General features: G+C 45.6%; 3 protein-coding genes and 1 long non-coding RNA gene across 7 annotated transcripts; 2 read left to right on the top strand and 2 right to left on the bottom strand.

Moving 5' to 3' along the window:
• Positions 1-7134: 7134 nt before the first annotated feature.
• Positions 7135-24800, bottom strand: LOC102957055 (V-set and transmembrane domain-containing protein 1). 2 transcript variants are annotated; one of them, XM_015539808.2, is made up of 9 exons: positions 24598-24800; positions 19806-19841; positions 19395-19679; positions 16173-16211; positions 10294-10386; positions 10134-10161; positions 9924-9961; positions 9784-9821; positions 7135-7417 (listed from the first exon to the last, which is right to left on the bottom strand). In XM_015539808.2, the coding sequence occupies exons 1-9, from the start codon at positions 24629-24631 to the stop codon at positions 7385-7387; spliced, it is 624 nt and encodes a 207-aa protein (XP_015395294.1). In that variant the 5' UTR covers positions 24632-24800; the 3' UTR covers positions 7135-7384. The 2 variants fall into 2 exon arrangements, with proteins under 2 accessions (XP_015395294.1, XP_042825265.1); XM_042969331.1 differs by lacking the exon at positions 19806-19841.
• A 6384-nt stretch (positions 24801-31184) lies between these two features.
• LOC122234109 (T-cell-interacting, activating receptor on myeloid cells protein 1-like) lies at positions 31185-35907 on the top strand. The gene is made up of 5 exons (XM_042969265.1): positions 31185-31231; positions 32711-32746; positions 32878-33168; positions 33416-33712; positions 35204-35907. The coding sequence occupies exons 1-5, from the start codon at positions 31198-31200 to the stop codon at positions 35344-35346; spliced, it is 801 nt and encodes a 266-aa protein (XP_042825199.1). The 5' UTR covers positions 31185-31197; the 3' UTR covers positions 35347-35907.
• Positions 35908-37255: 1348 nt separating this feature from the next.
• Positions 37256-67913, top strand: LOC122234027. Its single transcript, XR_006211715.1, has 3 exons — positions 37256-37315; positions 51328-51388; positions 67062-67913. It is a non-coding gene; the product is annotated as an uncharacterized LOC122234027 (long non-coding RNA).
• On the bottom strand, positions 60269-68776 carry LOC102948844 (T-cell-interacting, activating receptor on myeloid cells protein 1-like). 3 transcript variants are annotated; one of them, XM_042968276.1, is made up of 6 exons: positions 68682-68776; positions 63408-63443; positions 62986-63276; positions 62434-62730; positions 60694-60871; positions 60269-60356 (listed from the first exon to the last, which is right to left on the bottom strand). In XM_042968276.1, the coding sequence occupies exons 1-5, from the start codon at positions 68713-68715 to the stop codon at positions 60729-60731; spliced, it is 801 nt and encodes a 266-aa protein (XP_042824210.1). In that variant the 5' UTR covers positions 68716-68776; the 3' UTR covers positions 60269-60356; positions 60694-60728. The 3 variants fall into 3 exon arrangements, with proteins under 3 accessions (XP_042824210.1, XP_042824212.1, XP_042824211.1); XM_042968277.1 differs by having other exon boundaries at positions 60286-60356; positions 60725-60871; XM_042968278.1 differs by lacking the exon at positions 63408-63443 and having other exon boundaries at positions 68682-68767.
• Positions 68777-69970: the final 1194 nt, after the last annotated feature.

The raw sequence follows: 69970 nt of genomic DNA, 5'->3' as shown, positions 1-69970 counted from the left end.
GAGAGAGAGAGAATCTCAAGCAAGCTCTGCACTGTCAGCACAGAGCCAGACACAGGGCTCAAACGCACAAACCATGAGGTCAAGACCTGAGTTGAAACCAAGAGTTGGACGCTTAACTGACTGAGCCACTCAGGCACTATGAAGACACAATTTGAAGGAAAAAAACGGGTCTTTCAATAATAAAGGGCACTAGGGCAATTGGTTTTGCAAGTGGAAAAAATTAGATCCCCACCTCATGCCTCAGACAAAAATTAGTATCAGATGTATGAAATATAAAAAAGAAAATTGAAAACATTGTTTAATGTTTATTTATTTCTCTGTGTATGTGTGTGTGTGTGAGAGAGAGAGAGCATGAGCAGGGGAGGGGCAGAGAGAGAGAGGGAGACGAAGAATCCCAAGCAGCTCCAAGCAGCCCCAATGTGGGGCTCGATCTCACAAACCGTGAGATCGTGACCCGAGCTGATGTCAAGAGTCAGACACTTAACTGACTGAGCCACCCGGGAGCCCAAAAATTGAAAATGTTTTAAATTTAGAACATATAGAAGAGTATATTTGTCATGTAAAGCTAGTCAGGACACCGAGAAGTCTCTCAACATATAGATGAAAAGATGAGTTACTTTGAGTAGCTAACATTTAAAAGATACAAAAGGAATGAAAATATGTCACAGACTTCAGGAGATGTTTGCAGCACACGGCTTACAAAGGAAAGGTGCGCCTGCTGTATAAAAATCAGAAACAGGGGCGCCTGGGTAGCTCAGCCGGTTAAGCATCCGACTTCGGCTCAGGTCATGATCTCAGAGTTGGTGGGTTCAAGCCCCGGATTGGGCTGTGTGCTGACAGCTCAGAGCCTGGAGCCTGCTTTGGATTCTATGTCTCTTTCTCTCTCTGCCCCTCCTCCACTCATGCTCTGTCTCTCTCTCTCTCTCTCTCTCTTAAAAATAAATAAACATTAAAAAAATTATAAAAATCAGAAAGGAAAAGACCGACAGCTCAGCAGAAATATGAACAATGGATAGAAACCATCAATTTACAGAAAAGAAACCCCAAATGGTCAGGAAAGTTCAAATTAAAACAACAATGAGATACCTTTATATAGGAGGCTTAAATTGGGTTATGAGTTCATCTATTTTAATCAGCAAAAAAATTATCAAGTTTAATATATTTCTGAAGTGGCAAGAACATGGGGGAATTGGGAACTTATACATCCCTGGTGAAAGTATAAATAGGGAAAAGTACCTTAGTTTTTTTCAGTTTGCCTCTCCTCGTGGGATTAAAGGTGTGCACATCAGAAAAGACAGATTTTACTTCTAAATGTATGCCATGGAAAGATCACATTTGTGAACAAGAGGGTAGGTACAAGGATGTCTTTTGCAGGATTTTTCTGATAGCACAGCTCTAAAAACAACCCAAACATCTAGCAGTCAAGGAAAGAACAAAGAGAAATCATGGTTTGTGCAATTTAATCAAGTTCTTTTCAAAATTTGTTTTATTGAAATCTAATTCACACATCAAAAAAAATCTATGCTTCTTTTTTTTTTTTTTAAGACGTTTAAGTAATCTCTACACCCAGTGTGGGGCTTGAACTTACAACCCCGAAATCAAGAGTTGCACGCTCCACTGACTGAACCAGCCAGGTGCCCCATAATCTGTTTCTAAAGTGTATAATTCAGTGGGTTTTTAAAAATATATTCACAAGGTTGTGCAACCATCACCAGTTTCTAATTCCACAATATTTCCATCACCCCCATAAAGGAACCCCATGCCTATTCTCTTTTCCTTCAGCCCCTTGGCATGCATGAATCTGCTCTCTGTGTCTAAGGGTTTGCCTAGTTTGGCTATTTAATATAAATGGAATCCTATAGTATGCAGGTTTTTGTGACCAACTTATTTTACTGGGCATAATGTTTTTTTTTAAATTGTTTTAATGTTTATCTATCTATCTATTTATTTTTTTTCAATACATGAAGTTTATTGTCAAATTGGTTTCCATACAACACCCAGTGCTCATCCCAAAAGGTGCCCTCCTCAACACCCACCCCCCACCCTACCCTCCCTCCCACCCCCATCAACCCTCAGTTTCTTCTCAGTTTTTAAGAGTCTCTTATGCTTTGGCTCTCTCCCACTCTAACCTTTTTTTTTTTTTTCCTTCCCCTCCCCCATGGGTTTCTGTTAAGTTTCTCAGGATCCACATAAGAGTGAAACCATATGGTATCTGTCTTTCTCTGTATGGCTTATTTCACTTAGCATCACACTCTCCAGTTCCATCCACGTTGCTACAAAGGGCCATATTTCGTTCTTTCTCATTGCCCTGTAGTACTCCATTGTGCATATAAACCACAATTTCTTTATCCATTCATCAGTTGATGGACATTTAGGCTCTTTCCATAATTTGGCTATTGTTGAGAGTGCTGCTATAAACATTGGGGTACAAGTGCCCCTATGCATCAGTACTCCTGTATCCCTTGGGTAAATTCCTAGCAGTGTTACTGCTGGGTCATAGGGTAGATCTATTTTTAGTTTTTTGAGGAACCTCCACACTGTTTTCCAGAGCAGCTGCACCAATTTGCATTCCCACCAACAGTGCAAGAGGGTTCCCGTTTCTCCACATCCTCTCCAGCATCTATAGTCTCCTGATTTGTTCATTTTGGCCACTCTGACTGGCATGAGGTGATATCTGAGTGTGTTTTTGATTTGTAGTTCCCTGATAAGGAGCAACGTTGAGCATCTTTTCATGTGCCTGTTGGCCATCCGGATGTCTTCTTTAGAGAAGTGTCTATTCATGTTTTCTGCCCATTTCTTCACTGGGTTATTTGTTTTTCGGGTGTGGAGTTTGATGAGCTCTTTATAGATTTTGGATACTAGCCCTTTGTCCAATATATCATTTGCAAATATCTTTTCCCATTCCGTTGGTTGCCTTTTAGTTTTGTTGGTTGTTTCCTTTGCTGTGCAGAAGCTTTTTATCTTCATAAGGTCCCAGTAATTCACTTTTGCTTTTAATTCCCTTGCCTTTGGGGATGTGTCGAGTAAGAGATTGCTACGGCTGAGGTCAGAGAGGTCTTTTCCTGCTTTCTCCTCTAAGGTTTTGATGGTTTCCTGTCTCACATTCAGGTCTTTTATCCATTTTGAGTTTATTTTTGTGAATGGTGTGAGAGAGTGGTCTAGTTTCAACCTTCTGCATGTTGCTGTCCAGTTCTCCCAGCACCATTTGTTAAAGAGACTGCCTTTTTTCCATTGGATGTTCTTTCCTGCTTTGTCAAAGATGAGTTCGCCATACGTTTGTGGGTCTAGTTCTGGGGTTTCTATTCTATTCCATTGGTCTATGTGTCTGTTTTTGTGCCAATACCATGCTGTCTTGATGATGACAGCTTTGTAGTAGAGGCTAAAGTCTGGGATTGTGATGCCTTCTGCTTTGGTCTTCTTCAAAATTACTTTGGCTATTCGGGGCCTTTTGTGGTTCCATATGAATTTTAGGATTGCTTGTTCTAGTTTCAAGAAGAATGCTGGTGCAATTTTGATTGGGATTGCATTGAATGTGTAGATAGCTTTGGGTAGTATTGACATTTTGACAATATTTATTCTTCCAATCCATGAGCAGGGAATGTCTTTCCATTTCTTTATAGCTTCTTCAATTACCTTCATAAGCTTTCTATAGTTTTCAGCATACAGATCTTGTACATCTTTGGTTAGATTTATTCCTAGGTATTTTATGCTTCTTGGTGCAATTGTGAATGGGATCAGTTTATTTGTCTTTCTGTTGCTTCATTGTTAGTGTATAAGAATGCAACTGATTTCTGTACATTGATTTTGTATCCTGCAACTTTGCTGAATTCATGTATCAGTTCTAGCAGACTTTTGGTGGAGTCTATCGGATTTTCCATGTATAACATCATGTCATCTGCAAAAAGTAAAAGCTTAACTTCATCTTTGCCAATTTTGATGCCTTTGATTTCCTTTTGTTGTCTGATTGCTGATGCTAGAACTTCCAACCCTATGTTAAACAACAGCAGTGAGAGTGGACATCCCTGTTGTGTTCCTGATCTCAGGGGGAAAGCTCTCAGTTTCTCCCCATTGGGGATGATGTTAGCTGTGGGCTTTTCATAAATGGCTTTTATGATCTTTAAGTATGATCCTTCTATCCCGACTTTCTCGAGGGTTTTTATTAAGAAAGGGTGCTGAATTTTGTCAAATGCCTTTTCTATATCGATTGACAGGATCATATTGTTCTTATCTTTTCTTTTATTAATGTGATGTATCACATTGATTGATTTGCGAATGTTGAACCAGCCCTGCATCCCAGGAATGAATCCCACTTGATCGTGGTGAATAATTCTTTTTATATGCTGTTGAATTCGATTTGCTAGTATCTTATTGAGAATTTTTACATCCATATTCATCAGGGATATTGGCCTGTAGTTCTCTTTTTTTACTGGGTCTCTATCTGGTTTAGGAATCAAAGAAATACTGGCTTCATAGAATGAGTCCGGAAGTTTTCCTTCCCTTTCTATTTTTTGGAATAGCTTGAGAAGGATAGGTATTATCTCTGCTTTAAACGGCTGGTAGAACTCCCCTGGGAAGCCATTTGGTCCTGGACTCTTCTTTGTTGGGAGATTTTTGATGACTGATTCAATTTCTTTGCTGGTTATGGGTCTGTTCAAGCTTTCAATTTCTTCCTGTTTGAGTTTGGAAGTGTGTGGGTGTTTAGGAATTTGTCCATTTCTTCCAGGTTGTCCAGTTTGTTGGCATATAATTTTTCATAGTATTCCCTGATAATTGCTTGTATCTCTGAGGGATTGGTTGTAATAATTCCATTTTCATTCATTATTTTATAATGTTTATTTATTTTTGAGAGAGACAGAGACAAAATGCAAGTGGGTTAGGGACAGAGAGAGAGGGAGACACAGAATCCGAAGCAGGCTCCAGGCTCCAAGCTGTCAGCACAGAGCCCGATGCGGGGCTTGAACTCATGAGCTGTGAGCTCATGACCTGAGCTGAAGTCGGACACTTGAGCCACCCAGGCGCCCCTCTAAGCACAACGTTTTTAAGGTTCATTCGTGTAGTGGCATGTTATTCTTTTTTGTGGCTGAACAATATTCCCTGGTATGGTTAATAGCTAAATTCTATGCAGTGGATATTGAGCCAGACCCACAAAATTCCCCCGGGGCGATTTCCAAAAGCATAATATTGAGGACAATTAAGTCACAGAATTATAATATACAACATGATTCTGTATATTTGTATATATACTAATAACACAGAGAATCTTGCCCTATATTGAATATTAGTAGATGTCTGTGTAGTGAAAGTGAAAAAATGCATAAGAATAACATACAGCAGGGGCATCTGGGTGGCTCAGTCGGTCAAGCGTCTGACTTCAGCTCAGGTCATGATCTCATGGTTCGTGGGTTCAAGCCCCGCATCAGGCTCTGTGCTGACAGCTCGGAGCCTGGAGCCTGCTTCCAATTCTGTGTCTCCCTCTTTGCCCCTCCCCCACTAATGCTCTGTCTCTCTGTGTCCCTCAAAAAAGGAATAAAGGTTAAAAAAAGATTTTTTAATTAAAAAAAATAATAACAGGGGCGCCTGGGTGGCTCAGTCGGTTAAGCGTCCGACTTCGGCTCAGGTCATGATCTCGCGGTCCGTGAGTTCGAGCCCCGCGTCGGGCTCTGTGCTGACCGCTCAGAGCCTGGAGCCTGTTTCAGATTCTGTGTCTCCCTCTCTCTCTGACCCTCCCCCGTTCATGCTCTGTCTCTCTCTGTCTCAAAAATAAATAAACGTTAAAGAAAAAAAATTAAAAAATAATAATAATAACATATAGCAGCTTGGATAATGTTCACCTCTGGGGAGAGAGGAAGGACAAGAGAGTGGATGTGGTAGTGGTGAAACACAGCAAAATGTTAATGTCTAGAAAGTAAGGTCAGTGTACCTGTTTCCATTTATACTATTGGGTGTTTTCCATTATGGTTGAATCACTTCATAATTAAAAACCTAACCTAGAAAGAGAAGAGTTACCCTGTATATGCTTGTGAGCTAAGAATATTTACATGTGCATCCTGAATGCCTATACTTTGGTTCATTCACATATTAAACAGTGACTTCCAAACCTGATTGGCTGACATAACTTTGGAATCAGAGCTCGTGTATTTGTGTTGATACGTAACTGGCCATTCGGTGTCATTGTCACACAAAAGAGCCCACCCTCAGAAAAATCCTTACAAAGACACAATACGTAAATTAATGAAGTTATGGGTGCCCAATGACAACACCAACATATACTTGGCAAGTCTAGCTTCGTCGTATCCTTCGATTCCAAAGAAATAATGTAGATAGAAACACGATGGCACTGAGAAAACTCTCCCATTCGCATCAGAAAGGAAACTGGTCTTAACTTTAAGACTGGATGGCTCTGCCCAGTACGGCTTGGAAGGATCATGAACCAAATACGTTTAGTGACTTACCCTGGTGCATGCGACTTAGGGTTGTGTTTGATAGATCGCAGTTGGGTGTCTATATTTGTGGCTTGTATCTTGTGCTCCTTTTCAAAATCCCTTGGTCTATGGGATGCCTCACCCCACAGCAATCAATGGAGTTTTCTGGGGGAACAGTTTTCTATGCCTCACCCCACAGCAATCAATGGAGTTTTCTGGGGGAACAGTTTTCTATGCCTCACCCCACAGCAATCAATGGAGTTTTCTGGGGGAACAGTTTTCTATGCCTCACCCCACAGCAATCAATGGAGTTTCCTGGGGGAACAGTTTTCTATGCCTCACCCCACAGCAATCAATGGAGTTTTCTGGGGGAACAGTTTTCTATGCCTCACCCCACAGCAATCAATGGAGTTTTCTGGGGGAACAGTTTTCTATGCCTCACCCCACAGCAATCAATGGAGTTTTCTGGGGGAACAGTTTTCTATGCCTCACCCCACAGCAATCAATGGAGTTTTCTGGGGGAACAGTTTTCTATGTATGGGGTGCCATCTAGAATTCCCTAAGTGGGTATCCTGGTACTACCAGCCCATACACATGGTATGTGTTCTTAGCCTATGTTTTAAGCCAAACTGTACTAAAGTCACACTCCAAATTTTGGGGAAATCCAGCCAGTAATTCTTTTTTTTTTTTTTTAATTTTTTTTAACTTTTTTTTTTAATTTATTTTTGAGACCAGTAATTGTTGAGAGGTGTGGAAGCAAAAAAGCAGAAACTTCATTTTATTACTATGGATTGTGAGCCAAGGACACACAGTGACCTGGTTTCCATGTGTTCAGTCACCTCCACCATCTAAAATCAAGTTCTCCTCCTTCCAGGGATCCTACAGCACTGTACGTTCACAGGATCCTGGGGGCTCCTTGGCGGGGGACAGAAGCTGCCGCAGGTGGTACCTTGGGGTTTCGATCAGCATAGCTCACTCCCTGGGGGTCTTTCAGCCTTTGGGGAAGAGAGATGGGCATTTAGAGCTTAGCTGTCTCATATGGTACCTACAAGCCACGTATGGCTATTTACATTTAAGTGAATTAAAGTTAAATCGAACTCAAAACTCAGGTCCTCAGTCACACCAGATGCATCTCAAATGTGCACAAGCCACATGCAGCCAGTGGCTGTTGTATGAGCACAGCTTTGGGACACTTCCATCATGGCGGGAAGTCCTACTGGACAGAGCCATTCTAGGAATGGCCATGTTTCACGGACGGTGAGGGTTTTGACTCTGGTTTTAATGAAACGATGCTAATGAGTGTAAGTGGGACTAATAACAGTCATTGCAAATGCATGGTTTTGAGAATAAGAACTATCCTTCAAGAATTCCTACTGGTTATGTAATATTACACTGTTTTTAAAGCAGTGTTATTGGGGCGCCTGGGTGGCTCAGTCGGTGAAGCGTCCGACTTCGGCTCAGGTCATGATCTCACGGTCCGTGGGTTCGAGCCCCGCATCGGGCTCTGTGCTGACAGCTCAGAGCCTGGAGCCTGTTTCAGATTCTGTGTCTCCCTCTCTCTGTGACCCTCCCCCGTTCATGCTCTGTCTCTCTCTGTCTCAAAAATAAATAAATGTTAAAAAAATTAAAAAAACAGTGTTATTAAGATATAATTTATGTACCATGTGTGAAATTTGATGACATTTAGTGAATCGGTAGAATGATGTGGCTGGCCATCGCCACAGTAAGTTTTAGAACATTCGTCACCCAAAAAAGTTCCCTCGTGCCTATGTGCAGTTACACCTGCTCTCCCCACCCCAGCCATAGGCCACCACTAATGTGCTTTTTCTGGAGATTTTACACAATGGAACACCACCATGGACAGTCTTCTGTATCTGGCTTTTTTTCACTTAGCAAAATGGTTTTTGCAATACATCCTTGTACCAAAGGTACCTATCACTACTTTCTTCCTTTTTTTATTGCTGAATAGAATTTCACTGTATGGAGGTAGCACATCGTAGTATTATATTATTTTCATATTATGATCAACAATTTGCTAATCAATGTCACTAATCCAACGCTTAAAATAGGCCAGATTTGTTCATTGAGGCTTTATTTGCGAATCTGTGAACTATGTTTTTCCATACCTTAAAAAATTATATGCATATCTAAGTGAATGCCATGTGCATAAATACTTTTTAAACACAGCATTGAACCATTTGTACTTTTTGCTAATGCCTCTTTTTACTTGCTTTGACATAAAGAATAAACCAATGGACCTCTGTGTCCTATGGAAAAAATGTATAAACGTTATCTGTTATTGCTCTTAGAGGTAATGCTAATTAAAAAAAATTTTTTTTAATGTTTATTCATTTCTGACAGAGACAGGACGTGAGTGGGGGAGGGGCAGAGAGAGAGGGAGACACAGAATCCGAAGCTGGCTCCAGACTCCGAGCTGTCAGCACAGAGCCCGATGCGGGGCTTGAACTCACAGACCACGAGATCATGACCTGAGCTGAAGTCAGACACTTAACGAACTGAGCCACCCAGGCGCCCCAAGGTAATGCTAATTAATGTTGAATCACAAGTAAACAGTATTTTAAATAGAAAAAAATAATGTACATTGGTTAACATTTGTTAATTGATGCTTTTATGCCATCTGATGTTTAAAATTTGCTGGAAACTCCAGCAAACCCTTTATGATTAGCACATCAGTGGATTCACACAGGCCTTCTCATGGGGGATTTTGATTCCCACTCGATATGGGAGGCAATGAAGGGTCCAGATCACAGGGGTTTCATGCTTTGTCTCAGACCATATTGGTAATAAATAGTAGCCATGGGCAATTGGAGTCTTGCTACTCCGGAACAAAAAGCCCATGTATCTTTGTTGATTGAGATATAACTGACATATAACATTGTATAGGTTTTACCACTATGGTGGTAATCATGTTGCAATATATAAATGTACCAAGTGTTTATTTGATACATTTATATATTGCAACACGATTACCACCATAGTGCTAGCTAACACATGAATCCCGTCACATAATTATCATGTCTTTTCCAAGCAGTGAGAACAATTAAGATGTAATCTCTTAGCAACTCTGAAGTTCGAATACATCGTTAGGGACCATGATCACAATGCTGTGCATTTCATCTCCAGAACTTACTTATCTACCAACTTTCTCACCTCCTGGTAACCACCATTCTGCCCTCAGTTTATATGAGTTTGGCCGAAGCATATGTTTTTAAACACAATGTTCATTGGCCTCCAGTCAATTGTGTGAGCTGGGGGCAGTCATATAACCAGAGTGTGGGTTAAACCAGCGGGTGAACAGGGTCGGCCTATGGAGATAAGTGAACTTGTGGGGAGAACTCACCGAGACAGATGTCCTTTCCAGGTCAGATGAATCTGCATCTGTGAGAGAAAGGGGGAAAAAAATCAGTTCTCAGATTGCAGGAGTCAGACTTACCCTTCCCATCCCACCATGCCCATGTGGTTTCTTCCCTTATCACTCACCCATAGCCTCCTGCTGGGGAAGTTTGGAATGGCTGGTTCTGAGAGACAGAAACACGTTAAAGTGTGGGATATGAAGACTGGGGGAGAGGATAGGGTTTTGGAGAGAAGAAGAGAGTCACAGCACGGGTTGGACGGGAGTGGGAATCACAGACATGCGAAGAGGGTCTGTGAAAGGTGGGAGGGGGCACGAGATACGTCGAGTTTATCTACCTCTTGGTGGATTCTTCATGTGACAAATCTACAAAAAAAACACAATAATAATAATAATAATAATAATAATAATAATACAGGGAGGAATTTATCTAATGAGAAAATCCTTCACTTCACTCCCCTTCCCCAGTGTTTTAAATCGGTGCATCCCTGAACTCACCATGCTGGGTGCATCTGTTGATGAGGAAGACGGAGAGGAAGAGGAGAAAAATGGAGAGACAGCTGCACGTGGCAGCAATGGTGGATCTGGTGGCTGGTTGGGAGAGGAGCAGGTCAGACCATCAGTTTGGCTGCCCAGACACCCCGATCTGCATGTGGCAGGACAGTTGTCAGCAGCCAGACAATCGGGCTTCTAAAGCCTTCAGCTGCTGCTTCCGAGCTGGAACTTCCCATGTCTTAGGGGAGTGAATCTGACTTTCCCTTTCCCCATTCATTTTTTTTTTTTTAACGTTTATTTATTTTTGAGACAGAGAGAGAGACAGAGCATGAACGGGGGAGGGGCAGAGAGAGAGAGGGAGACACAGAATCTGAAACAGGCTCCAGGCTCCGAGCTGTCAGCACAGAGCCCGATGCGGGGCTCGAACTCACAGACCGTGAGATCGTGACCTGAGCTGAAGTCGGACGCTTAACCGACTGAGCCACCCAGGCGCCCCTCCCTTTCCCCATTCAAAGCGAGGATGGGAATAGTAGCTACTGACTGCACTGCATGGTGGGGGGCTGGGGGGTAACCAGGTGGGCACTCCCAGAGAGGGCCTCGCCCAAGGGAAATTCCCAATCAGTGTGTCAGCCATATCAATAATAATGAAGATTTATGGGGCACCCGGGTGGCTCAATTGGTTGAGCATCCGACTTCGGCGCAGGTCATGATCTCATAGTTCGTGGGTTCAAGGCTCTGTGCTGACAGCTCAGAGCCTGGAGCCTGCTTCCGATTCTGTGTCTCCCCCTCTCTCTGCCCCTCCTCTGCTCATGCTCTGTCTCTTTCTGTCTCTCAAAAATAAATACATGTTGGGGCGCCTGGGTGGCTCAGTCGGTTAAGTGTCCGACTTCGGCTCAGGTCATGATCTCGCGGTCCGTGAGAGCCCCGCGTCGGGCTCTGTGCTGATGGCTCAAAGCCTGGAGCCTGTTTCAGATTCTGTGTCTCCCTCTCTCTGACCCTCCCCCATTCATGCTCTGTCTCTCTCTGTCTCAAAAATAAATAAACGTTAAAAAAAAAAGTAAAAAAAAAAATACATGTTTAAAAAAAATTTTTAAAAAAAGTCACACAGCCGGGATGGGCTTCAAGTCCTGGGATGTCTAACCCTTCAGGCCAGGCGGCCCCAGGTCCGGGCAGCTCTGTGCTGGCCACTGGGTGTGGAAACCCCAGAGAAGTGAGCTCACAGTCTGGGCAGATACGTGTTTCCCCACATAACGGCGATGCTGGCAGAGGCAAGTCCCATCAGACATGAATGGAAGTCCCAACTCTCTCCCAGTTCAAGGGTTGTTTAAATGTTATACACCCCTGGGATATTATTCAGAAAATCCGACCATCTGCTACAAAGCCTATGAAACCTGGAGGGCATTATGCTAAGTGACATGAACTAAAGGCAAACACTACATGATTGGATTCCACTTACACTTGGAATCTAAAAAATTAAAAAAAAAATTTTTTTTTTTAAATTGAACTCATAGAAGCAGAGGGTAGATGGTTGCCAGGGTAAGTGAGGAGAAGCTTCCAGTTAAAAGATGAATAAGGGTTCCTGGGTGGCTCAGTCGGTTAAGCATCTGACTTCAGCTTAGGTCATGAGTTCGAGCCCCGCGTCGGGCTCTCTGCTGACAGCTCAGAGCCTGGAACCCGCTTCGGATTCTGTGTCTCCCTCTCTCTCTGCCCCTCCCCCGCTCATGCTCTGTCTCTCTCTCTCTCTCTTTCTCAAAAATGAATAAACTTAAAAAAAAACTTAAAAAAAAAAAGGAGTAAGAGTATAACAAGTTTTGAGAGAAATCCAGAGGTGATCCAGGATGTGTACAGTGATTATTCAAGTTCATAAAATACATTACTTTCCTTGGTATTCACTTTTTGGGGCAACGGGAACGCCAATCAGGAGAAATATGTTCATGCAAATTCGTACCTGTTTAAATCTAATATCTAACATATATGTGTTTTAAGTCAAAATGGCACATAATAAGCAATTTTATTGCCAATCACATGAAGTTTTCCCTTTACGTGAGATCTTGAATTTACAATGAACATTTCCTGGCTGCTAGGAACATTATTTTTGAATTATCTAGATATGTCTTATTTCTAAACAGAACCACACCAGTTAGTGAGTATTTTCACAGGAGGGTTCTCTTGCTGACTGAGGCTTACTAGAATCATCTTTCGTGTGGAATTTTTCTTCCAAAATGCCTCCTATACAGAAGACCATAAGAACTGAATTTTTTTGTTTGATAGTACTTTTTTTCAGTCTTTTAAATTTGGAAAGAATGTGAACACATCGACTCTGTTTGCATTCAAAAGAAGCGAATAAAAATTACTTATAAAAGACAACATGGGGGGCGCCTGGGTGGCTCAGTCGGTTAAGTGTCTGACTTCAGCTCAGGTCACGATCTCGCAGTCCGCGAGTTCGAGCCCCGCGTCGGGCTCTGGGCTGATGGCTCAGAGCCTGGAGCCTGCTTCCGATTCTGTGTCTCCCTCTCTCTCTGCCCCTCCCCCGTTCATGCTCTGTCTCTCTCTGTCTCAAAAATAAATAAACGTTAAAAAAAATTTAAAAAAAAAGACAACATGGGGTGCCTGGGTGGCGCAGTTGTTTGGGCGTCTGCCTTCGGCTCAGGTCATGACATCACAGTCCGTGAGTTCGAGCCCCACATCGGGCTCTGTGCTGACAGCTCAGAGCCTGGAGCCCGTTTCGTATTCTGTGTCTCCCTCTCTCTCTGCCCCTCCCTGTCTCACACTCCTCTCGCTCTCACAAAAATAAATAAATATTAAATTTTTTTAAAAAGGTGAATAAATTCTGGACATGTAATGTATCGTATGGTGACAGTAGTTGATATTGTATAATTGAAATTTGCTTAAAGACATCTTAAGCATTCTTACTAAAAAAAAAAAGGGGGGTGAGTACGTGAGGGGCAGGTGCATTCATTCACTTGATGGGGGGATTCCTTTCACGGCGTACTTGTACTCCCAACCATCACGGGGCACACTTTAAATACCTTCTTTTATTTCCCGATTACAGCTCCATAAAGATGGGGCCGGAAGGAGAGGGGTGGGGTGAGAATACCTGACTCACAGAGCTGGATAATGATGGAAGGTGAGAGTACTGGCTTTACAACGCTCAGTCTAGAATCTGACTCACCATGTAGGATAATGAGATCGCAGTGATAATGATTATTTTCTCCCCCGATATCCCGCCCACACCTGTCTCCCTCTGTAGCAGATGATGCTGATACTCCTCCTTCCCTGCTCCCCCAGATCCCTTTGCCGTTTTTATGCACTCTGGATTGTGGTTTCCTGCCTTAAGCCCTGGCTGCCCGTGTGTGTCACCTTCTCCATCTCCTGCACTTTCCCGTGGCATTGAGCAAAAGACACTCACTCGTGTTCTGTCCTTTTCTTCTCATGCCTTCTTCCCCCGTGCCCTCTACAATATTGTTTCCACGCTCATACTTATGTGAGAGTCTGCTTCTAGCAGCCCTGAATCCAACACACCCTCAAACACAGCAATCTATCAGCACATCACCAGGGATGTGAGACACAGGGCAGGAGCAGCTCTTCCCGGACTAGCAAGGCCCCAAATGGATGCAGAGAAACTTCAACCTTCATCTAGCCTAGGTTTCTCTCCCACAGCAGCTCACTAGAAATGAGAAGTAAACAATTACAAGACTTTCCTCTTCCTATGGCCCCACACCCATCGATCTGAGCTCACCCTGAGATGTCCACATATCCTGGCCAAATTTCACATCCATGTTTACAAGTTGCCAGAATAAACTACAAAGGGTCTCTGGTGTTGGTGTGAAGGAATCAGACGAGCAAAGGGATACAGCTTGACATGGGGCGTAAATAAAGTCACAGGCACAGAAGAGAAGACTGGCCTCGTATGCGGGCTGGGGACATCCTGTCTGAGCTTAAAGGCTTTATTCTGTTTAGAATTGCGGCGGTATAAATTTGAACTCAGAAAGCACATCTTAAGAAGACACCCACTGGAGCGCCTGGGTGGTGCAGTCGGTTAAGCGTCCGACTTCAGCCAGGTCACGATCTCGCGGTCCGTGAGTTCGAGCCCCGCGTCAGGCTCTGGGCTGATGGCTCGGAGCCTGGAGCCTGTTTCCGATTCTGTGTCTCCCTCTCTCTCTGCCCCTCCCCCGTTCATGCTCTGTCTCTCTCTGTCCCAAAAAAAAAAAAAAAAAAAAAAAAAAAAAACGTTGAAAAAAAAAAAGAAGACACCCACTAAGGTGTCTATAATAAAAGGAAAATAAGGGTTGGCAAGGATATGGAGATATTGGAACCCACATGCATTACTGGTGGGAATGTAAAATGGGGCGGCCACGTTGGGAAATAACTTGGCCGTTTCTCAAAAAGTTAAATGTAGAGTTAACATATGCCCTTCCAATTCTACCCATGGGTAGATACCGAAGAAAAATTGGGAGCGGGGACTCAAACAGGTACGTGCACACCAATGCTCAGGGTAGAATTATTGCGATACCAAAAAGGTATGAACAACCCAAATGTCCACCATGGGGATGGGGAGACACCGCTTAACAGGCTGGCGATTTCATTTGGGGGTGATGAGAATGTTCTGGAATTGTATAGTGGCTGTGGCTGCACAGCCTTGCAAACATACTAAAATGCCACTGAGTCATATCCTTCAAAAGGGTGAATTTAGGGAGTGTGAGTTATGTATCAATCAAAAAGAAAGAAAATAACGCGAGAGCCAAAATCACCGTTTCTCTTCCTCTTTCCCCTCCAACACCATCCCTCACACTTCCTGCTCTATTTCTGACCCTTTCATGCTCCTAGATGCTATCAGATTTCATATCTCTCCAAAAAGACATTCCTGGCATGCATTATGGTCCTAAAGCTGGAGTAGAAATCATTTCCCAAGTCTGCTAATCCTGAATAAACACATTTTCAAAGACTATTACTTATTTTGCAAGGACATTTTGGGAGATACCTTTAAAAAAAAAAAAAAAAAGCTGGTTATGTCAGTGTCAACTCTAATGACAGCCCTGAACAATTTTGGCTCTTTGGAGTAGCTTATAGGGAGGTTACAAGTTGCAGAAATTAAAGATGAGTAAGCACCTAGTTGCCAATTTACATTATATATTTGGCCATTAAAATCTGGATGAGCTCCTGTTTTCATCCAAAGATGTCAAAAGCTCTAACTTTTACAGGCATCTCTGAGGATAGAATCTTAGCCAATTCTTCATGGAAAAGCAGCATCAGAGAAAAGTAACTGAATGTTCAGCTGTGTTTGAGAATTTAGAAGTTTTTTTTTTTAATAATTTTTTTTAACGTTTATTTATTTTTGAGAGAGAGAGAGACAGAGCATGAACAGGGGAGGGTCAGAGAGAGGGAGATACAGAATCTGAAACAGGCTCCAGGCTCTGAGCTGTCAGCACAGAGCCCGACGCGGGGCTTGAACTCACTGACCTCGAGATCATGACCTGAGCCGAAGTCGGCTGCTTAACCGACTGAGCCACCCAGGTGCCCCGAGAATTTAGAAGTTTTAGCAAGTCCTTTGGTCATACATATTCCCAAAGCACGTGGACTCCACAGCATAGGGATCGTGCTGCCCAAACCAGACACACAAGCTCATCCCCATTCTTCCCAAAACTCCACCATAGTGTTTTCATTATGTAAAATGACAAACGATGCACCTTGTCCTGTCTTACTCATCAGATTTTTATGAACCCAGGAGGAGCTCAGCAGTCATTGCCCAAGAGAGGCAATCATCCTCCCAATCGCGTTGAGAAATCATGCATCGAGATGCTTCTTGTGCCTTTTAATCAAAAAGGATCCCCTGTCTCATGAGGTGGGTATAATTTGGAAAAGCATTCTTCAATTTATCTTACCTTTTCCCCCTGGAGGGGCTCTGCGTTTTTTGCGGTCATCTAGAAAACAGGAGGTAAGAAAAAAAATCACAATGATTGTGTGGGGATCTTGGGGTCCTATGTCCTCATGTCTCACTTACGGACTCTATGCCTTCTTTGGGAAGCAGAGAATGTCTTCCCCACTCTTGGGATGCTCACTGGGTTCGCAAACCAGGGTCAGAATATGAGATTGCTCTTTCTAATATTCTTGGAGTTTTGATATTATTTCTAATAACAAAAATATTTATATGACCCCACTAATTCCCCCCTCCCCTTCCAATCCTATTCCTTGCCAGTCTTCCCTATCTCAGGCAAGAGCACGGCCATTTTGCAAATATTCTCTCCCATTTGGTTAAGTTTTCTTATCTTGTTGACTGTTTCTTCAGCCACGCAGAAGCTTTTTAGCTTGATGCCTTCCCACTTGTTTATTTTTGCCTTTTTTAAATTTTTTTTTATAAATTTTTTTTATAACATTTATTTTTGAGACAGAGAGAGACAGAGCATGAATGGGGGAGGGTCAGAGAGAGGGAGACACAGAATCTGAAACAGGCTCCAGGCTCTGAGCTGTCAGCACAGAGCCCGACACGGGGCTCGAACTCACAGCCCTCACGGACCGCGAGATCATGACCTGAGCTGAAGTCGGCCGCCCAACTGACTGAGCCACCCAGGCGCCCCTATTTTTGCCTTTTTAATGCTTTTTGTGTCATATCTGAAAACCTCATTGCCAAGATTAAGCAAAGGAGTTTTCCCCCGTTTTCTTCGAGGGGTTTTATGGTGTGGGGTCTTATGTTTAAGTCTCTACTACGCTTTGAATTGATTTTTGTGAGTGGTGTAAGGTAGGGGTCCAATTTCATTCTTCTGGCATCCAGTTCTCCCAACACCGTTTATTGAAGAGACTACCCTCACCCCACTGCGTATTTTTGGCTCCCCTACCAAATGTTAGTTGATTGTATACGTGAGGCTTGAATTCTGGGCTCTTGGTTTTGTTTTGCTGGTCTATGTGTCTATTTTTATGCCAGTACCGTACCATTTGGATTACTGTAGCTTTCTAGTATAGTTTGAAATTAGGATGTGTGATACCCCCAACTTTGTTCTTTCTCCGTATTTCTTTGACCATTCAGGATCCAGCATTTTTTTGGTTGAGTCGTTAGGATTTTCCATATGTAAGATTACATCATCTGCAAATAAAGACAGTTCTACTTCTTCCTTTCCAGTTTGGATGCCTCTTACTTCTTTGTCTTGTTTGATTGCTTTATTGCTACGTTGAATGGAAGTGGTGAGAGCGGACATCCTTGTCTCGTTTCTGATGTTAGAGGAAAAGCTTTCGACCTTTCCCCTTCGAGTATGAAGCCAACTGTGGACTTGCGTATGTCCTTTGTTATGTTGAGATGTATTCCTTCTGTACCCCATTTGTGGAGAGTTTTTAATTTTGAAAGTATGTTGTATTTTGTCAAATACCTTTTCTGCATCTACTGAGATGATCGTATGACTTCTGTCCTTCATTCACTAATGTGGTCTATCGCATTTATTGATTGTATATGTTGAACCATCCTCATACCACAGGGACAAATCCCACTTAACCATGACGTGTAACCTTAATGTGCTGTTGAACTTGGTTGCCAATGTTTTTTTGGGAATGTCTGCATCTATGTTCATCAGGGATATTATATTGCTCCGTAGTTTTCTTTTAGTGTTGCTGTCCGGCTTTGGTATCGGTGATGCCGGCCTCATGAAATGAGAGTAGGAGTGTTCCCTCCTCTTCCGTTTTTGGGAAGACTCTGAGAAGGATTTGCATTATTTTTTCTTTAAATGTCTGGTGGAATTCATAAGTGAAACTTCTGGTTGGTCCTGGGCTCTTCTTCATTGGGAGGTTTTTGATTTTTGAGGTACTCTCCTTCTCTGTTATTGATCTGTTCAGATTTTCTATTTCTTCATGATTCAGTCTTGGTTTGTAGATGTCCACACAGGTTCCCTTGTCCATAAGTTATTGATCACATCTCCAGGTGCTTCCAGACCATGGCCAATAGGACCTGGAAATAATTTACAGTCTCCTGCAGGTTCCACAGCTGGTACTGAGGTCTGTCTGCCTACTACTCAACTCACAGGTGGGTGAGACTCCTCTTGGGTCCCTTGGTGTTTGGTGCCGGATCCCACAACTCCCACAAAAGCACTTTTGTTTGTGCATGGATGCCACATTTCTGTTGTTGGCATGGAAGATTGGTACAAAAATGAGGGATGTCTTATGCTGCCACGATGCTCAGTTTGGATTTTCTTATTTTCTCAACTTGTAGTGGCTCTGCCATCACCGTTTTCAGCAGAACAATATCCATACATTTGGTTCTGCTGTATGGAATCAGAGTCTCACACTGTGACCTGGAATTGTCTCGGGATCTATGCTGAGTAAGAGGGAAGGTTTTAGGATGATCCTGAAGAGTACAAAGCAACGGGGGTAAAGGGGAGGACCAGGGTTTCCCTGGGGACATTCTTACCCATCTCTGTATTAACCATGTCTTTTATTTTCTGTATTTGATTCTTTGACATTTTGGGACCTTGCTGACCCTGGAGATATTCCCCTCCCAGGGTATCTACTTCCTAGAGATAGGAGACAGCTCCCCCTCAAGCACGCCTCTCAAATGCAACCCAAGCAATCCAGAACTCACACTCTTGACCACCTCCTCTATGGCTCCCACCCTCTGGACCACTATTCCCCTGCCCTAATGACTCCAGGGTCAGATACGAGACACTCAGGGACAGCCTCTATACCCCAGAGCCAATCTTAAGCCTGTTCCTTCCCACAGAAACCACAGTAGAGGTTCCTGCCCCATCTTCTCCCTCCCTCTGCTTCCTGACTAGCCCTGGTGCTTCTCTGTGTGGTCCTGCATGGCATCCCCCTCTTGGAAACTCTAACAAACACTTTTTTTTCCCCAGTGACAATCACATCTCCATCTTTGGTCATACTTCAAATTTTCTGTTAATACCTATATTCTAAAACACCCTCCACACCCACCTCATTGATACCCATTCAGAATCTCTGATGAGAACTGGTCACCAAATTCAGTTCCCATTCCCGCCTTCCCCCAATTCTCTACATTCAAGCGGTCACAGCTGTCTTTTTGTTTCCTGGACTCTTCTCTCCCCAGCCAGGTTCCATCACAGGAAAAGGAATATGTGCCTCAAGGGCAAACCTGAAGCTGCCTTTCTCACCTGTGACCTCCAGCTGCAGGTGTTCACTCTCCTCTGACCACTCCTGGGAGTCCATTGTCTTGTAGGCACAAAAGTACGTCCCAGCATCCTTTCGCTCCAGGTGAGTGAGGAGGAATTCAGCCTCATATCCTGCAGATCTCTGCTCCTGTCTGTACCCAGAGTCCTGCAGCTTCCCCAGCATGAATGTCACATTGTGGCGGTGACCCAGGCACCTCAAGGTCACGTTACGTCCCTGTTCAACCACTGGGCTGGGCAAGGCACTGAGGTAGGGTTTGGTAAGTGTCTCTGGAAAGAATTCAGAGTTAGTCTGAATCTTCCAAGTAATGACTGCCAATGCCCTCCCAGAATTGAGAGGATCAGACAGAAAACTTGGGATGCAGGAACAGATCAAGTGTATGCAAGAAAACTCACCATTCTTTTTCTCATCTTCAAAGCCCAGGGAAAGCCCTGGAAGAGAAACTCTCATTAGACATGAGTTTATATACTCATCTTGGAGTACAAATCAGGCAGATGATGCGTGACTAATTTGTTAAAGATCCATCCCATTTCTTGAAGGTACTTCCTTGGGTTGATTTAAAAAAAAATTTTTTTTAATGTTTATTTATCTTTGAAAGAGAGATAGTGACAGAACACGAGCAGGGGAGGGGCTGAGAGAGAGAGGGAGACACAGAATCCGAAGCAGGCTCCAGGCTCTGAGCTGTCAGCACAGAGCCCGATGCGGGGCTCAAACTCACAGACTGCAAGATCATGACCCGAGCCGAAGTCAGACGCTTAACCAACTGAGCCACCCAGGTGTCCCTCCTTGGGTTTATTTTTTACCTTTTGCTTATGTCCCATTGTTTCTCATTCAGGAGTTATGTTTATGTACCAAATTCCAGTAACCTTTCCTGATTTATTGTGTTGCTTTCACAATTAGTCTTTTCTTTCACCATCTAGAAATCATTGCACACTTACCTATATTTTCCTCTCCTGTCTTGTATGATGGCAGTTTTCACCCTTACCACTTAAATGATGCAATGGTTATTTTATTGTGGAGTATGAGTGGAGGGTTTCCTCTCTGGAGAGGAAGTTGCTCTCTCTAACAAAGTTCTTCTTTTCACAAAGAATTCAAGACATTCGTGGTCTTAAATGCTTTCTTCACTCTTGGCTTTGATCTTGACAAACATCAGCCCCTCCCTCTCCTGTGTTCTGTTCTATTTATTTCATTCTGGGACAGGAACATTATCCCATGGATGAAAATATGGGAAACCAGTCTTGGGGTCTGCCAAGAGTTGAAGCTAGAATTTCTCAATGCAAGAGTATCTCAAGACATCTGGCCTTTGTTTAAACTCAGAGGTCAGCTCACAACAGGGACCCCCAAGCTTCACCTAGAAGGAAGGAGGTGGAGTGTAGACAGTGTGCTGAGAGGGCACTTGCAGTGACAATGTCTGGGATTAGTAGGTAGGAAATCATCCTCTGGGTGGTCAGGGAGTCCTAGGTCTCATGGTCCCTTTTTAGTGTCCCCCCCCCCCCACCAATCCTGCTTTCAGACTCATGATATCTCAGCTCTGATATCAGCCAATATTCTGCTCAAATAGTGATTCCCTTAAACACACACACACACGCACACACACACACACACAAACATACAGTTGTCTTTAGTTCATTTTACATTGTGAAACCCTACCAGAGAATAGAAAGTGAGGGAGGGGTCCTCTTTCTTTGTCAAATAAAATTGTGTATATTTGAGTTCTACAATATGATGATTTTATATCTATCTATCATCTATCTATCAATCAATGATTACCACCTTCAAGCTAGTTAACACCTCCATCACCTCATATAGTTACCCTTTGTGAGTGTGTGTGTGTGTGTGTGTGGTGAGAATACAGAACCATTAACTCAAGTCCCCATACGGCGCATTGGATTCTTCAGAACTTGCCCATCTCTCCTAACAAGGGACGACAGCTGACTTAGACAAGGAAGACTGAAATGGAGAAAGCTGTCATTAAGGGGAAAAAGCCCACTGGCGTTCAGGATAACCTGAAAAAGCACATTTCCCAGGAAACAATTACAATAGAGAAACTACCAATGATCAAGTATCTGTCATTTGGCTGAGACTTTACATTTGGCTGATATTTGCCCACCTGTACCATGTATCCTACATCTAACACTTAGAATGGCCTTTACATACATCAAAAGGAGAGCTGTACAATGTCCAGCCTAGTTAGGGGCTATTACCTTTACTGAGATAGGAAGGAGTGGGGGCCCTAGAAACCACAGTTCCCTAAAAACTAATGTGATACTGTGATTTATGGTAAGAAACACATTTGGTTTCTGTCCTGGTTCCTGGCACAGAGGTCCTGAAACCCTTGGAATTTTCTAAGTGTTGAAAGCGATAAGCATTCTTTCACTATGTAAATGAAGGGACTTTTGGACCACACCTAAGGATGGGGGCTGGTTGCCAAGGGAATCAACCCTAGGAGGACAAGGCTGGAACTTTCAGTCCCACCTCACTGACCTCTGGGGAGGGGAGAGGGGCTGGAGATGGAATCAATCACCAATGGCCAATGATTTCATCAACCATGCCTATGGAATGAAACCTCTATAAAAGCTCTAAAGGACGAGTTCAGAGAGCTTCCAGGTTGGTGAACATAAGGAGGTGCAGGGAGAATGGTGCACCTGGAGAAGACATGGAAACTCTGTGCTCTTTCCCCATACCTGGCCCTCCACACCTCTTCCATCTGGCTGTTCCAGAGCCATATATATTTATATTTTTATATTTATAATATTCTAGTAATATAGTAAGTAAAATATTTCTGTGAATTCTATGAGCTTCTCTAGCAAACTAATTGGACCAAAAGAGGGGGTCATGGGAGCTCCTGATATATAGACAGTTGATCAGAAGCCCAGGTGACCACCTGAACTGGTGACTGGCATCTGAAATGGAGAGGGGGCGTTCTTGTAGAACTGACACCTTACCTATAGGATCTGATGCTACCTCCAGCTAGATAGTATCACAATTGAGTGAAATTATAGTATGCCCAACTGGTGTTCAAGACTTGCTTGGTGGTGTCAGGGTCCCACCCTCACACATTAGAACTGGGTGCCAAACTTGGGTCTCCCAGTTACCGTTAAATTACAACTTAACAGATCCTTTGAACTCATCATCTGGAAAGCTTGAAAATTTTTATGTAAAAGATTATTCAGATTATAGTATATTATATAAAATATTATCTTATTCCATTATAGAAAGAAATGTCACAGCGATACATGCTGCACCATGGATGGACCTTACAAATATACCAAGAAAAAGAAGCCAGACATGAAAGGTCACACATCATATGATTCCATTTACATGATATGTCCAGAATAGCTAAATCTAGAGAGACAGAGTAGATTGGTGACTGCCAGGGTCTGGGGGAAGGGTTAGGGTTAGGGTTAGGGTTAGGGTTAGGGTTAGGATGATGAGTGACTGCCTTGTAGGTATAGTATTTCCTTTAAGGGTGATGAAGTCATTTTGTGATGGTTACATAACAATGTGAATGTCTACCATGCCACTAAATTGAATACTTTAAAATGGTTACTCTCATGTGAACTGTACCTCAATACATTTAAACATTTTTATGTAAGTTGGGTACTTTTGCCCTAAAGATGCACAAAGATTCAGGTATCAAAAGTCCACCTGAAATAAGATTAAGTGGAAATGCCTAGTTGTATCGCAAGCAACCTCTGTCAAGTGCAATGGTGGATCTGGCTGGCCTCTAGAGCCATCTGATCCAGGGATTCAGTGCTGTTAGGGCCTTTTCTCTTCACTGGCATGCATCACTCCCTCTGAATATGGTCAGGATAGGACCAAGAGCCTGGGAGCGGGGCTGAGGGCAACTACAGTCTGGCATCTTTGGAAGGTCACTTCATAGAGGACCAAAATTTATCTGTGTCCCGATGCCAGTTTGAGAAACTTCCCGACAGAACTGGGCTGGCTTGCTTTGCATCATCCCTGGAATAATGATTATGGTCAAAGAGGAGGACAGTCTTATGGGTTGATTTGTGTCCCCCTCAAAAGATATGTTCAAGTCCTAATATGTTATTTGGAAATAGTGTTATTGGAGAGTAGGATGGCCCCCTAAGTCTGCATAAGAAGAGGTGGAGAGACATGGAGACAGACACAGAGGGAAGACGGCCATTTGAAGACACGAGAGATCCCAGCAAAGTATCTACAGACAAGGAGCCCAAGGACTGCCTGCCATCCCCAGAAGCGAGGAGAGCTGGGAACAGATTCTCCCTTTGAGCCTCAGAGCCCTCACAAGGCCAGCTCTGCACCTTGATCTTGGACTTCTGGCCTCCAGAACTGCGAGAGAATACATTTTTATGGTTTTAAGCCACTTGGCTTGTGGCACTTTGTGACAGCAGCCCCAGGAAATGAATATGGGCAGGAAAAGGTCAGTCTCTTGACTTCCCAGATTATTCTGCCCTACAGCGGGAGGTTTGGGGTACAGTGACTGACAGCCACCCCAGAAGCTCAAATGTGTGTGTGGGAGGAACAATGCCCCAAAGGGAAGGTCTAGACCCCAGAAGAAGGAGGAAGGAACTGGGGCAGATGAGAAGTGCTGCTGTCCTCCACACACACCCTTCACCTCCTACTCACGAAAGAGGGAGGAAGTGGGGGCTTGGTCAGTGGAGCTGCTGGTTCAAAGTCTAGAGCTCCTGTGTGACCAAGCCACAGTTATAATCGAGGCGTCCCTTTCTACAGGCTCAGATCCATCTGATTACATCATGTTCAAGTTGAGGACAGTCAAAATCAGGCTGAGGATAGGGCTGGCCAGAAAATTTTCATGTCATCCATTGTCTGCAGCATAACTCTTCGCTGAATTCCTGATTTGTACCCAAACTCACCACTCTACACTGTACATACCCCACCCTCCTATATGCCTACAAGCATTCATGGCAAGACTGGTATTTAGACAAAACAGGTTTGGGGACCCCATGGGAGCTCTGCATTTCACAGCCGAGTAAACCAGGGTGTCACTACACATCTCTGAACCTTGGTTCCTCATTCCTTATGTGCAAGCACCAGTACAGAGGCATGTTGTACCACAGCCCACCAAAGTCTGACAGGTGGCATGTGTCTAAGACACAGAAGCCATCAATTCACACCAACCTCCACTTCGTGGTAAATTTTCTCACCCACCCAAACCCATCCATCCCAGTCCTGGAGACTTACCGAGGCAAAGCAAGGACAGGAATTCTGTGATCATAGTGTCCCTTCCACCCAGACCGAGATCCTGTCTTCAGTTTTATAGTTCAAAGGAAGAAGGGAGACTGGGCCATCATGGCTCCCTCCTGCCACTTTGTGCCCAGGCTGTGTGGGTAGAGGTTTCACCCTGACACTTTGGTTCTCCACCACCTGGTGTAGAGTTTCCTTCTCACAACCAAGCCAGGAAATGATCAATGACAACATCTCCTTCATAAATCCGGTGTGTGTGGCTCCAGCTCCACCCACCCCGAGATCTGTCTTATCTAAAGTCCTGACCAAGATATTTTCTTTTACAAAAAAATAATAATTGTCTTGGAAAACGTTTTAGAGTTGCAAAAAAAAAAAAAAATACAGGGTTCCCATGTGCCCATCAACCAGCTTTCCCTAATGGTAATAGAAGTACAGTACATTATCAAACCCAGAAATTTAGCATCAGCACAATACAGTGGCTGGGCAAGCACATGGTAACGTCTAAAATGCAGGAGTCTCTGGTAAAAGCTGGGTACCCGCTGCCCGTGAGAGCAGGTTGGTCAACAAGAAAGCAGAAATGGATGTCTGCCTTTGAAGCTGAGTAAACTTGTCTCTTAGTAAACCTTGACAAATGGGTCACACATTGGATTTTTAGTGTGCTTTCTTTTACAGAAGAGAAAGTAATCAAGGGAAATTGGAAAGCTTCCATTCAATTTTTTTTCCCCTCACGGGGAGAGTGTAATTCCATTTTCCGGGAACAAGGAGGAAATATTGATGAATTAAGGGAGAAAATTCCTCTCTAGAAGTACAACACACATCTTTCTTTCCCAGCTACTCATTGCTTCCCAAGTTAGTTAAGACTCTTGTTAATTAATGATTGCCTCACATAACTGAAAACACTAGGGTTGTAATGGGTTCAAGCATGGGTAGATCCAAATGCTCAAATGATAGAACTCTGTCTTTCTCCATGTCTGGGCGCCACTTCCCACTGTGTAGACTTCACTCTCAGGTTATTTCTCATTATGTTCTGGGAAGATATCCACCAGCATATCCAGGCAGAAATAATATACTTGAAAAAAAAACAGTATGCTTGCACTAACACTTGCAACAAAACTCATAAGGCAGACTCAACATTGCTTGATCTTGGTTTACATGTCTGTTCCTAAATTGATCAATGTAGCCAGTGTGATAGATTATGCTGATTGGCCTTTCTGGGGCAATGAGCACACCTGCAGCTAGAAAGTTGGATCAATCTCATTTAACCACAGAGAGTAAGTGATAGTTGGCCAATGTCCCAGTAAAGATAGTCTTACCAGGATATACAGGATATGAGTAGTTAGACATGCAAAAAGTCAATACTGTCCACTATGTGCCTTCGTCTGCCCATGTAAGGCTGTGCCCAGGCAAGATTTTGCCTCCTTCCCAGAACTAATCTATGATTCTTCTCTCCCTTAACCATGAATATTTAACCATGAGATTGCTGAAATTGTGTGCAGGTGCCATAATGTTATAACAGCTATACATCAGCTTTCTAGAATTATTAGGTCCCTTGCCTGGAGGTAAGGGGAGTTGGGAGGAAACATGGTTGTTTGCAGATACACAAGGGTTGAAAAATCGTATACTACACCTCAAAGCAGATGCCAGCACTTCATTTTTTAAAAATTTCTAATATTTATTTATTTTTGAGAGAGAGAGAGAGAGAGCAGGGGAGAGGTAGAGAGATAGGGAGACACAGAATCTGAAGCAGTCTCCAGGCTCTGAGCTGTCAGCACAGAGCCCGCCATGGGGCTCAATCCCACAAATCCCACTTGGATTGAAAGTATTGGAGGAATTAAGATTGGAAGGGAAGACTTCAGAAATGGAGAAAAGCCCCAACCCTGGACCACTCCATGTCTACTAAAAATAGCTTGTTTGATACTTATATGCCCTCTGATTCACCTCAAACTTGTCCTGCAACTATTTTTTAAGTACAATTTTTCAGAGGTTAAATTTCCAACAAAACACCAGTGGAAAGTGAGTTCTGATTTTCATTAAGATTTGAAATCACCCAGGTTCAACCCTAACTAGTAATAAGAATGTGTGTGTGAATGCACATGTGCACACATGCTCTCCATATTTCCCAGATCTACTTATTTCTGTCCAGCCCCTTCTGCATTCAGATGGGGTGACTTGGCTCTTTCATCTTCCTGCTGAGAACAATGTGCTAGCCCTCACACATTCTTCTGGTGGAAATGGAAGATGTACTAGGGGCCGAATCAAAACATGCCGTGCCCCTGAGGACCTGGGCTGGAGCTAAAATATTGTCACTTGCACTTTATCCTCTTGACCAAAGCAAATAACATGGTGAACCCATAGTCAAAGGGCTTTAATGAAATCTATTGCACTATGACTTCTTGGCCACAGTTATTCATATCCATCCCATGTACAAAATATGCTCATCTCCATCCCAGGACCTGCTCCCCTAAATCTTCATCCAATAATGGCATTAGTCTTCAAATATAGGATCTACTGATCATTATCAAGTCTATATGTGGCTCCTTTTGATCCAGGATACACGCACTAAAAAGAAAAATTAGCTGTCCCATACATCTTCCATATAATAGCAAAACAGAAGTGGGATAACCACAGCACTCCCACGTGAAAAGGCTTCTTCCCTGTGGGAAACATCAGCACTCACTGGTTCATAGCAATTGCAAAATCACTCTGGGCAAACACTGCAAGATGCCACAATTCTGGGGATGGAAATGTTCCTTCATAAAGTTTCAGTTCTATTCTCTGAGAAGGGTTTCTCAGCCCACTGTTCTTCACAGCTCTTGGTTCCTCCCTCTGAGTTATCTTTATTTTATCAACCCTCCTCTCCACTTCTGAAGAGGACCCTGGAGAATATGACCCTCTTGATGGATGGTACGATTTCTCAGCTCGCTTTCTGCCCAAAGAAAATTGAGCCTTCAAGTCTTTGTGTAATTTCCTTTTTCTTTTTCTTTTTAATGTTTATTTATTTTTGAAAGAGAGAGAGAGAGAGTGCAAGCAAGGGAGGGCCAGAGAGAGAGAGGGAGACACAGAATCTGAAGCAGGCTCTAGGCTCTGAGCTGTCAGCACAGAGCCCAACATAGGGATCAAACTCACAAACCGTGAGATCCTGACCTTAGCCAATGTTGGACGCTTAACCGACTGAGCCACCCAGGCGCCCCTTTGTGTAATTTCTTTAAGTGGTGCTGGGAGCAATTTTGCCAGCGTAGCTCTCAAAAATGTTGTGGCTTTCTATCCATCTGACACCAACCCATCCCATATGGTAGAACATACAGCCACCATTCTTTTTGAGACATAATTCTCTCTGTACATTTAATGATAGTGTTTTGGGCAAACCAGGATCCTGCGGGTACACTTTGTTAAGCTTTCTCCAAGAAATCTTCTGTCCAACTAGACAATGTACTTGATATCACCTTAGTCTTCCTAAAGGCCTTAACAAAAAAAGTTTCAAGCCAACTTCTTCACTTTCCTGAAAGATTTCATGTACACAGAAATCATGAGTGGTCCATGGAGATTTGTGTCTGCTATGTCACAGAGGAGCTAGAGAAGGAGTTTTATATCACACTCCCCACTGTTGATTTTCTCCCATTTTTTCCCCACTGCACATGTCCCTGGTTTCTATGATGTCATTCATCTAGATTCCATCTTTAGCCCCACTCTGAATTTGTTAACTCATTTTTATACAGAACAGTTCAGATCATCTACCAATTGACCCCTTGCACCTTCATACCCAAACCCACCACTGCGCTCAGCAAAGGTGTTAATTTTATTTATTTTTAAAACAATTTGTAGTGTTTATTTATTTTTGAGAGAGAGAGAGAGAGCGAGAGACAGAGAGACACAGCATGAGTGGAGTAGGGGCAGAGAGAGAGGCAGACACAGAATCTGAAACAGGCTCCAGGCTCCGAGCTGTTAGCACAGAGCCCAACACAGGGCTTGAACCCACGAACCATGAGATCATGACCTAGGCCGAAGTCAGATGCTTAACCGACTGAGCCACCCAGGTGCCCCGAAGATCTTCATTTTAAAAGGCTCACGTACTTTAGAAATGTTTGGGGGTAATATATATTTACATGTGTGTGTATGTATATCCTATACTGTTATCTTGTTTTGTCACAAACCAATACATTTTAAAGAGTGTTCCATGCCAATGAGTACTTTCTCACAACATGACCATAAATTGCTTCCACAGTGTGATTTATTTATAGAAATTTTTTAGAATTTTGAGTCTTTCATTTGTTTATACATATTTGTATACATTATCATATCTTCCTGGAAAATTGAAATTTTATTTGTATACTCCACAATGTGACTCAAATTGATGCATAGTGTTCCCCTCTATGGAAGTAAGTACTTATTTGTACCTAACCAATCTCCTACTTTTGCACATTTATATTGCTTCCAATTCACTTGCTAATATAAACATAGTTAAAATGAGCAACTTGTAAATCTTTTGGACAACTTTAATTATTCCTCAGGGCAAGCTACTGGGATTTAAACTCCCAGGTGAAAGACTATAAATGTTTTGTGTAGTGGTGGGGGAAGGCAGATAAGCTTCATAAGCTAGTTGCCATTTAGTAAAGAATATTGATTTATCATCCTAAAAACTGATTATGCGCATGTATATTTTCCTAAATTCTATTCAACATTACATGTTAGCATTAAAAACTTTTGGGGGCACCTGGGTGGCTCAGTTGGTTAAACATCCAACTTCGGCTCAGGTCATGATCTCACAGTTTGTGAGTTCTAGCCCTGCGTCGGGCTCTGTGCTGACAGCTCAGAGCGTGCAGCCTGCTTCGGATTCTGTCTCATTCTCTCTCTGCCCCTCCCCCACTTGGGCCCTGTCTCTCAAAAAGAAATAAATGTAAAAAAAATTTTTTTTAAATTTTTGTCAAAAAGATAGAGTGAAATGGTATCTTATTTACCTTCTCCTGGTCTGATTGCTTGGAATAACAAATGGCTTTCTTTTCTTTCTTTGGGCTTGTGTGGGTTTTGTTTGTTTGTTTTGTTTTGTTTTCCATGTGGAATGCAGTTACTGAGAGAGATGTGTTACAAGATAAAGTGATTATATGTTTATTTCTTTATGGTATCGACAATTCTTTTATGGATTTTTGTGTCTATGTTAGTAGGTGCATACAAAGTTAGAATTATTATGTATTTCCCTTGAATTGACTATTTTATCATTAGGAAATATTCCTCTTCATATCTAATGCTATTTCTTGCCAAAAAATCTACCAGTAGAGCCATTTCATCTTTCTTTTTCTGGTTATATGTTATATATTTTTGTGGGGTTTTTTTTTTGGGCTTTCAACTCATCTTTGCATATACTTAAAGTGTTTGTCTTTAAAAAACAGCATATATTTAGGTTTTTAAAAAAACACCCAGTCTAATAGTCTTTCATTTGAATTTTTGGGCCCATTTACATTTAATGTAATTACTTATTCACAGAATATAAGTTTATCATCTTGCTAATCCTTCTATTTGTGCATCTCTTTTATGTTTCCTCATTTCCAAAGCCTTTGTTTTAAAAACAATTATGGTTATTTTTTAAAGTTTATTTATTTATTTTTGAGAGAGAGAGAGAGAGCACAAATAGGGGAGGGGCAGAGAGAGAAGGAGAGAGAGAATCACAAGCAGGCTCTGTGCTCAGTGTGGAGCCCGACTTGCGACTTGATCTCATGAACCATGAGATCACAACCTGAGCCGAAATCAAGAGTCAGATGCTTAGCCAAGTGAGCCACCCAGACACCCCTATTGTTATTTTTTTTCTTATTGTTATTTTTAATAGGCCATTTTAACTCCCCCACCTTATTTTTTTTACCTCTATTTGTTTTTTGTTCATTTCTTTTAGTGATTACCCTATGGCTGGCAACATGTACGTTTGACTTACTAATAGCTGTGTCATATTTTTCCACGTAAGACAAAAAAAAAATCTTTACACAGTATAACTCTCCAGACTAAACTTGTTTTCAAATGCATGAATCATGGTCTTTTTTGTTTTTTAAAGTAAGCTCTACACCCAATATGAGGCTCAAATTCACAACCTTGAGATCAAGAGTTGCAATGACCCACCAACTGAGCCAGCCAGACAGACACCCCCATGAACCATCAGTCTTGCTCCATTTCTGCACATTGACCTCAGAGAAACACCTCATCTGTTACAGTCATTCAAAAAGAGTCACTAACACCAATTCCTTCATTCACTTCCAAAGTCCGGTATCTTTCCTATAGGCCAGAGAAGCTCCAGTGGTCTCTGCACCAGCCTGTTTCCATCTCCTCAGTGGAATTGTTTGGGTCCTGGTTTCCAGCACCTCTTGCTCTTGTAAGTGGGTTTGAATTTGTGTACTGAATTCACCATGTTCACGTAAAGAGCTTGCGTGAAGTATGATCTCATGGAGCGTTTTATTCCTTCTTGTTTCCTGAATGTGGGTGGGACACAAAATGTGTAGGTCACATGAGAGGAAGGAAAGGAAGGGTTGGCCAAAGATGTCACCACCCACATGCAGCTTACCTCCCTGTCGTGGTTGAGATAGAAGAAGGGCCCTTAGAGCAGACTGCAGGGCCACTATGATCTCTGAATTCTTTTGCCTCCTCTGCCTTGGTAAGTTTCTTGGGCTTGTATACTGGGATTAGAGGTGGGGGCGGCTGGAAAGAAATGTGACCACCTGCTTGTCTTCATTGATTGCCTCGTATGTGTTAGGTACCTTGCAGAGGCTTTAGGTACATCAAATGTTTTCCAGTATGCAAATCCTTACGTTCCACATCCATGGTCTATCCTGTAGGCCTACCTCATCCCTATTTATTTAAAATTTTACTGGCTCAATATCTTTATTTTAAACAAGTACATTCATTTGAAGATATGCCAATTGCTTAAATAAAAAAATTTGAGGGTGCCTGGTGGCTCAGTCGGTGAAGCCTCTGACTTCGGCTCAGGTCATGATCTTGTGGTTTGTGGGTTCAAGCCCCATGTCGGGCTCTGTGCTAACAGCTCAGAGCCTGGAGCCTGCTTGGGATTCTGTGTTTCTTTCTCTCTCTGCCCCTCCCCTGCTCATGCTCTGTCTCTCTCTCTCAAAATTAAACAAGCATTAAAATTTTTTTTAAATAAATAAAATTTAAAAGAAAAACCAGGGTCACTACCAAAAATAGGTCAATGTAAACATATATACATTGCAAAGAAGAAGATGATAGGACATTCTAGCCACGCATTGTTGCCCATCACATTTCTGAGCCCACGGCCAGCTCTTCCTTATTACAAAGGGCAACAAGGCAGAAAAGGTTGATCTCTAGCTTGAAAAATTCTTTGTTGTGATCAAAGAAGTGGAAGTGATTTAAAAGGGTAATGCCTTTCCTTTTCAATGCCTTTCCCAGGTATTCAATGCTATAGAATGCCATGTCACTGCATTCCCTAAAGTCAACTCCTAGAGCATCCGTGGTTTGTAATCCACCTTGTGGGAAATACCGTTTCAACCCTCACAAGCAGTCCTGAGTGGTGGGAATTAGGCCCACATTGAGAAATGAGGACTCTGAGACTGACAGCTCAAGGTTCCTGCTCAGGGCCATGCAGAGAATTAGCAGAAAGGTCAACATTCAAACCCAGGCCTGTCCGCCTCCAAAGTCACTGGTTTTTCCACCTGAAAAATCTCTCTGAGCCATGCTTCCATTGGGGCATCTCTTCAGTTGATCAACATGCATTTGTTGAGTCTCAGTACAGTACAGAATGTGTACAGACACTGGGGAAGCTGAGGTGAACAGCCCAGAGCAGCTACCTTCCAGGTATTCACAGAACAGTGACACTTGGTGTCTCCTGTGGCATGAAGTACATAAACTCTAAAGAATTGAGGGTTTTGTGGATGTTTGTGGAACCAGCAGAAGTCCTGGGGCCATGGCAGGTGAGATTCGCACAGGACACCTTCTGGGGGAACTGAGACAGGAGCTGAGGGCAGAGCGGAAGCCAGGGGCCAGTGTGGGGAAATGAGAACCCCAGATGCATGACCTACAGGGTCCAGTCTCAGCAGCAGCCCCCTGGGGAGGTCCCTCGGGATGGGGGCTCAGGTTCCATGGACAGAGCGTTCTCTTGCAGGGCTGTGCGCTGGCCAAGGAAGCAGGGGGACTGACGGTGAGTGTTCCTTCAGTTAAGCCCTCCCTCTCCTTTGCTCCGAATTCCCCGCATCCCTTCTCTTTCCTTCAAGGGGTTTCCTGACAGCAGGCGAGGGCACCAAATCCTGTCCCCAATCTGCTTCCTTCCAGAGCCCCTTCCCAAGCCCACCCTCAGGGCCTGGCCCAGCTGGGTGGTGCCTCCCAGAAGCAGTGTAAGGCTGCGATGCCAGACCCCGACCAAGGATGTCGACTTTGTTCTCAAAAAGGGTAATGTTGTTTTGGACGTTTCACGATCACCGGCTTCCAAGGAGGGCCTGGCTGAATTTCACCTCACTGGCCTAAGAACCAGCCACGCTGGAGACTACACCTGTGAGTGCTACAGACCAGGGGCCCCGGACATAAGATCACCGCCCAGTGAGGTCATCCTGCTGCTGGTGACAGGTGAGGAGCAGGACAGGCCTGGGGGAGGGACCAGAGGACGGGACAGAGAAGGTGGAGAAACACAGTGACTTGGTCGGCCTCATCCAGGGCTCGTGGGGGGGGGGGGACCTCCTTCCCGCAGAGTCGAAAGGGGGTGACACCAGGGATCTGTGTCCCACCCTCAGCAGGAACCCCCTGCGGGAGAACAAGGGTGAGTGGGGGACCCCAGGCTTCTCCCCGTGACCTCGGAGCCCCCCTTCTCTTACAGGAGGTCTCCCTAAACCTTCCCTGCAAGCCCACCAAAGGGGTGTGGTGACCGCAGGAGACGACGTGACCCTGCAGTGCCAGAGGCCAGACAATGTTTTCGGGACCATGAGGTTCGCTCTGCTGAAGGCGGGAGTGGCAGAGCCCATCCGGCTCCGGATCCCAGTTGGCAAGGAGGCGGACTTCTCCCTGCAGACCGTGACAGTCGGTGACGCCGGGAACTACAGCTGTGTCTACTTCCAGACCGGGACTCCTTTCTGGGCCTCACAGCCTAGCGATGGTCTTGAGATCCGGGTGAGAGGTGAGGTTTTGCACGACTTTTCAGAAGTTGGAGAAATTCAATTCATTTCTTCATCAGCTTGTTTTTATTTTGGCTGTTTTGCTTGCTTTCCCAGTTGGGTGGACCCATCACTGACTTACAACACTATCCGTTTAAGGTGAACGACGTGCTCTTTTTTCTACCTGGAGAGCGTTGCTTCTGTTCCTTTCTGATTCTTCTTTCGCTTCTGATTTTACCGTCATCTCCTCCTCGCACCTGCCCTTTCCTAACCTCTAGTCTTTGGCCTTTGTTGTTCTGTATTCCTGGAGAATTGCTCAAGTTGTTCTTGCAAACGATCCATCCCGCCAACCGTCAGCGTCCCTTCCCCTACCCTTTGCGTCTCTTAGACTTGTGGGTCGTCCCGGTGATGGCAGCCTCATGGCTTGCGGTCTCGTTCTTAGTGCGCGGTGCTGCCCCGGCCGCCGGGTTCTGGGTCACCCGTGCAGGATCTTCCACAACCATCTTGTGTGTCTGGCCAGAACGTTGCTTCCTCGGATGCCACACCCCGTGCTTCCGTGGCACCGTAGACGTGTGCATGTGAGCTGTGGTGGCCCATCGCCCTCTGGTTGGAAAGCAGGGACCGTGCAGCCAGCGCAGACAGGTGCAGAGGGCACCCTGGGCTCCGCGACGTCACCACGGGTTCCTCCCACGGACTCTGTCTCCGGGAAACGTTGTGGCTGGTGGGCTCACACATGAACTCTGCACCCATGGCCTGTGTGACATGGAAGCTTCACTCGCAGGTCCTCTTAGGAGCCAGGGCCAACCCCGAGCCCAGGTCCTGGTTAGCAGCCAGGGCCAACCCTGAGCCCAGGTCCTCATTAGCAGCCAGGGCCAACCCTTAGCCCAGGTCCTTGTTAGCAGCCAGAGCCAACGCCAGCCCAGGTCCTCGTTAGGAGCCCAGGTCCTCATTAGGAGCCAGGGCCAATGCCAGGGCCAACGCCAGCCCAGGTCCTCATTAGGAGCCCAGACAACACTGAGCCCTAGCTCTTCTTGGGTGTGGTGGGAATGAAATGCACAGTGCTCTCGGTGCTTAGCTACTGAGCTTGAATTTTCTTGAGCTCACGGCCGCCTGAAGTCTTTGCCGTGAGGAGGGGGTGCACAGACACCCACCGAATCATTTCCGAGCTCGGGGCAGTAACTTTGGGTTTTGGTCTTGCTCCTAAGCCCGATTCCTAATATCAGGAGGGAGAAGGGAAAAGGGACACGTGGGAGGGTCAAATGATATGAAGAGCCAATAAGTGAAGGAAGAGAGACCGAGCAGAGAGAAGACAAAGGACAGAAGACCAAGGAAGACCCACTAGAACCCTCACGAAATCCCACGTTGGGTTTTCAGTGATTACAACTTCAGGGCGGCCACAGCTGACCACTGGCCAGGGCACACAAGTGGGTGCAGGAGCGTCCCGTTGGGCAGATCCACGTGGGAAGGACGGGCGCTCCTCTACTGGCTGGTGCTGACGCTCTCCTCTCTCCCAGTCCCCCCAGGTGCCATATCGAGGGACTACACCACGGGCAACCTCATCCGCCTGGGTCTGGCTTCCCTAGTTGTGGTTATTATGGGCGCTCTCCTGCTGGAAGCCTGGTGCAGCCAGAAGGAGTCTCCACGTGGATCCACGTAGAACAGCTGAGCTGTTCTTGTCTTGTTCGTGGGCTGGTATAGTGACGCGGGGTTCTCTGAACACCAAACTCCACCATGGGGACATGCTGTGTTTCTCACCATGGGCACAATTGGCACTTTGGGTGGGATATTTCTTCAGCACGTGGGACTGTCCTGTTCCTTGTGGGAACATTCAGCACCATTTCTTTTTCTCATTAAAGAGCGGCTGAAGCCCCAGTCATTGTGGGACAAGATAATGAGTGCTATCAGGACCTTTCCCAACATTCCTAGAGACGGAGGATGGGAGGTGGGGTGGTGTTCCCCTGGTGGAGAACCTGTGTTAGGAAGCCAGGAGAAATACTTCCTCTCTTCCTTACTCCCTGTCCTCAGGTCTGTCCTTGCATGCAATGGCTCCACAGTTACCATGGGGAATGATGAGTCCTTGATCAAGTTACCAGCTTGTGTGAGATTTTACTGGTTCTCTTCCCTCGTGGGACAGAAGGCACACCACGGGGGGAGGTCTGGAAAGTTTGCAGATGAGATGAGATCTCACTCATCTCCTGACAATATCAAAGACACAAAGTGGCCCCTATGTCTCCTAAGAGTGACACCTGAGATAAAGTGACCAAGAACTGTCCCCAATATTAAAGGCTTCTTGGTGCTTAGGATGAGATAAATTTAGAATCATTTGGTTGTAATTTTTTTATGTCAAAATCAAAATTAATAAAATGTATGGCACCAGCTGTCTTTCACTAGTACTAGGATATGGAAAAGGTAGACTTTAACCAAAAAAATTCTACAATTAGTTAACTGTGATACAGCAGTCAGCAACGTTCTAGTAAAAGCATCTTGACTTCTAGGTGTTCCATTAGCTGACAAACTGGAGAATAAATATCCTTTACTTAACTGTGATTTTGTTTTCTGAAATCAAAAGCTAAGAGCAAGTGGTCTGGCAAGGGATTTTTTTTTTATGTTCATTTATTTTGGGGGGCGGGGTGGGGAAGGGCCGAGAGAGAGGGAGACACAGAATATGAAGAAGGGTCCAGGCTCTGAGCTGTAGCACAGAGCCTGAAACGGGGCTTGAACTCACAAACGGTGAAATCATGACCTGTGCCAAAGTCAGACACTTCACCAACTGAGCCACCCAGGTGCCCCAAAGGATTTTCTGATGTGTGAGTTTATGTATAAGTCATTGAAAGACATCAAAACTGCTCTCAGAAATCATCCATTGCTCTCAGGACCAAGTCCTAAAGCATCAACGTGCTCCTTTAAGTCAAGAAAGATTTGGGTCCACTTCCCTTGGGATTTGGGGGACATTAAAAATCCGATAAATGCCGAAACAGTTTACAAACACAGGCCACAAGGTTGAGAACCTGGAAACAAACGGGGAGATGCCGTCTTTTATTTAAGCCTCAAGACGCATCTCCCTGCCTGTACTGATAGTCTCCCCTGGAGGAAAACTCAAAAGAGGAGTGCAACCTTCAAACAGCACTTTTTTTTTTTTTTTTTTTTTTTTTTTTAGGTGAAGCAAACGGACTGGTCCCCTACCCTACAGATTCCCAGAGGGGATGACGGATCCGTAGGCTCCGCCCTGGGGACTACAAGTCCCCGCGGCCCCTGCGGGCCAGATCGCGTGCCCGGGGTGGGGGTCAGGGGGCGCGCAGGGTTTTTCCTCCGAGCGGGCTCCAGCCGGACAAAATGCTGGAGCCTCTCGCGGCGCAGGGTCGGGGCCCCACGTTGCCCGGGACGCACCGCGCACTGTTGCTAAGCGTGGGCGGGCGAGCAGGGCGCCGAGGGCACCTGCGGCCCGCGCGCTCCGCACCTGCGCTCCCTCCGCCGGGGCGCCCGAGCGTGCGCGCCGCGTGCGCTTTCGGGAAGCTTCGGTGCGCGCCGTCCGCGCCCTGGCGCCGCCCGCGTCTGTGCTGGAGAGGCGTGGGAGCGGCGTGGGCGCGCCCCTCGCGTCCTGGTGTGAAGGAGCGGTGGCCCCACGGGTGAGTAGCGGCCGCGAGCTCCCCGGCGCCGCCCGAGGAGCGCGCTTTCCCAGGAGGACGCCTCCGAGTCCGGCCCTGGAGAGCGCTGCTCGCGGCCTAGGGGGCGCCCCGTAGCCCCAGGCGGGAGGGCCGGGGGCACCCGAGGGACCATCCTCCGCCCCTGCCTCGCAGGGGAAGGGGGGTTCCGGGACTTCAGGCGTTCAGGGGGTGCGTCCCAAAGAGCGCCCCAAGTATGTAAGTCGGACGCCCAACCCACTGAGCCACCCGGCGAGCCCCTTAACACTTTAGATTCTTAAAGTGGGGCATGCCAGACCTTTTATTATTATTATTGGATAAATTTGACTTGTAGGGGTACCCGGGTGGCTCAGTCAGTTAAGCCTCCGACTTGGGCTCAGGTCATGATCTCACGGTTCGTGGGTTCGAGCCCTGCATGGGGCTCTGTGCTGACAGCTCAGAGCCTGGAGCCTGCTTTGTCCAGATTCTGTCTCCCTCTCTCTCTGCCTCTCCCCTGCTCACGTTCTCTCTCTCTCTCTCTCTCTCTCTCTCACTCTCTCACTCACTCACTCAAAAATAAACATTAAAAAAAATGACCTGTAGCATTGTGTAAAATTATGGTGTATATATCATTTTGACATTTATATGTCGTTAACATGATTGTAGCAATATTTATCACATTGTGTAATTATAGTACAGTATTATCGTCTATATTCATTATGCCGAGCATTAGATCTTTGGTTTATTCCCTGCTCGTTACAAGTTTGTACTCTGAACCAGCCTCGTCTAATCCCTGAATCCCCTGCTAATCACCATTTACTCTCTGGGTTTTTTTTTATGGGTTTGACTTTTTTTAGATTCCACATGTGAGTGATAGCACAGTACCTGTCTTTCTGTCTGACTTATCTCACTTAGCGTGATGTGCTCAGTGTCTATCCACGTTGTTGTAAATGGCAAGGATATCTTCCCTTAATATTCTGTTGTGTATGCGTACTCCACCTTTTTTTTTTTTAAGATTTTATTTTCAATTAATCTCTATACCCGATGTGGGGCTAGAATTCACAACTCTGAGATCAACAGTCGCACACTTCACCAACTGAGCCAGCCAAGTGCCCGTATACTATATCTTTTTATCTGTCCATCCATTGATAGGCATTGGTTGTTTCCGTATCTTGGCTCTTGTGAATAATGCTTCAATAAGCATGGGTGTGCAGAGGTCTCCTTGAAATCCTGTTTCATTTCATTTGGGGATCTTCCCAGAAGTGAAATTGCTGGGTCATACAGAGTTCTATTTTTAATTTTTTGAGGAATCTCCATATTATTTTCCATAGTGGTTGGACCAATTTACATCTCCACTGCAGTGAACAAGGGTTTGTTTTTGGTTTTACTTTTTACCACATCCTCACCAACACTTTTTGTCTCGTCTTTTTTTTTTTAAGTTTATTTATTTTGAGAGAGAGAAAGAGCATGTGTGTGTGTGTGCATGCCCCAGTAGGAGAGAGGCAGAGAGAGAATCCCAAGCAGGCTCCACGCTGTCAGTGCAGAGCCTGATGCAGGACTTGATCCCACAAATGGGGAGATCATGACCTGAGCTGAAATTAAGAGTAGGACACGTAACCAACTGAGACACCCAGGCACCCCTCTTCTTGATGAGAGCCATTCTGACAGGTGTGAGGTGATATCTCATTGTGGTCTTAGTTTGCATTTTCCTGATGATTAGTGACATTGAACATCTTCTCATGTACCTGTTGGCCAAATGGATGTCCTCTTTGGAGAAATGTCAATTACTTTTTCGGCCCATGTTTTAATTGGATGGTTTTTGTTATTGTTGTTACTAGGTTGTGTGAATTCTTTATATATTTTGCATATTAACCCCTTATCTGATATATGGCTTGCAAAAATTGTCTTCCATTTTGTAGGTTGTCCTTTCATTTTGTTAATTGTTTCTTTTGCTCCGCAGAAGCTTTTGAGTTTGATATAGTCCCATTTATTGATTTTTGCTGAGAATTTTTGCATCTATATTCATCAGGGATATTGGTTTGTACTTTTCTTGTGGTGGTGTTCTTTTTCTAGTTCTTGAAGTGTAAAGTTAACTTGATTATTTGAGATCTTTCTAACGTCTTAATATATCCACTATTGCTATAACTTTTCTCTCAGAACTGGTTTTGCTGGGTCCCACAAGATTTGATAAAAGATTTGATTTCCATTTTCGTGTGTTTCAAGATAATTTTTAATTTCCCTTTGATTTCTTCTCGAGCCATTGTTTAGAAGTGGGTTAGTTTCCACATATTTGTAGATCTTCTTTCTCATTTTCTTGTTGTTGTTGATTTATGTTTTTTTTGTTTGTTTTTTTGTTTTTGTTGTTGATTTATGTTTTACTGGTTATTCTGACCATTGTCGTCAGAAAAGATAGTTGGTGTGGTTTCAGTCTTCTTGAATTTGCCAAGATTTATTTTGTGGCCTGTCTCGATCTGTCCTGGAGAATGCTCCCTGTGCACTCGAGAAGAATGTGGATTCTGTAAATGTTGGATAGCATGTTCTGTATTAGTTCACTTGTTCCAAAGTGTGGTTCAGTTCCAACATTTCCTTGTTGATTTTCCGTCTGGATGATCTATATGTTGCTGATATTGAAGTCCCTTATTATCATTGTATCATGGTCTGTTTCTTCCTTAAGATCTGTTAGTATTTGTTTCATATACTTTGTCGTTCAGGCGTTAGGAACATATATATTTATGATTGTTATTGTCTTCTTGATGTATTGACCCGTTCATCATTATATAATAACCTTCTTTGTCCCTTGTTACCCTTTTTGGCTGGAAGTGTGTTTTGTCTGATACAAGTATGGTTTTGCCTGCCTTCTTTTGGTTTATGTTTGCTTGCAATTCCATTCTTTCATCTCGGGCCTCTCTGTGTCTTGAGAGCAGAAATGAGTCTCCTGCAAGCAGCATAGAGTTGAGTGGGTTTTTTTAAATCCAACCAGCCAGTCTGTGCCTTTTGATTGGCACGTTCAACCACTTTACAGTTAGGGTGATTGCTGATATGTAAGGACTCACTACTCCCTTTTATCTTTTTACCTTCTGGTTATTTTGTCTCTCTGTTGTTTCTTTTTTCCTCTGTTTCTGTCTTTGTAAGTTGGTGCTTTTCCATTGTGATTTGCTATGTCTGTCCTTTCTTTATGTTTCATGTCTTTGCTGTAGTTTTTTGCCCTGTGATTACCATGAGGTTTACACCAAACATCGAATAGATGAAATAGTGCCCTTGCTGCCGATAGTAGTTTATCTTCATTCGCCTGTAAAGGCCCCATCCTTTTACTCCTCCTTCTTCTGTATATTTTTGATGTCATAAATTACCTCTTTGGATGCCGTGATTTCATCACCAAATTGCAGTGGCTGTGGTTATGTTTAATGCTCTTTTTTTTTAACCTTCATGCTATATTTCAGTGTTTAATATACTATTCTTAAAAAGAGTTACACTTTTCTAACGCTATTTATCACCTTTATCAGATTTTTTTTGTATTTGTGTCCTGTTTCTGCTTGAAGAACTCCATTCGGCATTTCTTGTTAGGCAGGTTGAGTGGCGATGGGCTTCTTCAGCTTTTGTCTGAGAAAGTCTTTCCTCTCCTTATATCTGGAGAGTATTCTTGGCTGGCAGTTGCTGTCTTCCAGTATTTTGAAGAGGTCACGTTAGTCTCTCCTGACCTCTAGAATTTCTGCTGAGAAATCTGCTTATACCCTGACGGAGGTTCCTTTATAGGTTACTACCTTCCATTTGCCACCTCAGCTGCCTTTAAAATTCTTTCTTTATCATTGTCTTTTGACAGTGTTGTTGTGATGTGTCTTAGAGAAGGTCTTTTTGCCTTGAGATTATAAGGTGTTCCGTTAGCTTCATGGGCTTTCCACTTTCTTCCCTAGGTTTGGGGAGTTCTTAGCTATTGTTTCTTTAAATACAGTCTCTATTCCCCTCACCCTCTCTTCTCCATCATACCTGTTAATCTTGTGTTGTTTCCTCTGATGGAGTCTGATTGTTCTTGGAGGGTTTTGTGGGTGGGTTTTGTTTTTTTTTTTGAGATTTTATTTACTTTTTTTAAGTTTATTTATTTATTTTGAGAGAGAGAGAGAGAGCATGCACACATGAGCAGGGGAGGGGCAGAGAGAGAGAGAAAGAGAGAGAATCACAAGCAGGCTCCTCACTGCCAGCACAAAGCCCGACGTGGGGCTGGAACTCACAAACCATGAGATCATGACCTGAGCCAAAATCAAGACTCAGATCCTTAAAACTAACTGAGCCACCCAGGCTCCCCAGATATTTTATTTTTTTTAACTAATCCCTACACTCAACATGGGCCTCAAACCCACAACCCCAAGATCAAGAGTTGTGCACTCTACCCACTGAACCAGCTGGGCACCTCAGCTCTTTTGAATTCTTTGTAAGTCAGCTCACAGTATTGTGTCTTTGGGTTTAGTTGGTTGCTGGAAAATTGTCATTTGCTTTTTGTGAGGCCATGTGGCCGTGATTTTTCATGGTGTTTGATGAGAAGTATCCCTGACCCCGCACTTGAAGTAGGGACCCTCTTTTGGGTAAGGTTCTGTTTACTTTGAGTCTAATCTAATGGTTCAACCGATGAGCCCCACAGGAGCCTTTCTTTTGTTTTCCAGAAGGTGGCGCTAGGGCATAAGTCTTGGTTTCTCTTGCCAGTGCCGTCTTCCAGCTCAGGTTGGGAGCATGTGAAAAAGCAGGTTGAGGGAAAACGGTGGGGGTGGCACAAAGTGGGGAGAAGTATGTGCTTAGCGCTGTGGCTCTGGGTATGTCCCCACCTTGGAAAGGGGGTGTCCCAGAGCTCCTCCTGGGCAGACAGCACAGGCAGCAGGAGCCAGTTCTCTCAGTTTTGTGTGCACCCTCCCCCTGCCCAGCCTCACCCCAGCCTTCCCACTGGTCTTGGCACTCTCTCCTCCGAAATAGGGGTGTTGCTGAAGAGCGGGGGACCGTCCGGCCACAGCCGGGCATGCAGACTTCCACTGACCCCTTCGCTGCCCACCTCCTCCACTGCCAAAGCCACCACTGCTGTCATGTTGCAGCTACCTCCAGGCCCCGGCCACCTACCTTCCTTGCACAGAAGGATGAACCTCTGGTGTCCTAGTGGGCTGTGCAGAGGTGCTGTCGTTCAGTTACAGATGTGGATTCATTGTGCCCAAAAATGAGAGAGGAAAGGACCAACTCCTGTCACCATGATGCTAACATCGCTCTGGTTGTAAACTCTTGCGTGCGTTTATACAAGTGTATGTGCTTCACGCCATGGGAGGTACAAGATGTCACTCACCCAGAAAGCCCGGACTCTGTTCTATCCACCTTGGCATCCCTATGTCTGCACAGGTCCCGGCATGTAGTAGGACCTCAACAAATGCACAGTGGCAGACTGACAGGGTGCCCAGTGTAAGCACGACTCACAAAGATTTTTTCTAGGATGTGAAAAGATGCACACTCGCCATAACTCACCATCTTCCTCCCACCCGGTGAACCCCACTTCGAACAGCACGCCGTTGTCACCACTTCCAGTTGATGGGATGAAGGGCTGGCTCAGAGATGGAGAAAGCCCCATCATCGCAGGGAACAAGTGACAGCCTTAGCTCTGGCATCGAAAGGTTTTTGGACCAATCTTTTCCATCGTCGTTCTTCATTCCTTGATACTCCAGACGGGACGAGGCTCACTACTCAGTGCCCTAAAACAAACCTCAGAATCCAAGTGGATATTCAAAAAGGAAAAAGGTCCATCCACCTCTGTCCCCCACACAGGTGGATTTGCCGCGTCTTTGTCAGCTCCCGCTGCTCTAACAGAAGACCCTAGACTTGGGGGGTGGGGTCTTGGCTCTAGAGGCTAAATTCTGAGACCAGGGTACGAGCGTGTTTGGATCCTTGTGAGGACATTCTTCCCGCTTTACAGACCGCTGCCTTTTCCTCTGTATCTTCCTGCAGTGAAGACAGATCGTCTCTCTTGGGTCTCTCACAAGAAGAGACTAATCCCATGCACGAAGACTCCCCTTGCGACCTGGTTAGCGCCCAAAGGCCCCACCTCCCAACATCATCACCTCGGGGGTTAGGGCTTCCATATGGGAACTTTCAGGAAACACAGACATTCAGTCCGTAGAAGTAGGATACTCCAACCCGTTGTTCTTATTTCTGGCTACTTCTTGGCTCCCTTGGAATTAAAAATAATTTAGAAGGGCACCCGGGTGGCCCAGTCATGATCTCCTCGTTCGTGAGTTCGAGCCTCATGTTGGGCTCAGGGCTGACAGCTGAGAGCCTGGAGCCTGCTTCCGAATTCTGGGTCTCCCTCTCTCTCTCTGCCCCTCCCCTCCTCATGCTCTGTCTTTCTCTCTCTCTCTCTCCCTCTCTTTATCTCTCAAAAATAAATAAACATCAAAAAAAAATTTTTTAATTTTTTTTTAAAGTTTATTTCTTTTTGAGACAGGTAGAGACAGAGCATGAACGGGGGAGGGGCAGAGAGAGAGGGAGACACAGAATCTGAAACAGGCTCCAGGCTCTGAGCTGTCAGCACAGAGCCCGACGCGGGGCTCAAACTCACGGACTGCGAGATCATGACCTGAGCCGTAGTTGGACGCTTAACCGACTGAGCCACCCAGGCGCCCCAAAAAAATTTTTTTAAGGGGAAGAATATTGAAAGTGTCCATCCCCGAGTAACTACATTTAAATGAAAAATACTGAGTTGCTAAAAATAAATAAAGTGGAAGCCATGTAGGCATAGAGCACAGTCATGGATATGAAATGTAAGTTTTAAATATTGCCATCACTTTATAGGAAGCATGTCTAAAGCCGCCAATGAAGGCATACTGACGGTATTTCTTTCCAACTTCATTACCTTAACGACGTCTCTTACTCAGCCCACCTCTGTCCTGAATCCCAGTACAAGCAGTCCAAGGAACTTACCAAAGCGGAGGAGGCAAAGGAATTCAGGGATCATCCTGGTCCTGCAACCTGCTCGAAGGGCCTGCTTCAGTTTTGCAACCACAGGAAGGAGGGAAGCCCCCCACGGTGGTATCTTTGGCCCGCCCTGCTCTTCCTTCTTCTCTCTTGACCCGTGAGTTTCATGACACACCCATGCTCCCACGGTGAGAACCAGGTGGAGTGCACAAACAGCCCCACAAGCGAGTACTTCTGGTGTCGCAATCCTGCTCTGATTGCGTGCGAGCTCAGGTCTCAGTTCTGACTCCTCTTAGCCCCGAGCACTGGGACCAAAGGATTCTGTTTGAGGATACGGAAACCGGTTGATGTGGAGAATATTGCTAATTCCCTGGCTAATGGAAAAGACGCTGGAGACTGGTATGAAATGAGGTCATCCACATTGCTGAGTGTTTGAACGGCTATAGCGAGACCCTTCATTAAGGTCATTAAAAAGTGCGTGAAACACCCCCACCCCTCCATCCAGGCACACAAGGGTTCTTCTATCATGGGAAAAAAACACATTTTTTTAAAGTTGATTTATTTTGTGAGAGCAAGAACACAAGCGGGGGAGGAACAGAGAGAGAGGGAGAGAGAGGATCCCAAGCAGGCTCTGTGCTGTCAGCACAGAGCCCGATGTGGGGCTTGAACCCACGAAGCTGTGAGATCGTGACCTGAGATGAAATTAAGAGTCTGACACATAACCAGCTGAGCCACCCAGGCACACCTTTCATGGCAAAACTTTTTTAAAAAAGATTTCCCTGTTTTTTAATTAAGACTTTATTTTTTATTTTTAGGGTTTTTGTTTTGTTTCTTTAGAGAGAGAGACAGAGAGGCAGCCTGAAATGGGGAGGGACAGATAGAGGGAGAGAGAGAATCTTAGGCAGGTTCCACACTTCATGTGCAGCCCGACTCAGGGCTTGATCCCACGACTGAGATCATGACCTCAGCCAAAATCAAGAGTTGGACGCTTAACCAACTGAGCCACCCAGGCACCCCTTAAGATTTTATTTTTAAGCAATCTCTACACCCAACATGCACTTGAACTTACAACCTTGAGATCAAGGGTTGTGTGCTCCACTGACTAAATCAGCCAGGTGCCCCCCCCCCATCATGGAAAACTTTTATCTGCACACAGTTATTGATGAAACAAGCAAAAATATCAGGCTAAAGAAGATTAGAACAACAGGATTAACCAACTTGACCTAGTTAATGTTTTCAGAGCACCACTACCCCCAGCAGTTACAAAATGTACATTATTTTCTTTTTTTTTTTAATTTTTTTTTAACGTTTACTTTTTTTATTTTTGAGACAGAGACAGAGCGTGAATAGGGGAACGTCAGAGAGAGAGGGAGACACAGGATCTGAAACAGGCTCCAGGCTCTGAGCTGTCAGCACAGAGACCGACGCGGGGCTCGAACTCACGGACTGTGAGATCATGACCTGAGCCGCAGTCGGGCGCTCAACCGACTGAGCCACCCAGGCGCCCCTGTACATTATTTTCAAGTAGGCATGAAGCATTAACCAAAATAGGCCACATGCACTGTTAAAAACAAAAAAGGTGGGGCGCCTGGGTGGCTCAATCAATTAAGCACCTGACTCAGGTCATGATGTCTTGGTTCATGGGCTCAAGCCCTGAGTTAGGCTCTGTGCTGACAGTGCAGAGCCTGCTTGGGATTCTCTCTCTCTGCCTCTCTCTCTCTAAAGAATAATAATAATAATAATAATAATTAATTAGTTTTTAAAAATAAAAATTAGGGGCGCCTGGGTGGCTCAGTCGGCTAAGCGTCCAACTCTTGGTTTCAGCTCTCGTCGTGATCTCACAGTCTGTGTGAGACTGAGCCCAGTGTTAGGCTCTGTGCTAACAGCAAGGAGCCTGCTTGGGATATATTCCCTCTCTCTCTCTCTCTCTCTCTCTGCCCCTCCCCTGCTTGCTCGTGCTCCCTCTCTCTTAAAAATTAATAAGCTTAGGGGCACCTGGGTGGCTCAGTCGGTTAAGCGTCCGACTTCAGCTCAGGTCACGATCTCACAGTCCGTGAGTTCGAGCCCCGCGTCGGGCTCTGGGCTGATGGCTCAGAGCCTGGAGCCTGCTTCTGATTCTGTGTCTCCTCTCTCTCTGCCCCTTCCCCGTTCATGCTCTGTCTCTCTCTGTCTCAAAAATAAATAAACGTTAAAAAAAAATAAGCTTAAAAATAAAAAGCAAGAAGGAAAAAAAGCAAAAAGAAGAGAAGGTTTGTGTCTCTGGGAGTGAGGGCTCTAAGTCCTAGTTTAATACGTATTTAGGAGATTGGAGCGTGTGGTGGTTACTTTGGACTTACGACGGTTTAAACCTGTCTATATATTCTGTTCATCACACCAAAAGTTAGAGTCGAATTCTCCTCTTCTGGAACACGGGCCATTTGTAGCGGCTTGCTTCTAACAACCAGAATGCAGGCAGGTGTGCAGGGAAGGGTTAAGTCAGCAGGCCCGCCTTGCTCAGAACCTATGTGTTACTAAGAAAGTCCTGTCTTCCCCTCAGGGCTCACCTTTGGCAGCTCCTGAGGGATGGGCTCTGAGCCCTTGGAATATTCTCCCTGGTCAGCCTAGCAGAGTGCAGTACCCCCTCTGTAACTCTGCACCAAATCTCTAGAGAATTACATGCTCTGGGAGAAGTGGATTCTCTAGGAAATCTGTAGGGAAAGTAAAGAGGTGTCAAACATCCATCAAACAAGACAAGTCAAAATGGTGTACCACTTGCTGGGAGGCAAGATCATGTTTCTGAAGGTTCTGTTGACCTACAGATAACCTGAATCTGAATGTGAGTGGATACGAGACTAATCCAACTGAGGTCGTTCTGCAAAGTAACTAGCCTGTAATCTCAGCTCACGAAAATCAAGGGAAAACCATTCGAGAGGGAAGAAGATGAAGGAAGTGTGGCCGCTGAGTGCCACACATGACCCCGAACTGGATTCTCTCCTTGGGAAGGGAGGTCCTGGGACCATTGGCACAACTTGAATGAGCTCTTGAGTACGAGAATGCAGCCGTGTATCCGTGTTGAGTCCTGACTCTAAGGGGTGTCCTGTGGTTGTAGAAAAGAACACCTATATCTGCAGGGATCACACACTGGAGTGTGCAGGCGATGACCGTTACTGTGTCGCACTCTGGAATGGTTTGCAAGCCAGAAGGCTTTCCTCCTGTACTCGGACACCGTGTAGGCTGGAAGTTGCTACAGATGAGATATCTGCAGATTGCACCTTTCTTTAAAAAGATGTTAATTTGTATGTTGTGAGATTATTTTCATCTTAATTTTCTGTGTTTCTAATTTAGTATGCGCTCCTTTTCACTGCAGTTTATAGATGCTATTTAGGTGTCCTTAATTGAGCACTCCATTGGGTGGAAACATTCCCATTACTAATAGATTTCATGAAAGATAAATGTCAAAGAAGACTCAATGCATTTTATATCTTTTGTAATGCCTGGTAATGGAAAATTGTTGCTTCATATTCATTTTTTTAATGTTTATTTATTTTTTAAAAATTTTTTTTAAATGTTTATTTATTTTTGAGACAGAGAGAGACAGAGCATGAACAGGGGAGGGGCAGAGAGAGAGGGAGACACAGAATCTGAAACAGGCTCCAGGCTCTGAGCGGTCAGCACAGAGCCCGACGCGGGGCTAGAACTCACGGACCGTGAGATCATGACCTGAGCCGAAGTCGGACGCTTAACCGACCGAGCCACCCAGGCGCCCCTAATGTTTATTTTTGAGAGAGAGAGAGGTGTGGGGGGTAGGGAGAGAGAAAGGGGGACAGAGGATCTGAAGCGAGCCCCATGTGGGGCTCAGACTCACAAACTGCGAGATCATGACCTGAGCCAAAGTCAGACGCTCAAGTGACCTAGCCACCCAGGCGCCCCTCCGTAATGATTCTTAATTCAAAAACTCACTAAAAGAAAATGCACTAATAAAGATTAGGTAAAATGCACATCCTAGTGTTTGGTCCTCTGACTATAAGAAAGAATAAGAGCCTTATTAAATGACCAGAAATCTCTCCCTTCTGCAGTATACGCTCCATATGCTGTGTTTTTAAGTATTTTTTCCCAAAATCTGATAAATAGAGTCAAGTGAAGAAGTAGTTCTAACAATTCCAACCAAAGATACACAAACACTTAAATAATGGGGTAGACAGGCCGTCAGCCATCTTTCAAATGGGTTGATTTGTGTCCCTCCAGAAGATGTTGAACTCCTAACCTCCAAGACCTATGAATGTGGCTTCATTTAGATAATCTATTTTTATTTCATTTTTATTTTAGAGAGAGCACAAGCAGGGGAGGGGGACAGAGGGAGAGGGAAACAGAACTTTAAGCAGGCTTCTTGCCCAGCATGGATCCCGACATGAGCTTGATCCCACAACCCTGGGATCATGACCTGAACCAAAATGAAGGGTCAGATGCTCAAGTGACCGAGCTACCTAGGCGCCCCTGATTTCATTTTTATAAGGTGTGAGGTTTCAGCAAATCAGGACGCAGAAGGGAACTTCCTTATACTTATAAAGGGCTTCTGTGAAAAACCTACAAGTAGCATATTTTTAAAAATTTTTTTTAACATTTATTCATTTTCGAGAGACAGAGTGTGAGCGGGGAAGGCGCAAAGAGAGAGGGAGACACAGAATCCCAAGAAGGCTCCAGGCTCCGAGCTGTCAGCACAGAGCCCAACGTGGGGCTAGAACTCATGAACCACGAAATCATGACCTGAGCCAAAGTCAGACGCTTAACTGAATGAGCCACCCAGGCGCCCCAAGAAATTAGGCAGTTTAAAGAAAGGCATGCAGAATAGAAATGGAACAAGTAAAACTGTCTTTAGTCACAGAGAATATGATAAACTATGTAGAAGTTTCTAAGGAATCTACAAAAAGTTGTAAGAAATAATGTCTGAACTTGGAAGGTAGCAGCATTTGTCAGTAACAAAAACAATAATTGTATTCATATGCCCACTCAGGGAACCACTGCAAGCGATAATTCAGAAAGCAGCAACATTTATATCACATCAATGAACATGAAAAACTTAAGGATAAAATTAAAGTGGACATATGTCAGAGCTGAACAGTGAAAAAGGCAAAACACTGATGAGAGAAAATCAAAATAGATAAACCATGCCCCTGGATCAGAACACTCAATATTATTAAGGTTCACATTCCCTCCAAGTTGATGTGTGGTGTAAACGCAATCCCATTCAGTATCCCAGTAGCCTTTGGGAGAAATTGACAATTTGATTCTAAAATGCATTTGATGGGGCACCTAGGTAGCTCAGTCAGTTAAGCGTCCAACTTGATTTTCGCTCAGGACATGATATCGAGGTTCATGAGATCAGACCCCACACTGGGCTCTGTGCCGACGCCGTGGAGTCTGCTTGGGATTCTCTCTCTCCCTCTCTCTCTGCCCTCCCCTGCTCACACACACATTTTCTTTCTCTCTATAAATAAACTTAAAAATATACTTAAAGGGGTGCCTGGGTGGCTCAGTCAGTTAAGCGTCGGAGTCTTGATCTTGGCTCAGGTTGCGATCTCACAGTTTGCCAATTTGAGGCCCATGTAGGACTCCACTGACATGTGGAGTCTACTTGGGATTCTGTCTCTGCCTCTCCCCCACTTGTACTCACTTACTCTCTCCCTTTCTCTCTCTTTGTCAAAATAAATAAACTTAAAAAAATTATTTTTATTTAAAAAAAAATTTTTTTAACGTTTATTTATTTATGAGACAGAGACAGACCGTGAATGGGGGAGGGTTAGAGAGAGGGAGACACAGAATCTGAAACAGGCTCCAGGCTCTGAGCGGTCAGCACAGAGCCTGACGCGGGGCTCGAACTCACGGACCGCGAGATCATGACCTGAGCCGAAGTCGGACGCTCAACCGACTGAGCCACCCAGGCTCCCCAAACTTAAAAAATTTTAAATATATATACTTAAAACATTTTTTTACATGTACATGAAAATTAAAAAGATCTAGAATAGCCAGGATCATTTAAAAATCTGATAAACCAATAGCCTCTGTTTTCAAGACTTTTAAAAAGCTACAGTAATCGATATAGTGTGGTATAAGCCAAAGTATAGAAAAATGGATTACTGGAACAAGAGTTCAGAAATCAACTCATGAATCTATGACAAACTGGTTTTTAAACAAAAATGCCAAGGTAATTGAGTGGAAAAAGAAGAATCCTTTCAAGAAATGGTGCAGGAACAACTGAGTTAATCTATATGTGAAAAGAATGAACACTGACTCTTAGCTGATACCATCTATAAGGGTGCATAGTATATGTGTGGCAAGACTTCCTGGTTAGAATACAAAAGTTTTAGCTATAAAAGAAGAACTTTTGTCAAAACTCCGACTTTTAAGAAGATGCAAAGTTTCATTTAAAAATGCGAAGAGAAGTAACAGACTGAGGTAAATATTTGCAAGGTGTGTCTGTTAATAATGGACATATGCCCAGATTATATATATTCTTACCACACAGTATCAGGAAGATTAACAACCAAATTAAAAAATGGACAAAGTAGGGGCACCTGGGTGGCTCAGTCGTTTGAGCGTCCGACTTTGGCTCAGGTCACGATCTCACGGTTCGTGAGTTCGAGCCCCGCATCGGGCTCTGGGCTGACGGCTCAGAGCCTGGAGCCTGCTTCCGATTCTGTGTCTCCCTCTCTCTCTGCCCCTCCCCCGTTCATGCTCTTTCTCTCTCTGTCCCAAAAATAAATAAACGTTAAAAAAGAAATTAAAAAATAAATAAATAAACATTAAAAAAAATTTTTTTTAAAAAAAGGGCAAAGTATATACTCATATACTTCATATACTTCATGAGGAATATATACATATTTCCAGTAGTACCTGAGAAAGTGCTCACAACATAGGAGGTCAGGAAAAGGCACAGTAAAAGCCACACTGACCAAATAAATAATGATCCCAGAAACAGACCCACACACGTATGGAACTTTGGTTTATGACAGAAATGGTAGATCAGTAGGAGAAAGATTAATTGTTATGTGTTGCATAAATTCATGTTTTGTTGGACTGATCTTTATGCCTGTCCTCTGCCCCAGGTGAAGAGTACAGAAGAGGAAGCCGTCATCTTCTCCTGGAGCGGCAACATTCTCAACAGAGGTGAGAATGCGCGTTCCATAAGAAACTGTTCAGGGTCAGTGGGTCTGATCTGATCAACACCCATCATTCCCCTGGGCAGCTGTGGGGTCTGTGGGGAGAAGGACAGAAAGAGATCACAGTGGGGGGCGGAAGGAAAAGGAAGAATATTATTTCTCCTGGCCTCTAAACACAGGTTCCCCACCAGAGGAATACCACCCCATTCCCCAACATCTATATCTAGGGATGTTTGAGAAAGTGCTATAGTATGTGCTTTTCTTCTTCTCCCGTGCTTATTGGGGGCTTTAACTGGTATTTAACGGGGAAAGCAGATGCTAAGTGTTTCTGTAATCAATAGGACAGGCATACATGGTAAAGAAATACCTCACCTACAAGGCCATTGGCCCTCCTACTGAGAAACAGGAAGTGTTATGTTAATGATAGGGTTTGGGGTTTAAGGAACCATATATCGCTACAAAAGTCCAGCTGCTTTACGTGGTTCCTTGTGGAGACTCCCTTCTGGCTATGCCAGGCTTCAGTCCTGGTGATAATCAGAAACATGACAGAAAGACCCGGTTGGATGAGGTTGACTTTGGTGTAATCCCCCAGTGTGGTACCTGAGAAAACTGAAAGAATGAGATCATGACTGGTATCCCTTCTGCTCAAATGGATCTACCAAATGTGACTCTCACACACCCTCTTGTGTTTCCTGGCCAGTGGTCTTGTACCTTTACTCAAGTTTTATTGAAAACATGATGTAGGATTTCATGAGGTCTATAATGGCCCTTCTTTTTGTCTTCTTTCCTTTATATTCTCTGTGCCCTCTCTCTCTTCCTTCGTTTATTTGGTCTTTATCTCATTTCCACTTTCCCGCATTTCCTTTCTCCTTTCTCCCTCCAGGGATTAGGGATTAGGAGCAACACAAAAGACTCAGAGCACTTTTATTGCCTTCTTCAGGCTGTCATAACAAAATGCCACAAACTGGGTGACATAAAGCAACAGAAATGTATTCTCTCACAGTCTGAAGTTTCGAAGTCTGTTGCGACCGGCGCAACAAACACCGAGATCAGGGTCCTGAGGGTAGGGGAATGTAAGAAAAAAAGAGAGAAGAGAAGACAGTTTGGGAACAGGACGGTCCCCTGGGCTGATGGCCCAAGTGACGGCTTTATTGTTGCAGTACACAATCTTTTATATCCAGACTCTTATGGGTCAGGCCATTCTAAGAATAAACAGGTTTCACATAATCGCTGCCAACCAAAACATTTAGTTCTGTGTTTCTTGTGAATTTTCTAGACGGGTCACAACAAGACCTTGTTGATAAGATTGCTAGCAAAACACAATTCCCATGTTTGTTTCTATCTGAGTCGGGGTAGAAAAAGGGAGGTAGCATTACTGCCAACACCTGCAGACCACAGGCTTCAGGAATTAACTTTCTCAGCCTTGACAAGGCTTTCGTATGCCATTGAAAGTGGGGGAATGGGAGGGGGAACCACCGGGTTGGCTGAGTCAACAGGGAGCTGTTGCTCGGCCTGGTCTCAGCCTGGCACTGGGGCCCGGCCTCCCACAGAAGTCTGAAGTCAAGGTGTTGACAGAGCAATACTTTCTCCAAAGATTCTAGGGAAAAATCCTTCCCTCTTTCCTCTTCTAGCTCCTGGAAGCTCCAAGCACTCTTTGGCCTGTGGCCACATCACTCCAATCTCAGCCTCTGTTTTCACATGGCTGTCTTCCTTCAGTATGTCTCAGTGTCATTACTTACTCCTCATCTTTTAAGGACACCAGTCACATTGAGTAAGAGTATTCCCTAATCCAGTGTAACCTCATGTGAAGTTAACAAATGATTATCTGCAAAGACCAGATAATGCTATTTCCAAATAAGGTCGCATTCACAGGTACTGGGAGTTAGGACTCACACATACCTTTTGGGGGACAAAAATCAACCTATTACGGCTCCAGCAGAGTGCCAAAATCTCGTAGCTGGCCCAGTATCCTCATAGCACAAAACTTAAACTTCATATAGGCAGTGAGCCCGGGAATTTTGGAATTCAGAAGCTAAGCATCTGGGTCATGGTGCATATCAGCTGCAACCAAGTAGGGCTTGAAGTTGGCTGTGGACCTGGTTCCTAAGGAGGAGCCTGTATGTGCATCATCCCTCTCAGTAGAACTGGGAATAGCTATGGCCTATAAACAGGGAATTTCTCAGCGTCACACATCCCAGTTACTGCCGAGTCTATCTCTAAACTCAGCGGTAACCACGTTCCCTGAGGTGAGGTCCATGCAGAGTAATTTCTAATGATGCCACCATATTTTTAAAAATTTTTTATTGTTTATTTTTGAGAGAGAGAGAGGGAGAGAATGGGAAGGGGAGGGGCAGAGAGAGAGGGAGACAGAATCGGAAGCAGGCTCCAAGTTCTGGGCTGTCAGCACAGAGCCCGACGCGGGGCTCAAACTCAGAAGCCGTGAGATCGTGACCTGAGCCGAAGTCAGATGCTTAACTGACTGAGCCACCCAGGCCCCGATGATGCCACCATATTTAGAAAGTCCCCTCCCCCTCTCATTACTGACCATACAGGCCTTCATTTCTAATTATAAAACGTTTATTGACTGTGGGAAGAATCAGGAAGACACAAAGTTATAAACCAAGAAATTCATTTGTAGCATCCAGTGAAGTAGAATTATAGTAGAAACCAAGGTAATTTTCAACGATGTAGTACGGGCCTGGCGACCCAAGTAGATACCACACACATGACCCAAAAGCAGAGTGCTGTAGAAACCCTGCATCTGGAGAACAAGACAGAGTCATCGAAAATTAAATTGTTAACGCCAAGATAAACCAAAATGGTAATAGCTGCAGACAGTAGTAGAAGGAATTCTGCTGGTGACCAGCTTAATGATTTTAAAGACTGACAGGAGAGATCATCCAAGAATGCAAAATAGAAAAGGTGAAACAAATGGAAACGATGAAAGACTTAAAAGGAACATAATGGGCGCATTGGAGAAATGACAAAGACTAACACAACAGTCTCTGATTAAAAATAATATATTTCCGGGGCGCCTGGGTGGCTCGGTCGGTTGAGCGTCTGACTTCAGCTCAGGTCATGATCTCACGGTCTGTGGGTTCGAGCCTCACGTCGGGCTCTGTGCTGACAGCTTGGAGCCTGGAGCCTGTTTCAGATTCTGTGTCTCCCTCTCTCTCTGCCCCTCCCGCACTCTCACTTTGTCTCACTCTGTCTCTCAAAAATAAATAAATGTAAAAAAAAAAAATTTAAAGAAGGACATGGAAAGGATAGGGAATTTGGGATGAAAGAACAAGTAGGAAAAATAATCGCCATCTATTGTGTCTCTTTGGCCAGACACACAACCCTGTAAAAGAATCACCCATGAGATACAAGCTATTGTGTGGAACAAGGTTCCCAGTCAGTTTATGACAGACTTCCTTAGATACTGGCAGCACTTGGCTAGAGTTAGACTCAGTCACCAGGCTTCCCCAGACTGCCTCATGGTTATTGCCCCGCTGGAGCAATCTAGAAAATGTATCGGGGGGGGCGCCTGGGTGGCTCAGTCGGTTAGGCGGCCGACTTCGGCTCGGGTCATGATCTTGCGGTCTGTGGGTTCGAGCCCCGCGTCGAGCTCTGTGCTGACAGCTCAGAGCCTGGAGCCTACTTCATATTCTGTGTCTACCTCTCTCTGACCCTCCCCTGTTCATGCTCTGTCTCTCCCTGTCTCAAAAATAAATAAACGTTAAAAAAAATTAAAAAAAAATGTATCAGGGGCTGTAGAAGAAATGGCTAGATTAAGTGCACTTTGGGATAGAGAACGGTCATAGTGTGATTTGCGGAGTGTCTGTGTGGGTACGTACTTTTGCCTGAGTGCTAAGAGCTCCTGGAAATTGACATCATGCCTGTACATGAATATTACTGTAATAAAGATTTTACGTTCACAAGGAGTTTAGTTAGACATGCATTTCTAAGAAGAGAAATTTCCTTCTCCCGTATGGAAAAACGGTTTGGTGTTTCTGGGGGAAAGTGAGAAGTTGATAGGACTTTTAGGTGCAAACACGTGCACGCATCAAGAAAAGCAGGGGTGCCTGGGTGGCTCAGTCGGTTAAGCCGACTTGGGCTCAGGTCATGAGTTTGAGTTTGAACTCACAGTTTGTGAGTTCGAGCCCCGCGTCAGGCACTGTGCTGACAGCTCAGGGCCTGGAGTGTGCTTCAGATTCTGTCTCTCTCTCTCTCTCTGCCCCTCCCTCCCCTGCTTGCGCCTTTTCTCTCTCTCTCTCTCTCTCTCTCTCTCTCTCTCTCCCTCCCTCCCTCTCTCTCTCTCTCTCAAAAATAAACATTAAAAACGGTTTTTTATTAAAGAAAGAAAGAAAAGTCTGAGAAAGTGGAAGATAGTGGGCGTATGCCAAGGCATGCTAAGGACTGCTGTTGCAAAGTCAGAGGAACACAAAAAATGGAGGAAAGAAACATGTAGAGAGAGCAGAGACCTGTGGACGCCTCAGAAGTTGCACATGGGAAGCAGCATGACCCCCACGTCTAGACAGAGCCTGGTCCCTGTGCATCAAAGCACCAGGGGCCTGGACCCTTGTCCCTCCTGCCCAGTCCCTGCAGAGAGGGCAGAGCCCCAGAACAGATCCGTCCCCATTGTGATGGGCCGTACTGTGGCAGGAGGGCATGTGCCACTTCTGATGTTGCTGAAACTGGGCAGAAGGCAGAAGACCATGGTCAGACCGCACACAGTGTAAGCAGATTTAGTGGTGGAGATGAGATTTCCTATGGGAGCGAGTGGGATGTCTGGAGTCACAGAATGTGAAAGGACCTTAAGCTGCCCATAGCTGTTGGAAGATCAGAGTAGAGGGAGGCACTCAAGTGTGAGAGTCCAGCTTACCCTGTAAATTAAACTTAGTGAAGAAAACATATCAGCAAGCATCATGTAGTCATTTCAAGTGAATTCCTGCTAGAACTCAGTGCCCTCCACCTGCCGTCTCTTGACTGAGGACCACGCAGGTTCTGAAACCTTCAGAGCTCTTCAGTTCCTGCCTCCCCAACGCCTGCCCTCACTCACTGCCACAGATGCTGCTGGTAGGGACGGGGACCCTCTCCCTGCTTCTCCACTGGGGTATATCTCTCTGAGGCTCCAGGGTTTCACCCAATATGATTAGGAAGAACATGTTGGTTGGACACAGGCTTGACCGCGTGGCTTCTCATCACACTGGCCCAGGCCACAGAACTCAGGTTCACTCTGCACAGCACCTCCACAGTGATCAGAGGGGACCATTGTAGAAGTCTTTTGGAGACCATTGTAGAATCTCACTGGGGCTGCCTCGAAGCCTGATCACAGGGGCACACGTTCTCTCAAGGACAGAAGACAGGAGGGACATGCTTTCTTTGCTGACAGACGACGGACAGTCCTATGTGATGGGTTTCCAGTAGAAATAGCTCCTGAGCCAGGGGGAGGGGACGATAGGATTCATTCCCCCATGGAAATAGCAGTAATCTTCCTATGAGCAGTCTCTAATCACTGTGACAGCGCTGCAGACGGGCATAACTGTCCTCGTTGTATGGATAAGGAAATCGGGCCCAGGCACCACAACCCGCGTGCGCAGGAGAGGAGGCTCCAAAACATGAGTTGAATTCACTTCTTTCCTGGAAACACAATTAGAAGGCCTAAGAAGGACATTCTTTTCATTTTCCCACGGTGAGGGTCTGATGTAAAGAGAGCGCATAGACTATCCTAGAATCTAGGGATCAGAGAGATGTGGTAAGAACTTGGATCCAGTCACGTGCCCAAAACCAGGCTGAGAACCACAAGCCATTCTTGCCTGATGAAACCAGGGGTTTTGGCACCTGTAGACAGACATCCTGAGCTGTACCCTGTTCCACACCCAGGAAACTTTAAAACAACTTTATCGAGATATAATTCACATGCCATACAGTTCACCCATGTAATACGTGCAGTCCAGCGGCTTTCCTTTATTCACAGATGCGTGCAAATACCACCCAAATTTAAAACGTTTTCATGGCTTCAAAATGACCCCCCATTACTCTAACGCTTTTGCTGTATTTCCCTACCCCCACCACCTGCAGCCCTAAACACTAGCCTGCTTTCTCTGTGGGTTTCCCTACTCTGGACTTTCCTATGAGTGGAATCGTGTATTATATGGTCTTTATGACTAGACTTTCACTTAGCATCATGAGCTCCTCCCTTTTGTGTCTTTGGAATGTCCCCTCCTCAGCATCTGGTCAGGTACCCCAAGGACATTTCTGTTTTGAAGACCTCATACTTGTATCTGTCTTAATTTCCCGTTGTAACCCAGTGGAAACAGAAATGCCTTTAGAAGCAGACGGACTTGGGCTTTGACTTCTCTGCTCATTCTCCCTGTGGCCCTGAGCAGGAACCCTCAGCCATCGGTCCCAGGGTCCTCATTTATCCAAGTGGGCCTCATTCCCACCACACAGGAGTGTTTGCAAGGGTCAGAGTGACATGTCCCACAGAATGCTCTAGGAGATGATTTTGGGCAATGCAGTGACGTGGTATTCTATAGCTTTGATCATGGCGTTAGAAAGTTATTACCCTTTCAATCACGTTATGCCCTTCTGATCACATCAAGGAGAGAAGATGCATTTCAAGCCGACTTTAGAACACCTTTATCTCTGGCTCATCACTCTTTGTAACTAGGGAGTGGTTGGCCGTGGGCTCAGAAGCCTGACCATCAACAGTGTAAGGCTAGCACGTCCTAACATTTTTTGCCTTTCCATCATATTCTATATTTATATTTACCCTCCTTTACCAGGTAGGTGACACTGCATTTTTAAATTATTGCTAACTGTTTCCATTTTCAAATAAAAACGTGTATTTAAAGAACAAACGTTGACTCCTATTAGTAAATTACTAAATGAGTAACAGTGGTGCAGGCATAGCACACAGTCATGAATGTGGAATGTACATATTTGAATATTGGAAAAAACTTGAGTGATGAATGGATGTAAAGCTTGCAGCGTGGGCCCTGACATGTGTGAAACGGTCTGTAAATACAACCAGTGTTATGTCTTTTGTATTTTCCGAGTCTGTCAACCTGTCCATCCACCCTTATCTTGAACCCCCCAGCGTACCATCCTAAGGAACGTACCAAAGCAAAGGAAGGAAGGAGTTCCACGGTCATACTGGCCATGCAGCCTGATCCAAGGATCCCTCTTCAGCTTTGCAACCCCTGGACGGAGGACAGCTGCATGTGGGCAGTGACCTCTTTCCTCCAGCCTTTCCCTTCCTTCCTCTCATGTGACCCGCAGGTCAGGAAAAGAAAGTCAGGTGATGTCACATAAAACATTCTGAAAATGACACAGTGGTAAAGATGAACAAACCAGCGGTTGCCCAGGTTGGAGGGTGATGTTGGGGAGAGCGGTGGGTGTGACAGTAAGGCACAGCATGAGGTGATAGATGGATCGCTATGTTGGTTGTGCTGGTGGCTCCACGAATCTACAGGTGACAAAACAACATCAAACCCTACCCTCGCATTGTGCTAGTGTTAGCTTCTTGGTTTGGATCTTGTAATGGACATATCATGGAACCATTGGAGAAATTGGGTGCAGGGTACAAGTATCTGTCCTGAGTTTGCAACTTCCTGTGAATTGAATGACTTCAAAATAAAAGTAAGATATGATTGAAGAGGAAAGGCAGTCTAAAACAGACATGGGCAGTTACACGTTAGGGAGTGGAAACATCACAAAGTCTGTTGCATGCACAGCCAAGGCAGAGACTGAAGCAAGATGTGGTTGTCCAGTGAACAACTGGTGTCTCTGTGATGTGCCACACTCATACTGGGCATAAATCCAAAGTTCTGTCCATTTGACCACTCTTGGCCAAACACCAGCCAAGGGGGTCTGTTCTCAGTAGGAACCATGAGTTTCACTCATTGGGTAGAAGGAACAGAAAAATTCTCCTGGTGCCTGAGGCTACCAGAGTGTCCACATTGAAAAAGTCTGCCAAAAGATTTGCAGCCTGGGAGAAGTTCCTGTCTGCCCCCGGAACCCCGAAGCAAGACTCGTCCATGATCTGATGAAAGCTAGTGCAACAAAACGAAGCAGATGAAACAAAGAATTACATTTGCAAGAATCATCTCTACTCCAAACAGGACTTTTTTTTTTCTTTTTGAGAGAAAAAGAGAGAAAGCACGTGGGGGAGATGGGCAGAGGGGGACAAAGAGAGAAACTTAAGCAGGCTACATGCTCAGTGCAGAGCTCGGTGTGGGACTTGATCTCATGATCCTGATATCATGACCTGAACCACAGTCAACAGTCAAGACCCCTGCCAGAGCCACCCAGGCGACCCCAGAACTCGATTTTTATAAGCATATATCCTGGGTTTTAAGAGAGGAGACAATAGTTCTAAAATAAGAATGAGTATTTGTGACAACAGGATTATGAACAAACAGCAACAGATCATGAAGGTGAAAATATCGTGGATAACCTTTTTACACCTGCACCAGATGACGAAGAAATCCTGGGTACAGCTCAGAAGCAACTTGATGCTATGAAGTTGAGAGGGAGCCTCCCAAAATTAGGCAAAATATGGAGACTCTATGAAATAAAATTGAAAAGGCACATAGGATAAATAAGGAAAGTTTCACACTTGACTAATTGCTGGTCCCGAAGTACAAAATAGAGAATGGAGGGGGGTCGATAATATGCAGGAAGCAGTGTTTTCCCTACATGTCAATGGCATCACGGTTCCTATGGAGGTAACTGCACGTGCTACCCAGCCAGACTCTGAAGTTTTAAGTGTTTTTTTCAAATCATCCAAATTTTTTGAATGTGTCTTTATGTTCCATTCTGTGCTCTGCCCCAGGCAAAGCTGTGGCAAGAGGTAAGCCTCGTCCTTGAGTGGTTCTTCATAGAGCTAAGAATGTAGGTTCCACAGGACTGTTAAGGATCGGCAGGTCTCTCCATCCGCACTCATCATTCCCTGGGAAGCCCTGGAGCATGTGGGTAGTACAGACCTAAGGACAGGGGAGGAAGGAAGAGGAAGAATATTATTTCCCTGGCCTCCTAACACAGGGTTCCCCACCAGGGGAACACCACCCCACCTCCCATTCCCCGTCTCTAGGAATGTTGGGAAAGGTCCTGATAGCACTCATTATCTTGTCCCACAATGACTGGGGCTTCAGCCGCTCTTTAATGAGAAAAAGAAATGGTGCTGAATGTTCCCACAAGGAACAGGACAGTCCCACGTGGTGAAGAAATATCCCACCCAAAGTGGCAATTGTGCCCATGGTGACAAACACAGCATGTCCCCATAGTGGAGTTTGGTGTTCAGAGAACCCCGTGTCACTATACCAGCCCATGAACAAGACAAGAACGGCTCAGCTGTTCTACGTGGATCCACGTGGAGACTCCTTCTGGCTGCACCAGGCTTCCAGCAGGAGAGCGCCCATAATAACCACAACTAGGGAAGCCAGACCCAGGCGGATGAGGTTGCCCGTGGTGTAGTCCCTCGATATGGCACCTGGGGGGACTGGGAGAGAGGAGAGCGTCAGCACCAGCCAGTAGAGGAGCGCCCGTCCTTCCCACGTGGATCTGCCCAACGGGACGCTCCTGCACCCACTTGTGTGCCCTGGCTAGTGGTCAGCTGTGGCCGCCCTGAAGTTGTAATCACTGAAAACCCAACGTGGGATTTCGTGAGGGTTCTAGTGGGTCTTCCTTGGTCTTCTGTCCTTTGTCTTCTCTCTGCTCGGTCTCTCTTCCTTCACTTATTGGCTCTTCATGTCATTTGACCCTCCCACGTGTCCCTTTTCCCTTCTCCCTCCTGATATTAGGAATCAGGCTTAGGAGCAAGACCAAAACCCAAAGTTACTGTCCCGAGCTCGGAAATGATTCGGTGGGTGTCTGTGCACCCCCTCCTCACGGCAAAGACTTCAGGCGGCCGTGAGCTCAAGAAAATTCAAGCTCAGTAGCTAAGCACCGAGAGCACTGTGCATTTCATTCCCACCACACCCAAGAAGAGCTAGGGCTCAGTGTTGTCTGGGCTCCTAATGAGGACCTGGGCTGGCGTTGGCCCTGGCATTGGCCCTGGCTCCTAATGAGGACCTGGGCTCCTAACGAGGACCTGGGCTGGCGTTGGCTCTGGCTGCTAACAAGGACCTGGGCTAAGGGTTGGCCCTGGCTGCTAATGAGGACCTGGGCTGGCGTTGGCCCTGGCTGCTAATGAGGACCTGGGCTAAGGGTTGGCCCTGGCTGCTAATGAGGACCTGGGCTCAGGGTTGGCCCTGGCTGCTAACCAGGACCTGGGCTCGGGGTTGGCCCTGGCTCCTAAGAGGACCTGCGAGTGAAGCTTCCATGTCACACAGGCCGTGGGTGCAGAGTTCATGTGTGAGCCCACCAGCCACAACGTTTCCCGGAGACAGAGTCCGTGGGAGGAACCCGTGGTGACGTCGCGGAGCCCAGGGTGCCCTCTGCACCTGTCTGCGCTGGCTGCACGGTCCCTGCTTTCCAACCAGAGGGCGATGGGCCACCACAGCTCACATGCACACGTCTACGGTGCCACGGAAGCACGGGGTGTGGCATCCGAGGAAGCAACGTTCTGGCCAGACACACAAGATGGTTGTGGAAGATCCTGCACGGGTGACCCAGAACCCGGCGGCCGGGGCAGCACCGCGCACTAAGAACGAGACCGCAAGCCATGAGGCTGCCATCACCGGGACGACCCACAAGTCTAAGAGACGCAAAGGGTAGGGGAAGGGACGCTGACGGTTGGCGGGATGGATCGTTTGCAAGAACAACTTGAGCAATTCTCCAGGAATACAGAACAACAAAGGCCAAAGACTAGAGGTTAGGAAAGGGCAGGTGCGAGGAGGAGATGACGGTAAAATCAGAAGAGAAAGAAGAATCAGAAAGGAACAGAAGCAACGCTCTCCAGGTAGAAAAAAGAGCACGTCGTTCACCTTAAACGGATAGTGTTGTAAGTCAGTGATGGGTCCACCCAACTGGGAAAGCAAGCAAAACAGCCAAAATAAAAACAAGCTGATGAAGAAATGAATTGAATTTCTCCAACTTCTGAAAAGTCGTGCAAAACCTCACCTCTCACCCGGATCTCAAGACCATCGCTAGGCTGTGAGGCCCAGAAAGGAGTCCCGGTCTGGAAGTAGACACAGCTGTAGTTCCCGGCGTCACCGACTGTCACGGTCTGCAGGGAGAAGTCCGCCTCCTTGCCGACTGGGGTCCGGAGCCGGATGGGCTCTGCCACTCCCGCCTTCAGCAGAGCGAACCTCATGGGCCCGAAAACATTGTCTGGCCTCTGGCACTGCAGGGTCACGTCGTCTCCTGCGGTCACCACACCCCTTTGGTGGGCTTGCAGGGAAGGTTTAGGGAGACCTCCTGTAAGAGAAGGGGGGCCCCGAGGTCACGGGGAAAAGCCCAGGGTCCCCCACTCACCCTTGTTCTCCCACGGGGGGTTCCTGCTGAGGGTGGGACACAGATCCCTGGTGTCACCCTCTTTCGACTCTGCGGGAAGGAGGTCCCCCTGCCCCCACGAGCCCTGGATGAGGCCGACCAAGTCATTCTGTTGCTGTGTTTCTCCACCTTCTGTGTCCCGTCCTCTGGTCCCTCCCCCAGGCCTGTCCTGCTCCTCACCTGTCACCAGCAGCAGGATGACCTCACTGGGCGGTGATCTTATGTCCGGGGCCCCTGGTCTGTAGCACTCACAGGTGTAGTCTCCAGCGTGGCTGGTTCTTAGGCCAGTGAGGTGAAATTCAGCCAGGCCCTCCTTGGAAGCCGGTGATCGTGAAACGTCCAAAACAACATTACCCTTTTTGAGAACAAAGTCGACATCCTTGGTCGGGGTCTGGCATCGCAGCCTTACACTGCTTCTGGGAGGCACCACCCAGCTGGGCCAGGCCCTGAGGGTGGGCTTGGGAAGGGGCTCTGGAAGGAAGCAGATTGGGGACAGGATTTGGTGCCCTCGCCTGCTGTCAGGAAACCCCTTGAAGGAAAGAGAAGGGATGCGGGGAATTTGGAGCAAAGGAGAGGGAGGGTTTAACTGAAGGAACACTCACCGTCAGTCCCCCTGCTTCCTTGGCCAGCGCACAGCCCTGCAAGAGAACGCTCTGTCCGTGGAACCTGAGCCCCCATCCCGAGGGACCTCCCCAGGGGGCTGCTGCTGAGACTGGACCCTGGAGGTCATGCATCTGGGAGGGTTCTCATTTCCCCATGCTGGACCCAGGCTTCCACTCTGCCCTCAGCTCCTGCCCCATTTCCCACAGAAGGTCTCCTCTTTGGATGCCACCTGCCACTCCAGGGGCTCTCCTGGCTTCACAAATGTCCACAGACCCCTGGATTCTCAGCCTCTATCATGGACAGGTTCTTGCATTTCTGTCAAGCTGGTGTTACAGTTCCTGAACATCCCCCCCACCAGCCCCCGCCAATTCACCCTGGATGTAGAAGGCAGGAACCCTGAAAAAGATCAGGAAGCATGGGACTTGAATGTGACCCTGGGCCACCTCTGATCTTGTCTGAGACCCTGAGTGGGCCTGACAGTCTGCAGACAGCCTCACCTGTGCCAGAAGCCCTCCCCACCCCATGCTGAAGGCTGCTCTATGCCAGGGGCACCTGGGTGGCTCAGTCCATTAAGCGTCCAACTTTGGCTGCAGTCATGATCTCCTGGTCCATGAGTCGAAACCCCACGTCGGGCTCTGTGCTGACAGCTCAGAGCCTGGAGCCTGCTTCGGATTCCGTGACTCCCTCTCTCTTTGCCCCTCCCCCGCTTGCACTCTGTCTGTCTCTCTCAAAAATAAAAACTTAAAAAAAAAATCCGTTGACTTAGACTTTCTTTCTTTCTTTCTTTCTTTCTTTCTTTCTTTCTTTCTTTCCTTCTTTCTTTCTTTTCTTTCTTTCTTTCTTTCTTTCTTTCTTTCTTTCTTTCTTTCTTTCTTTCTTTCTTTCTTTCTTTCCCTGTGTGAACCAGTTTTGTGTCTTAGTCATGAAAAGGGGGAAGTTACCAGGCCTTTGTGCTAAAATTGTCTGGGGAAATCAAAAATACTACATTCCATGTTTTGAAAAAAAAAGAAAAAGTGATAAATAGCCAAAACATGAAAAGACCCAAGCATCCAGTGAAGGATAAGTGGATAAAGGAAAGGTATGTGGTCTGTACAGACAGTGGAATACTCTTCTGCCGTTTGAAAGGAATGAAATGCTGGGGCGCTTGGGTGGTTCAGTCAGTTAAGCATCTGACTTCCTCTCAGGTCATGCTCTCGCAGTTCGTGGGTTCGAGCCCCACGGCGGGCTCTGTGCTGACAGCTCAGAGCCTGGAGCTGCTTCTGTTTCTGTGTCTCCCTCTCTCTCTCTGCTCCTCCCCTGCTCTCACTCGGTCTCTCTCTCTCAAAAGTAAATAAACATTAAAAGCAATGAAATGCTGATAGATGCTACATCATGAGTGGACTTGGATGACACTTTGCTGTGTGAAATTAGCCCAACACCCAAGAACAATTACTGTGTGATTCCACTGACACAAAGTACCTAGCTAGAATGGGCAAATGCATGGTTATCAGGGGGCTGGGGAGGAAGCAGAAAGGAGTATTGATGAACGAGTACAGAATTTATGTCGGGGATGACAGAAACGTTTTGGGTGAAGGTTGCACATCGTTGTGAATGCACTGAAATGCCACCGAACTGTGTACTTACAGAGAGTTAAGAGGATCAATATTATTTACATATATTTAACGTAATAAAAAGTAGAACATAATGGGTGTGTTTACGGTATTGGAAAGAAAATTCTCACCAATGCCAGACAAAGTGGGAGTCTGAAAAAATAAATTCTAGATGGCATGGGACAGCTCACAAGGGGATTGCGATTAGGACAGAGAAGTCAGCGTGTGTTCTGTCTTGCCTCACGGGACATTTCGGGGCCTGTGAAAATTCAGAGCCTTTGCAGTCCCAGCCCTGTGTCCCTCAGCCCCCTCCTGCACTCCTCAAGACGCTCGGTCCCAAACACCTTTGAGGGAGGTAAGGAGGTGATGTAAGGATCGCTCTGTGGGGCCGCCTGACGTCTTGGGATCAGAGAACTATGGAGGGAGGGAGACAGTTTTAGCATAAAGATCTGGTAGTTTCGGGGCGCCTGGGTGGCTCGGTCGGTGAAGCATTCGACTTCGGCTCAGGTCATGATCTCGCGGTCCGTGAGTTCGAGCCCCGCGTCGGGTTCTGTGCTGACAGCTCAGAGCCTGGAGCCTGTTTCAGATTCTGTGTCTCCCTCTCTCTGACCCTCCCCCGTTCATGCTCTGTCTCTCTCTGTCTCAAAAATAAACGTTAAAAAAAAATTTTAGTGTTTATTTTTTTAAATGTTTATTTATATTTGAGAGAAAGAGACAGAGGGCAAGTGGGGGAAGGACAAAGAGAGAGGGAGACAGAATCTGAAGCAGGCTCCAGGCTCTGAACTGTCAGCACAGAGCCCGACGAGGGGCTTGAACTCAATGAGCCGTGAGATGTGACCTGAGCCGAAGTTGGACGCTCAACTGACTGAGCCACCCAGGTGCCCCTTTAGTGTTTATTTTTGAGAGAGAGAGAAAGAGAGCAAGGGAGAAAGGGGCAGAGAGAGACGGAGACACAGAATCCAAAGCAGGCTCCAGGCTCTGAGTTGTCAGCACAGAGCCCCACATGGGGCTCAAACTCATGAACCGTGAGATCATGACCTGAGCCAAAGTCAGACGCTTAACTGACTGACCCACCCAGGCACCCCTCTTTATGTTTTACTTTTTAAAGGTACGCTCTGCGCCCAACGTGGCTTTTGAACTTCCAACCCTGAGATCATTAGTCTCGCCCCCTTCGACTGAGTCAGCCAGGTGCCCCCTACCTTTGCATTTAAAATATTCCGCTCTAGGGGCACCTGGGTGGCTCAGCAGGCTACGTGTCTTCAGCTCAGGTCATGATCTCACAGTCTGCGAGTTCGAGCCCCACGTTGGGGTCTGTGCTGACAGCTCAGAGCCTGGAGCCTGTTTCAGGTTCTGTGTCTCCCTCTCTCTGACCCTCCCCTGTTCATGCTCTGTCTCTCTCTGTCTCAAAAATAAATAAACGTTAAAAAAAATAAAAAATAAAAAATAAAAAATAAAGATCTGGTAGTTCCCCCCTTTTCACTGCTGAGACACAAAACTGGTGGTCCACACAGGGTAAAAAAAAAAAAAAAAAAAAAATGGAGATGTGTTAGAAACATGGGCCTAATCGCTTCAGTGGCCTCCTGTGCTCTGTTAGCAGGAAGGAGATGGAACTTGGTAGATGGTGGTTGGACACACCTTCAGGCCACGTGGGGTTTATCATTCGGCCCCAGGCTCCCGGCACATCTCCTCTGATCTCACCCCTGTCTTGAGCAGGACACTTGCTTAGAGGCCTCATTGCTTATGGAGGCAAGAGGAAGTCCTCTTAGGAGAGACTCACTCGCTCTCAAAGCCAAACTTGGAAAAAGGTTTATCTCATTGCAGTGAGGCAGAGAATGAATAGTCAAAAGGTGGGAACAACCCAGGCACCCACCAACAGGCGGATGGAGAAACAAAATGAGATCCATGTATAAGTGGAATAGTACTCAGCCGTCAAAAGGAGTGAAGATTTCAGACATGTGTCCGGAGACGATCTCTGGAAGGTGTTGCTAGCTGAACCTGTGCCTAACCCAGCCAGAGGAGAATGAACGATAAAAGGGATAGTAGACATATTTTTTTTGGACACAGACGGGCGTGTCTTCCTACGACGAGCCTCTGACATAAGGGGCCCTCTGTGAGCAAGCCTGAAGTCTTGGGATCAGAGATCCGTGGCGATGGCAGGAAGCCAAGTGCAAAGAGCCACGCTGACGTGAGTCCTCCCTTCCTGTTTGTGGATATCAAGCTTTGTTGGTTTCTGGAGACCAGTTCATTCTGAGGTACATTCTAGCTCCCATCACTGGGGACATTCTGAATCACGTATCTCTGCCTCCTCAGGGGTTTCCAACCCCAAAACCCTTTCAGACACTCCTAGAGTGCTCCATACCAAGGACCCCACGTGTGTGTCCCTCTTACTTCAACATCTTGGCTGAGTGGAAACGTTTTTAGAACCCGGCGGTTCTGGGTCGAGATCTGGCTTCCCTGCATACCACCCGTGCGATCCGAGACAAGGCACTTCGCTCTGCAGACTCAGATTGGATTCCTAATCTGCAGACGTGGACCTCGTTCTCTCTTGCAGGGTTTGTGTTGTGGGGAGTGTTGTTTTTATTTTTTGAGGGGTGGGGACCAGCGTGGTACTTCCCAAATGTGGAATACGTCCCATCAGTGTTAGACGTGATGAGTTCGAGGCGGAAGGAAGGACAGTCCAAGCGCTGCGTGATTGTATGCAGTAAGCACCAAGAGAGCCTCCTTGAAGCTAGCCTCTGACATACCTGGATGGGGGCTAATTGCCTCCATAGCAGAGAACTAGCAGCTCTCAGGCCCAGAAGCTTGACAAGGACCAGCGTATAGTTAGAGAATGCTAATACTGTTTCCTTCTCGCTGCATTTACTTTATAGTTTTCGTATTTGACCTGGATTTTTTTTAAGTTTATTTATTTATTTTGAGAGAGAGAGAGAGAGAGAGAGCGGGTCTGTGTGTTCTTGAGTGGGGAAGAGGCAGAGAGAGGGAGAGAGAGAGAACCCCAAAGCAGGTTCCATGCTGTCAGTGCAGAGCCTGATGCTCAGCTCAAATCCCATAAACCATGAGGTCCATGACCTGAACCAAAACCAAGAGCCGATGCTCAACCAACCAAACCACCCGGGTGCCCCGACCTGGATTTTCATTCATAGTATCGAAAGTTTCTTTCCTAAGCACTTTTATTTAGGTAAAAAAGGCTAAGTCAGTATTAAAAGCAAAACACATTAAGCCGGGGCGCCTGGGTGGTTCAGTCGGTTAAGCGTCCAAGTTCGGCTCAGGTCATGATCTCACGGCTGGTGAGTTCGAGCCCCGCGTCGGGCTCTGTGCTGACAGCTCAGAGCCTGGAGCCTGCTTCAGATTCTGTGACTCCCTCTCTTTCTGCCCCTCCCCCACTTGTGCTCTTTCTCTCAAAAATAAATAAATATTATTTTTAAATTAAAAAAAAAACACGTTAAGCCAATAAAGTACAGGTAGCAAAGGCTTTTCTGCAGAAATCATGAACTTGGAACATTCATTGAAATTTGTAAAGCACCAGTTTAGAAGTAATGTGTGCATTGATTGCACTCGGCAAGATTTCTGATACGTAGTATGTGCTCAATAAACCAAGGCTGATGCTTTTGGTTTCTCTTTCAATCCCCAGCCCAAACCTCTTACCGAGTCTGTTGTTTTCTAGGGTCGCCCCGTGAGACTTACTGAGACAGAGCAGTGGGAGTAGCCTAGGGATCATGGCAGCAAACCAGCCTGTCCAGAGCCCCGTCTTCAGCTGTGCAGCCTGTGGGAGGGAGCGGAGCTGGGACGGCCACAACCTCGCTCCTGACTCCAGAGTGTGGGCAGGAACAAGGTTTCTCTAACTGTTAAGTTCCTCCTTTCACAGCTACAAACTGGAAACGTTCTCAGTGCTGCTGATTGCAACATGTTCCTCACACGCCCAGCTTCAAGGATTTGACTCACAGAAGTCCTCAGTCCTTGTCTGTCTTCAGATTGCATGCATCAGACATGCGACCCCCCACGTAGCTGGGGCGTGAGCCTGAAGGATTCCCAAGAGAAGATGAAGATATTTCACTGTTGAGAATACTGGAAAATGCTGGACACTCAGGTTGCTGGACATTGTCCACTGTCTTAAGAGCTGAGGACTAGGGTCGCCTGAGTGGCTCAGTCAGTTAAGTGTCCGACCATGGCTGAGGTCATGATCTCACGGTTCGTGGGTTCAAGCCTCTCATCAGGTCTGTGCTGATGGCTCAAAGCCTGGAGCCTGCTTGGGATTCTGTGTCTCCCTCTCTCTCTGCCCCTCCCCTGCTCACACTTTGTCTCTCTCTTCCAAAAATAAATAAACATTAAAAAAAATTAAAAATAAATAAACTTGGGGCGCTTGGGTGGCTTGTCAGTTAAGCGTCCGACTTCAGCTCAGGTCATGATCTCACGGTCCGTGGGTTCGAGCCCCGCGTTGGGCTCTGTGCTGACAGCTCGGAGCCTGGAGCCTGTTTCAGATTCTGTGTCTCCCTCTCTCTCTGACCCTCCCCTGTTTATGCTCTGTCTCTCTCTGTCTCAAAAATAAATAAACATTAAAAAAAATATATTAAAGAAAAAAATTAAAAATAAATAAACTTAAAAATAAAAAATAATAAAATGAGAGTATGTATGCCAGGCAAAAAGGAATTCTGTCCTTCCTCACAGCTGTATAGATGGGCTTTCTCTCTTGGGTCAGGACCCACCAGTACGTTCACAGAGCACCTCAGAACCAGGAGACCCAAGGGGCGCCTGGGTGGCTTGGTCGGTTGAGTGTCTGACTTCGGCTCAGGTCATGATCTCACAGTCCGTGAGTTCGAGCCCCACGTCAGGCTCTGTGCTGACAGCTCAGAGCCTGGAGCCTGCTTCCGATTCTGTGTCTCCCTCTCTCTGTGACCCTCCCCCGTTCATGCTCTGTCTCTCTCTGTCTCAAAAATAAATAAAAACGTTTAAAAAAAAATTTAAAAGAACCAGGA

This window comes from Panthera tigris, chromosome E2 (genome assembly GCF_018350195.1).
Source record: "Panthera tigris isolate Pti1 chromosome E2, P.tigris_Pti1_mat1.1, whole genome shotgun sequence".
Classification (NCBI taxonomy): Eukaryota; Metazoa; Chordata; class Mammalia; order Carnivora; family Felidae; genus Panthera; species Panthera tigris.
This window is presented reverse-complemented; position numbering and strand designations above follow the sequence as displayed.

Excerpts from the sequence above, each read along its gene's own strand:
- LOC102948844 (XM_042968276.1), bottom strand. The coding sequence starts at position 68,715 with ATGATCCCTAGGCTACTCCCACTGCTCTGTCTCA. Across the intron at positions 63,444-68,681 it reads ACTCCCACTGCTCTGTCTCA|GGCTGTGCGCTGGCCAAGGA; the intron begins GTAAGTCTCACG and ends GTTCTCTTGCAG. Across the intron at positions 60,872-62,433 it reads TCTTGAGATCCGGGTGAGAG|TCCCCCCAGGTGCCATATCG; the intron begins GTGAGGTTTTGC and ends CCTCTCTCCCAG.
- LOC102957055 (XM_015539808.2), bottom strand. The coding sequence starts at position 24,631 with ATGATCACAGAATTCCTGTCCTTGCTTTGCCTCG. Across the intron at positions 19,680-19,805 it reads TGAAGATGAGAAAAAGAATG|AGACACTTACCAAACCCTAC; the intron begins GTGAGTTTTCTT and ends AATTCTTTCCAG. Across the intron at positions 9,822-9,923 it reads TCCCCAGCAGGAGGCTATGG|ATGCAGATTCATCTGACCTG; the intron begins GTGAGTGATAAG and ends TTTCTCTCACAG.
- LOC122234109 (XM_042969265.1), top strand. The coding sequence starts at position 31,198 with ATGATCTCTGAATTCTTTTGCCTCCTCTGCCTTG. Across the intron at positions 32,747-32,877 it reads AGGAAGCAGGGGGACTGACG|AGCCCCTTCCCAAGCCCACC; the intron begins GTGAGTGTTCCT and ends GCTTCCTTCCAG. Across the intron at positions 33,713-35,203 it reads TCTTGAGATCCGGGTGAGAG|TCCCCCCAGGTGCCATATCG; the intron begins GTGAGGTTTTGC and ends CCTCTCTCCCAG.